Source organism: Choristoneura fumiferana, chromosome 11 (assembly GCF_025370935.1).
Source record: "Choristoneura fumiferana chromosome 11, NRCan_CFum_1, whole genome shotgun sequence".
Lineage (NCBI taxonomy): Eukaryota > Metazoa > Arthropoda > Insecta > Lepidoptera > Tortricidae > Choristoneura > Choristoneura fumiferana.
The window spans coordinates 3,449,449-3,512,966 of record NC_133482.1 but is presented as its reverse complement, the minus strand read 5'-3'; the positions used below and the strand labels follow the sequence as shown (position 1 = coordinate 3,512,966).

The window sequence follows — 63,518 nt, the reverse complement described above, 5'->3', positions numbered from 1 at the left end:
CTTACTGTGGACGCTAGAAGCGGTTGCTTGGGTATTTCCGTCGTTGCGTGAGGTAGAAGGAGCATTTGGGCGATCGGCGGCGGGGCCAGGTTGTGCGCGCCTACCAGGGCGTTGCCCACCGTGGTATGCTCATTCTATCGGCAATGCCGAAGCACCGACGTCGGTTGTGGTTGAACCCGGCCGGTGCCGCGCGGTGACCGCTCGCGGCGATCGCGTTGCACCCGCTCGGATTCCGTAGTTGCGGGATCTGTCTTTGTCTTACTCCGTGTTTCAACCATAGTGAATACGTATGAAACTAATGTAAATAATGTATTCTACACGAAACGGGATCTATAATTCTACAATGAACTTACGTGGAAAAAAATATGACAGATGACTTTCGCTGGATGATATTTTTACGGTGAGAATGGACCAAAATGATAGCTAGTGGTGGACTGTATGGGAAGTAATGGGAAGATTGATGGAAACACGGGTTAAATGATAGGTTATTTAATAGGATTAAAGGACAATGTTATGTATTAGAACCGACAGATCGGGCAAACAAATCACAACTGACAATGAACGTAAAAACATATTAAAAAAGCAAGTGTCAAAAAAGTATAGTTATAAAAAAGGTCATACCGCAGCCAGTCGCCAACACCATTGATGATTTAGTCCATAGATCTTCTTAAAGTAACGCCTGATTTAATAAATTAGTAATTTCTTTTGACATAAATAAATTCTTTCTTTAACCCGAAATTATGAAATAATTTGACATAAGTGAATCTCAAACTAGTGGTTTGACCCATATGGCCTCTCAAGCAGAGGGGGATGTTGCATTAAAAACAACCTTGCCAAATTCCATGACCCCAAAACCAGCGGTTGAAATTTCGAGATTTTATTCCGATCTCCTAAGAATATCGCATTAAAATTTGCCTGATATATACATATTTATGCCAGGCGTTTGACTAGGTACAATCACGAATAATGGCAAGTGAAGGTGTAAACTAAGATGGAACAGGCTTACCCAATAAATACCAATGTGTTACTCCGGACGTCCAACTGAATTTCGTCTAAAACTATTCACTCGTCTTAGTGTGGAGGAGTAAAGCATACACACATACACACACACAAACTTCCGAATTAATAGAATTGGTAGGATGTGTTTAGCAATAAAATGCCAACTCTATTACAACACAACTAACTTCTTCACTTCAGGGTCGTTGGTTTGTCGAAAATAATAAATTTGCGGGTCTCGAGAGGCTTCGGAGTCGAACTCAGTGGGCGTTGCGATTTTTGTTTGCAACATTTTGGGTCAAAGGACTTTTTTATCAGAAATGTTAACGTTCATATTTATTAAAAGTAAAAATTCTGAATGTAGATGGAATCTCACTATTTCTTCTTTGAGTTTCTTGCCGGTTTCTGCTCAGGAGATTCATTTAATCGTTGGTAGATTGTTTAATATCCATAAGTGCTTATAAATGGCTAAATTTAATAAAAAATAATTTGATTTTGACTATAGTCTGTGATTAGCCAAATTTAGAGAACGAAAATACCAAAAGAGTGAAATGATGACGTGGATTTTAATACAAATTTAATTAGTAAATATCTAACTTACTCTTATGGATCATTTGATATTATATAACGTAAATTGAACTATGATAAAATTAAGGATAAAATTTAGCAAATAGTAGACGAAGCTAAATGAAAAAAGCCTTTTGATGAAGGACATAGATGTTATGCTTTTCGCACTATACGAGTACACTATACAGCCTTGACCAAAAGTGTTGAACACCTATAATGTGATGTGATTTCGCTAGTGTATCAATGCAAAATTTAAATAAAAACAACATTAATTACTAGGCAACATTTACTTGTTGCCAAAATGAATATTAAGTTGGCCCTCCATGTTAGCCCTTTTACAAGCAGAAACTCTTTCAGGCACAGAGGTGATAAGTTTTTTTACATTTTGTGGTTTTTTATAGGGTGCTCAATACTTTTGGCCATGGCTGTACCTACTAAATAGCGGTAAAAATGAATGTAAGAAAAAAAATCAAAATAATCTATCAATATCTCTTATAAATTATGTTTCATACAAACGATCGTAAGACCCTTATGTTCCGTGTAACATTACAAGTTACAACACTATCTGTGAACACAGCAGGATTTAAGGTTTTTAGAGCTAGAACCTTTATCTTTTATAAATATAAATAATTTATTGAATAAAGCGTTACTTTGCGAAGGTACATATCAATGAATCTCAAGAGCAAATCGTTGTTTATAGTTCGTTTTATCCTCGTAAGTCCTCGTGTACTTCACAAAGTACAAATAAATTGTAAGAATAACTGCCTTGCAAGAATAACTGCCGAATGTACTTGGTGGAGTACATAATTTTTCAATGAACTTTAAATTTATGTAAGTAATTTCCAAAATCACAAAACTTAGAATTCTCGGCTCGGTCTGTAGAACTATGTATGATAAAAAAAGTCAGGACTTCGAGATTATAAATTATAATACCTATGTGTGAAGTTCCCAATCCGCACTGGGTCCGCGTGGGAACTATGGCCCAAGCCCTCTTGTTCTGAGAGGAGGCCTGTGCTCAGCAGTGGGACGTATATAGGCTGGGATGATGATGATGATGATATTGCATGTTTTATCACTCCATATCGTTAGTGGTTTGCATCAAAAGGAAGAGCAACATTTGTTTCTTACCATGTATAATTATGGGGTTCCCTCTATTTGACATGTCTTTGATTGTCCGAATTGCATTTCCTATAAAAATTTGGCATACCTAATCGGTTTTCGTCTATAACGTGGCAGAAACGAGTGTAACGTTAATGTCTAGGAAAAAACTTACTTGCCCGAAACTTAGCTAGGTAGTTGTTGAAACTTAGTGGCCTAAAACTTACTTAACATTTTACATGAACACAAGGTTGAGTTAGGTTAGAACTGCAATCCCAACGTTAACAAAAGGGTAATTCAGTAGCAATCGGAACAAATATATTTTTCACGACACTGCTCGAAAATGTGGCCATAGATAACATAAATCCAGTACCCAAAACTGCCTATATATGTACAGTCGAGTTCATAAACTTGTGAACAAAAAGTTAATCAAAAATATCTGAACACTGCTTAACGGCATAGAAGCGTATTCAGAACTTTTTGTTCACAAGTTTATGAACTCAGCTGTACATTTAACAGCCGGCTTATTTTATGGCTCGCAAAACACGACAACAATGTAGCACATTACGAAAACAGGTCGTATCAATATATGTATTTCATAATACGATACGACTTTTTAGAATATCCTCCTAACGCCCAAGTCAAATTTTAGATTTATGAACATCAAACTTTATGTCATTTATGATAGAGTTTAATTTAAAATTACAATAAGTCCTTTATAAAGTACTCTAGGCGTTAGGAGGATAAAATTTCTGAATTTCATTCCTGGCGTGCTAAGCTGGCGTGCTGGCGTGTGGGAGGGGTGACACTATTTTTATTTCCTCGCAATTTTTTTTTTATTTAACTGGATGGAAAACGAGCCAGTGGGTCTCCTGATGGTAAGAGATCACCACCGCCCATAAACATCTGCAACACCAGGGGTATTGCAGATGCGTTGCCAACCTAGAGGCCTAAGATGGGATACCTCAAGTGCCAGTAATTTCACCGGCTGTCTTACTCTCCACGCCGAAACACAACAGTGCAAGCACTGCTGCTTCACGGCAGGATCAGCGAGCAAAATGGTGGTAGCAATCCGGGCGGACCTTGCACAAGGTCCTACCACCTGCAAAACCACCTGCAATGATCGTGAAAAGCACAATGTTTAGTCTCGGCCAACAGTGCAAATAGATCAACTCGTACAATTGAAGGCCTCCTCTTCGGGTCGGCTTTCAAACTAACTCGTTCATCTATTGCTTACTTTCGTGCCTCTACAACAATGTGCTGTAGATGAAAGAAAAATAGTCCACTCTTGACTCTTCCAATTGAGTCCTGTCCAAAGATATGGTAACTTTACTACCCATGGTCTCACATTGGTTCCTTGGCGGAAGCGGCCTTGTCTTTTGTGGGACGCAACGTGTGTTAGCACTGACGCTGCGTCTCATTTGAGACAAACTTCGCGGGTGGCTGGTTCTGCGGCTGAAAATGCTGCGAGGTTGAAACATGCGAAGTATTCTGCCTTGGAGCCGGTGTACGATTTTGTGCCGGTTGCGGTGGAGACAGCGGGGTCCTGGGGTTCGGAGGCCCTTGATTTGTTTAGGGACTTGGGTCCTCGTCTCAGGGATAGGGGGTGCGATCCCCGATCTGGATCGTGGGTGGTTCAACAGGTATCCATTGCTGTACAGAAGGGCAATGCTGCCGGGATAATGGGGTCTTTTGAATCGGGCACGATGCAGGGAGGGGATTTTTATTATTATTATTATATTTCGCCTATAGCTGTGTCCCACTGCTGGGCAAAGGCCTTTCCTCTTGACTTCCACATCTCCCTATCCAGAGCTATATTTGGCCACTCACTCAATTCCGCGTCCAGGTCATCTCGCCATCTCCGCCTCGGTCGGCCTGAGGGGATTTTTAGGTTAGTTTTTTTAATACATATTTTTTTATTCTTTTTGACTGTATATTGCTGATAGTTATAGTTAGCTAAGATTTTTTAGGTTAATTCTTTTTGTTTTTATATGTATGTTAACACTTAATTGTACAAAATAATGTAAATTGAATGAAAATATTATTATTTACTACCCTGTCGCTGTCACTAAATGTTTGAACTTTCGTATACAATTTTCAGAAGATATACCGTTACAACGTACTAAAATGTAAACATATAATACTTTATCTTAACCAGCCAGATTCATTATATCTAATCCATTACCAGCAGAAATATTTCACGACAAAGACATGTTCTTACCTAAAAGCACAAAATATTCCCTCACTCTGCAGAACATTTCATTCTTCTTTATTAAGTCACGCATTTCCGCAGCCTTCATCAAAGAAACGTCGGCATGTGTCATAACTTTTAATTCAATACATTTCCATCAATACATTCATTCTAATGTCATACAACAGTAATAAAACTAGTTTTCCATACAAATAAAGTTGCGTACTGAAGTATCTCCCATTGTACCCATATCTATTTGAATAGGCCCTGTCCGTAAAGCTAAGTTTACAGTTGACAGTTTTATACGTTTTTATTGCATTTATTTTACTATTTAATACGTGAAATGCAGTTTAATGGACATAGATTGATACTTCTGCTATAAGAAGTAAATAAATAATATTTTTGTTTAATTTTAACCCTCAAAATGCAAATGTTACCGAAAATACAAACTGACGCTGACGCTGGACCAGCGGTGGTGTAGGGTATAGCACGCAGCACAGATTGCTGAGGAATTGGATTTAATTCCCAGCGCTGGTCTCTTTTTCTGGTTTTTCTGTGCATCCATGTCTCATTTTGTATTTTCGATATGGTTTTCACGGGATACCCGTAAAAGTAACAGGAGTTGAAATAAAAAATACAAAAAGACTCCAAAAAACCAATCATAATGCAAATGTTACCTATAAGATTATTTTAGAAATTAAAATGTTAGAAGATTATATTCGATGCCAATCTGGTCAAAATGGTTCAAAAATTGATGCGTCTGGACTGTACGTAGGTAAATGGGCACTGACAAAGATCATAAAAATTACCAAGGGACTCCTAAAGTGCATTATCAACTTGCACACAATTACTACATGAATTTTGATGCAGCTTGAAGAGTAAATTAATATCTCTAAAATTTAAACAATATCTTAGTATTAACATCATTTAATCAGTGTACAGCAAGTGTTGTCAGCCTCATTTTTTTAATTTTGTTTCGGTTTCTCGTGGACAGCTTTTGCTGGCCAGAAAATTAGAGTATAGCCTTGTATTATTAATAAAATTAGTTCAGGCGTTTTTAAAGTCCTCGACATTGCCATTTTAGGGTACAGTTATGTGACTTTTTTTAAATTGTTTTAGTTAGGTTAGGTTATATCTTATGAGCGTGTGAGGTTAACTGATGCAATTTTTTTGGCTCAATGTTGCCCACTCCCTTACATCTAACAACAAAATTGTGCCCAAAGTTGCCATTCTAACCGGACAGCCCGCGAAGGGGTCGCGAATTGAAGCAAAAGGGTAGGGTTATATTAACTGAGAGATTTAAATAGGACGCCCGGTGAAAAGTCGCCTTTTTGCGGTATCCGGTTACGGTTACTGATACTTGAAACCGGAATTTTAATTTCGTTTCTAAAAGTGGGAGGCTTAGGGGCAGTATAATTAAATTGTTGCAACTATATGCTTTTGTTTTAATATAATGGCGCTTTTTATGGTGAGAACGGTTTGTTTAATTAATTTGGGGTGATAATTTCAGATTTAACTTAATAGGTACTTTTAACAGCTTGATTTAGTCAAAATGCCGTGAAAAAACCACGGTGGCCTAGAAAAAAAAGAGTTGTGGCCTAGTTTGACCTATAGCCTCTCAAGCAGAGGATCGTGAGTTCAAAACCCGGGCTCGCACTTCTGGGTTTTTAAAAACATGTGCGAAATTTACCACGAGCTTTACGGCGAAGGAAAACATCATAAGTAAACCTGCACATCCTGCGAAGCAATTCAATGGTGCGTGTGAAGTTCCCAATACTCATTGGGCTCACGGGGAACTGCGGCCTAAGCATTCTCATTCTAAGGGGAGGCCTGTGTCCAGAACTGGGCCGTATATTATCATAAATATAATATTATAATTAAAAAAAATTGTTTTATTTTTTGAGTATAATGAACCTCTGTCTTGTAAATTTCCTAAAAAGTCGATGGTTTCAGTATAATAATAATTAACAGTTAGGACAATCGACAATAGAACAAACATTAGGATAAACATTTGGCGATACGATATAGACCCGATTTTTCTATATAAAATTGACATCTCTTGAATCTTCACTTGATATAAATTCTATTCTTCGACCAGCTGCCTTGGTTTTTAATTTATGAAAGTCAGTCAGAGTGAAATAAATAATTCATGTAAAACATTAAAATTAACGTCTTAATACAATGAACAAGACGATGACCACAGTGACTATAGACTTGGAACTTTACAAAAAATTGTCATAGCGTAATATTTTCTAATAGTAAAGCAGCCTCTGCATGCACTGAAGGCGAAAACAAAGGAAAGAAAGGCGGGAAAGAAAGGAGTTGGTGGAATAAGGTCGTTCGGTCTTGGCACACATATGTGTTGCTAACAAATTAAGTACCAATGTTAAAAAGATGTTAAATTAGATCAAAATAATTATCTTTAAAAAAGAAGAAAAGAAAATACATTTATTTAACGCCATAAAACTAACATACATAGAAACAAACAGAACAAATAACTGCCCTTGTACAGCGTCGAGCAATACAAAGGATTACTAACAGTAAAAGTGGAAATACGTTGAATATACGAGGATAAAAAATGTTTTGGATGAAAAAGTCTTTTTGTGACACAATTTCCACACATAACTTTTTTTAATTAAAATATTTTGTCCTACTGATAAGCACAGCTTTTAAAATCAGAGAGCTTCTGTAGTTCCCACACGACTCCAGTATGGATTGGTAACTTTGCACCACAATTATTATTTCGCAGATGTTTTTTGTGCGTACCTATTTCACACATAATTTTCGAAAAATTCAATGGTGCGAACCGATCCTCAGGCCCTATAAATATTTACTACGAAGTACAAAATTCAAACTTCATATCTTGCCGTCCCGCTGACGCTAATAATACTTAACACGAGAGTGAGAGGGACGGTATGATAAGAACTTCGATTTTCGTAGTAGCCCTGCTAAATAAACGCTTGATAATAAACCGTATCCCGATTATTCGTGGTGGCGCGACTAAAAAAACGGCAAGACGAGTTAATCGCGGACGATCCCATCGGCTTCTGCAGATAAAAAAAAGATAAAGATAGTCGCTCGGCGGAACTGGTGGTCTGTATTACTTAAATACTGGCGCGCGCACAAGTGGAGGCCGTTTTTATTTTATGAAGCGATAGCTGAAAAATCTTTGTAGAAAGATTCGACGATTTAATTTAATTAATTAGGTACTTCAGAAGCTAATAGGTATATTAAAAAAAACATAACATTGTATAGGTGCTGTTTGTAGTAGAAGGTTTTGAGAAAGTTCGTGAGTATACGATCACGCTCCTTTTTTTTACAAGCTTTTGGATTTTGGATTCCAAACTTTCTAAACCAATACTGTGAGAATTATGACTGAATTGGAGTTCTAGTTTACCAGACAGCTCTTTTTTGTTTTTATCCAAAGTTTTGACAGTCGAGTTTTTGTTTTTTTCGTACTTTTTTGTAGATACGGTACATACACCAATGAACCTTCCATACTTATTAAACCACCATCTCAACAATAATCCATTTTTTGTTATTTGGGTAGTTTCATAGGAAAAAAAATATTATTCTAATAGCCGTTATATTTCGCGACTCCGTCCGCGCAAAATAAGTTTATCGCGATCCCGCGGGAACTATGCAATTTTCCGGGATAAAAAGTTTTCTATGTCCTTCTCTGGGATCTAAACTATCTGTACATCGAATTTCATTTCAATCGGTTCCGTGGTTTAGATGTGATAAAGTCAAAAACAAACAAACAGACTTACAAACTTTCGCATTTATAATATTAGCAGTCCATCAGATTAGATATCAGAAAATATTGGACACGGTATTTTGTTTTTAGTCAATCAAACAAAAAATAACGAAGATGATGCACGTCAAACTTAGAGAACTCAAAACTGTCGCCCGGCGTGACGTTACACTGAAAAAGAAAAAAGATTTGCTAACAGTAACAAAAAAATTGTTACTTGTAACATGACTGGAGTGACTACAAAACTAAGGCCATAGTAGCTAAAAGTTGGGTGATGTCTTAAAAAATCAGTTTTGCAATATTAGCATTATTTTGGTTCCTAATTAGTAAATTTTGGCTAAACGTCAAGTAGCCTGACTAGTTCAGCTATCCTTTTATTCAGTGTACGCGGAATTTTAACAGGCTTTTATCATGTTATTTTTAATAAACAAAAAAAATACATATGTCCAATATATTTTGATAATCTGACAGAGTAAGTAGCATTATATTTTTTACCGACGAAAATACCCAATCGAACAAAAACTAGGCTGATTAACTGAACTGGGAAAATTAACATTATGGCTTTTGAGCCACTTACGCGGTTGCATTTTTAAGCACGCGCGGATTTTTTATCTATCTTATTATTATTTTCTGTGACGCTTATAATAAGTGTGTATGTGGGTCACAGAACATTATTACGCACGTGAAAACTTTGGCATTTATTAAGTATATTAACCGGGACTGGGATATCTCATCTGTACTCGAAAGTACGCGAAAATTTAATGGTCTGAATACTGCATTATGACAAACAAACCATTACGAATGAGCTGCCAAAAACAATGGTTTTGTCAATATATTTACAAAAATCGTAAAAGACAGCTGCATATCGGCTACTCAAAATTTCGCTTTCAGTGAGTTTTGAAAATGGATCTTAGCTGCATGTCTTGAAGGACTCATTTAGTGAATACAGAAATTAACAAGGTGGAATATCACGTAGTTCAGTTGGCTTAAGATTTTTTAAAGCGAAAATGGTTTTCGGGTGCAACGGACGAATTTCGAACCCAAATCTCCTACACCCCAAAAAGTTAAAAGTACCAACTGGACCACAAGGACTACCCTATTAAACCCCAAAAAATCTTTATTGCTTATACATTCACATTTAATTAATAATAGGAGTACCTACAGATTTTTTTACAAATATTTTATCTGACAGTGCAACCTAAGCCGCGAACAAGCATTTACTTTTTTTTTAATTATTTTGTGATCTATTTTGAAACCCACTGTTAAAGCTATATAGCTTATCCAGTTAAATCTGGTTTAAACTAGTTTTGAGTAAACACGCGATCAGCTAAATTACAAATTTTCTTAGGTTAGTTAAGTCATATAGCATGTTGGAGTCATATAGCGCGGTGTATTATTACGTCAGGTATAACACTTTAACAAGTTCAGTTGCCTGGACGGCTGACTCCAGGGCAACTTATACAGGATGCTATGTAAATAGAATTAGTACTTTTTTGATATATTTTTGCCGGAATTTCTTTGTGCGATATATTCTAGAATACAGAAATTCGCCGAAGAGATAAAGTCATCGACATAGCTTAAAAAATATGCAAGTTGAATTGGCAATGAGCGGGATACTCGAAAAACAGACAACCGTTGGAGGAGAATAGTTCTGTGGCGATTTCGAAGCGAAAGACGAAGTGTTGGTAGGCCTATAAGACCTCATGTACCTGTGTTGAACAAATAAACGATTTTGATTTTTTGATTTTGCCTCTGAGTAGGTGGAATGACGACATCGCGGGCAACTGGAGGATGCAAGTAGCAGGTTATTGTTTATTATGGCCTTCTAAGATTGAGACCTTTGTTCAACAGTGGACGTCTTCCGTCTATCTGACTTGATCGTCAGTGCAGATGAAACCCAAGATGTTGTTCAATGGTTCAGAAAGCTAAGTGAGCTGGGTAATAATATAAAGTAATTTTAATTTTCGTTAGTTAAACCATTATATAGCCCATATTTGTCTAATTTATGTAAGTTCATGCTAAGGTTAACATAATAATGACATGTCAGCTTGGATCGCTTAGTAGTCATCAAAATTACATTGCAGATGACGTCACTAACCCGCTACTGTATTGAAGTAACCGCAGCATTGGTTTATGCATTGGCAATCCATTGAACCCGTAATAACAGTGAGTTAATGATAAACCATCCCATACAATCTATTTGGTCTTATGTCTATGTGTCTAGTACTGGCATCTTAAAAACACGATTCCCATCGGATTGTTTAATTTAAACGTGACATCAGTGACGCAAATTACGGCTACTTTTCTTTAGTTTCATGTAGAGGTGCGACTTTATGTCATAAAACTCAATATATTGAAATTAAATATTGAAAGCGCACCCGAAATCATTGAAGGGTAGAATGCTGCCAAATGCTGAGCTAACGACACCGACCTAAAAAACTTCGGTGAACATGATGTTAATAATAAATGTTTTTACAGTGATGGAATTAAATAATTAATGAAATCTATTATATACCTACTTTGCATCCCTAGTTGCATCCGAAGATATAAAAAATTCTCGTTTCTCTCTCTCCGAGTTGCCTAAAGCAAATGTTCACTTCTCGGTACAGCATAGCCTCGTAAGACCTAACATCCTATTTTAAGACTAAGAAATTGTACTCGTTCTGGCCCAAGTGTATTGTATTGTATTGTATTGTATTGTGTAACTCTTTATTGTACATAAAACAAATGTAAGTAACAGATGAAGAGATACAAAGTCGAATAATTAAAGGGATCTCTTCCACTTACCTAACCTTGCAGTGAATGTATATCTATATTTGTCAAATATTGTCCCTAGTTCCTATAAAATAAGGACATAATCCAAATTTCTGGGCCAGTAGCGTAAGTAGGTGTCATCATCATCATCATCATCTCAGCTGTAGGACGTCCACTGTTGGACATAGGCCTCCCCCACAGACCTCCAGTTGCTTCGGTTGGCAGCGGCCTGCATCCACCGTGAACCCGCAGCTTTAACCAGGTCATCCGTCCATCTTGTTGGTGGACGTTCTACGCTGCGCTTGCCGATCCGCGGTCTCCACTCGAGAACTTTTCGGCCCCAACGGCCAGTAGGTGTTTAAGGTAGGTAAGTAGGTGTACCTACCTTAAATTAGCACACGCAGTCATTAGGAACATTATGTCGTAATAATGTCTTGGGCGTTACTAGGGTAGTATTTAATTATAGTTATGTTTCAAGTTTTTGATGAACTGGAGTGATTATTTTGACTAGATTAATTTATTGAACCATATGGATCATCCTGTTAACGCATAGGCGTAATACCACGTAGAAGCGGCCGATCCTATGGGGAGATACCGGCGATTTTATTCACAAGTTGATTTATATCTTTATTGTGAACTTATCTTATAGAGCTTAGTTCTAAACTACAGTGTTGGAACCTGTTAGATTCCAGGGGCTATTCTTAGTTTACATACTAATATTATGAATTAGCTGTTGCCCGCAACATTGTTTGCGTCTCACTGAACTTTGCACGTTAAAAGTTTTTTTTTAATTTGTCTAGCTTTCTATGTAGTATTTTTTTCTTATCGAGTCAGTAATTTCTTTGTTAACAATCAAACTTTAAAAAAAGTTTATCTCTTTACTATTTTTATGTGTGTAGTACTATTACTACTAGTAGCATTAGTAGTATATAATATTTTAGTTTACGAGTATGTAGAATAATAGTGGAAAATAAGTGCATAAAAGTATCATTTTACTCGAGCCTTTTACATTGCCCAGGGACGCAGACGAGGGTTGATAGTCAAGTCGAGGGTAAAGTGGATCTCGGAATAGAAAATAAAAAGAAGCACCTGTTCTAAAAGACAACAAGCTGATCATAAATATCAAACAAAGCAAACGAAGTGAAAAGTAGAGTTCACTTCGATTGCAAGTAAATTAAACCAGGCACATCGCAAATAAATTTCACATACAAGTTTGAATTTTTCATGCAATTCTATTTTAATCACAGCTTATTAGTTTGCTTTGCTTAGTTTTATTGATGTAGAAATATAAAACACGGATTAAAAAGAAAAACTACAAAAAAAGAAGTTATAAGCATCGCACAAACGCGGCTGGTTCCGCCTAATTTAGTACTTAGGTCTTAAAATAAGATTTTAATTTTGCACTAAAGCAGAAAAAGTTTTTTTATGCAGGCTATTATATTCGGCGTAACATGAAAAGTGAAGACTTCTAGCATACAATAGCCATAGTAGTCATTTTCACATGTATTTTATGGGTACATAAACACCCCGTGTGTTGGATAAGAGAAATAGCATAATAATATAGGTACTCGTACAACGAAATAACTAAAATAAAATGTGCTCATCGATGAATACAAATTTAATTAGTTGTTTATTTTAGACCTTTGTCCTGCAGTGTGACATTATTATAGATAAAAATGACAAATGATGAAAATGATGAGGTAAATCGTTTTAGAGGAAGCAATTGAACATCGTATTTCAAGCAAAAAGTATTTAAAAAAATATTTTTATAATTAAATTGTATGATCGTTATAAAACAGAGTAATAAAATACTGAAGCCCTTGAAACTACAGCGCTGTTTACGTTTAGCTTGATCCAGCGAAATTAACGTTGCCCGAAATTTTCATAACAAACTTGACGGGGCATCGAAGCTTGAGGAGATGCAAAAAACAATTTCTGATCAAAATAAAATTATAAAAGAAAACCTCGTCCAAAAGATCTGCCTGTAGCAGGTAACTACAGGTGCGATCTGTTGAGGGAAGTACGCACCAAACTTACTTTGTTTTGTTTTGTTTTAACTACACAGAACTTCGTCAACCAAGTGAGCGTTCGATATTTTTTGACATAGTAAAATTAAAATATTATTATCTACCTGCCAGAAAAAAACCATTATATGTTTAAAGCTATATTTATACCTACTTACATAGATAGGTAGCACAATTCGTCAATATCGTTTTAGCTGTTTTATATTTTTGAACAAAAGTTTTCCTTTTAGAACGCCAGAATGAACGGCAACTCGTCAACTGCACCCACCAGTTACCCGCAACTCTTGCTGTTACATCAGTTCAGCTACTCAGTCAATTTAGTTTCACATGCTTGCGGTTTGTCTTTCCTTCCTTAAATACAAATCATAGATTATTGCATAAAGATTTGATTCTGATTACCTATAAGAACCTCCTTTACCTACGTACTTAGTGGCAAATTTTAATTATATTCGAAGGGAAATAACAGGTCAATGTGGAGGCTATTTCGTAATTTAATAACGCTCGTAGATTTTATTAATAATCAGGAATTTGTGTAACGCTGCGATCTCTTAATATCCTGAAATCTTGACCGAAATATAAGTAAAAAAATAGCTAACAGTATTTTTGATAAACTTCTTTCTGTTATGGCAACATTTTCCAAATAAAATAAAATCAAATTCGTACAAAGCGTTTTCGCTCGTCCTTTATTATCCGCACAGCTAAGGAGTGGAATACTCTGTTAGCTTCTAGTTCCCTGATCGTTACAATCTGGCCGTCTTCAAGTCTAGAGTGAATAAGCATTTATTAGGCTGCGGGTTCCATCTTAGTGCACACCTTAGCTTACCTTCAGGCGTGATTGTAGACAAACAAAGCCCATTTCTGTAAAATAAAATTGTTACACACGTTTAATTCTACCTTTTTTTGCATTGTTATTGAAACTACATATCCGTACCCGATTTTAAGTCAATCTTACCACAGAAAATGCATCAAATTCGACTAGTAAGATAGTTTACATGATAAAAGATAGTTTGCGACCCTGTGGATAGTTTTTATCCCTGGAAATTGCATAGTTTCCGTGGCGTAGTGATAAACAAAAGCTAGTGTATTAATCAAATAAAAGAGAATTAACTCTATATCGATAAGTGGACTGACGACATTGCGAGAGTTACGGGCAATCAGTGGATGCAAGTGGCCCGTTATCGATAATTGTGGTGTTCTAAGGGGGAGGCTTTGTAATGATTCATATTTTCTTTATATTTGCAATATTTCAGGGCAATATCGTGGCCAGATGCAATAAGTGCCGACTTTGGACTCAAATTAAAATATTGCCCAGTTACCTCAGTGAATGTGGAATATTCCACAATTTTAGTACTGAACATTTGGAACAGGTATGCCATTGTGAGAAATAGAAATATTTGTTCATTCAGGTAGTAGAATTCCTTTATGAAATGACTGTCGGGATATACATTTACTTCTAAAGCTGAACGAAAAATAAAGACCTCTTTAATTATACGTTGCATATTTTGTCAGTTTTCAGGCATATAAGCATGTTGTACAAATATTAGAAGTTTTATTTGTAGCATTAAAATTCAGTCTCTAATAATGAAAATAGAATTTCCACTACCCAAACTCGCCGATTGAAATGTCGCTAACTTAAAGCACTTCTGATGCAAGTTTGTCACCGCTTTATTACATTTTTCCGATACAAACTTTGATTCGGACCCTGATTGAAAATCGCTGTCCGGATTGTTTCGTACAAGTCCTTTTATTGAGTTCTGTTGGCAGAGTTTAGGACAAGACAGAGTTCTCATTCTTCGTTACCATGTTTGTGAAAGTAAAAGTAAAAATACTTTCCGTAAAGAAGTTTCGAAGAAATAAAAGCATCACACTTGGATTTTTTCTGATTGTATATATTATTAAAAAAAAAATATGCGTTTACTTTTTAACGTTTTTTTTAAGAACTTCTGTAGCATTGTTGATGGACAGTACCAACTTTGGTTCGGTAAAATTAAAAAGTTTTGATGTTACTATACTCAAGATATTTTTTTTGGGGAATAAGTTTGTATCCATGTTTTTGTATTTACTAATGTTATAATTAAACGCATAAGATTGTAATAATACGGATGGATGTACAATGTACCTACACACGCGTTTATATGAACGCTTCTATACATACACGTCTGTTACTTCTTGACGCAAAACGTGCGTGTGCGTGAGTGAGTGCGTGCGTTCGCGCGTGTGTGTGTGTGTGTGTGTGTGTGTGTGTGTGTGTGTGTGTGTGTGTGTGTGTGTGTGTGTGTGTGTGTGTGTGTGTGTGTGTGTGTGTGTACGCCATGTGTTTGTAATTTTTCATGCTAAAGTTTAAAGTTAACGCGATTATTTTACATTCGCGTCCAACACGAAACTAAAATGAGGTATAATCAAAGCGAATCTAAATGAGTCATTAGAGTATGGGTTACGGATAACCCACGCGATCGGATATCCCTGATTAATGTGGCCCTTGCGACCGAGCTAATTAATTAGTGATCGTTAAGTCGCCTTTTTAAGATATTTATATTTAATTACCTATTTAGTCTTACAGGTTACTCTGAGGGAAATTTCGTAATGAACGTAGAAAAGTTGTTAAAAAATACAGTATGTTCCCGGTACTTTATTTGACTAGCCACGCACGCACACAAACATGTGAAAGATATATTTTGTATGATAAATTGATAAGTACAAAATTAGTGTTTCTATCTCAGTTTATACCTAGGTACTAGCTGTTGCGCGCGATTACGTCTACGTAGAATTCGTTGATCGCTATCCCGCAGGAACTATGCAATTTTCCAGGAAAAAACCATCGAAAGTATCGTATGTCCTTTGCCGGAACTCAAACTATCCGTGTACCAAATTTCATCTAAATTGGTTCAGCGGTTTAGACGTGAAGAGGTAACAAACAAACGAACAGATTTATAAGCTTTCGCGTTTATAAAATTAGTGGGATGAGGTATTTTAATTTAAATTTCAAATTGTAATTTAATTCTCATTTACAGTCGATTAATGTTTCTGTTTTAAGAAAAAAAAATGGTCTCATTTTGAAACATTTACTTATCCAATGAAAAATCGTTGAAACGTTTGTTAAAATAAAGGGTGTTTATTTTTTTAAAACAAACATTATTTTTACTGCAATCCCTTGCCGCTGCTAGCTAACAAGCCTTTATCCAAATCCGATTCACACGCTCTTTTTTAACAAGCTGCAGTTGTCTTAATTTTACGATATTTTAAAAGGATTCGAGGGATTTAGCAAATGCACTACCGTATTGCCGATTAAAAGCTTAAAAAAAGGACCATCAGTTTTTATTAGCGCAAACGAATACCGGATTCAAATTAAGATGTCAAAGTTGCGGCCTTACATTTAGCGGGAAGCGACAAATCTTTTAAAAAACTGAAGCTTATTGTGGTAGTGAATTATTAAGATAAAATGCGGCAGTTTATTTACGTCAGCACTTTTGTAATAAATTCTTGAATAATTATATATCCGTTTAATTTCAGATTAAGTTCTATATATACATAAGAAGTTATTTAAGTCTAAATTCAAATAAGGAAGAGCAAGTGAGATTGTGTTTTATAATATTTATTTTGTTTTTTACTACACTTTCAATTTTTAGTTTCTATTTATATTTTGACGATTATGTGGCAATATTGGCAGTTATTTAGTTGCAGGCAACCGATCGATGCAAGTGACGTGTTGATGTTCATTGCGGCGTTCTAGAGGGGAAGCCTTTGTTCAACATTGGACGTTTTCCGTTTGATGAAGATGATGAATAACATATACGCAACAAAAAGTCCAAATTGAACTGATATCAAACAACATAATTATGCAAATTTGCTCCACAAAAATCAAAAACCTAAGAACTAGAATCAATTACCTTTGCTACTTCACGACTGTACGTGAAAGGCAGCTACACACACATGCGCAATAAATATTTCTCTGCACATTAAATTCGTCATCAAGAAATTAATCGTTTAAAATCCCGCTGCCACCTGAACCACGTCCCAAACCAGACCTAAAGCGATGCTAATGAGCGTCCTCACCTCTTAATTTTTGCATAAAATCCCTCGGAGCTCGCGTGGGAGGTAAAATTACATTTTTGCCTGGCTGATAACAATCTACTATAGTGTGCGTGCGTTCCCGACACTTTGGCAAAAACAAATGAGTTCCGTAAGTGTGTAATAATTTCCAGTTTTTAACCGATACACAAATTAAATGTAGGTGCATACAGTTTTCAAATTGTAATGTAAATTGTAGACCATAATTTATAGTCGGTTTTTTATTCATCAGTTTTTTTTGGATATTTTACATGTCAAAACAAGAAACTGCAGTAAAACTGACTGTGGTTTATCTCCGTTTATTTTGATAGTTACGTTTATATTATTCAATCGTATACGGTACCCTAAATATAAAGTAAATTGAGTGAAACAATTTACTCAAAAAATTGGGGACGGCAAATATAATTTTGATAACTTTTGTAGATTTTGGTATAATAAACTAGTGTTTTTATTATTGCGAGTGATTCTTATCGCTTAATTAGGTGAGGTTTAATAAAGTACTATAATTTATTGGGGTTTTTGTACTCGTAAATTTTGCTTTTTAGACGGAAATATGGGTAGACAGATTAAATCAAATACATTATTATGAAAAACTTGGATTTTCTCAGGAAAAAATACATTGTTCTTAATTATTTTAACGCTTATTTTTTTTGTATTGTTTAATATTTTTTATTTAAAGCTACAATTCATACTTTAGACATGGAAGCAAGAATATCTTTTTGACAAAATGAACGAAAATTATATAGGTACCTAGCTACTCCGCCACTACACGTGCCAAGCAGCTATGTTTGTGCGACATGTGTATTTTTGTGCAGAGACTCGTCCTCCCGAACTTCACAAGACGCTAGCTTATTTCTCACTCATCTCTTAAGCTACATTAATCATAGAGATTGTAAAGGGTAAGATTATGTACTTTAGGTTCGACTTTTATTCAGAGTAGGGCACCAGTCAAAACCGGTTTTCATAGTATGGGATAAACCGGTTTTCTTCATACTATAAAAACCGGTTTTGGATGCTCTAGTTCACTGTCACAGTCACTGTCACAGTCTCACGCACACTTTGACAAATGTATCGCCCGTGTCCAACATTTCATGTCATTTACCTTACAAATAGATTAATTTATTCCAATACATTTTCGATTCAGTCCCTTAATTAAGTCGTATACTGCGATTAAGTATTTATTTTTTGTTGTTTTGTCACTTGGAGCACCATGTATCAACGTGAAACAGTTTCAGAAAAATGTACCTTAAGGCTTTTTGATACGTTTTGAAATCGAATGAACAATAGCCCAGTAATTAGGATAAGTCTGAAGCGACTTATTCCTCTGTAATACAATTAAAACGGGGCTTTAATTAACTCATTTAAATGACGTTCGATTAACTAATTTTTAATTGAAATTTAATGTACCGCTTGATTTTTATAGCTTTTTATTTGCATGGTTTAATTTTTTTTTTATAAACAAACAATTTTGAATATTGTCGTTTCATAAAGATTTTTTTTTATTCGACTGGATGGCAAACGAGCAAGTGGGTCTCCTAATGGTAAGAGATCACCACCGCCCATAAACATCTGCAACACCATGGGTATTGCAGGTGCGTTGCCAACCTAGAGGCCTAAGATGGGATACCTCAAGTGCCAGTAATTTCACCGGAATTATGAACACGTTCTATTTTTTTATACTTACTTAAAAACATGTACATATGAAAGGTACGATTTCTTCAGCCACGTTGACTGTACAGTCAACAGCATCAATATCTGACACAACAAAGAGGGTTAATATCTGATACGACTCTATTTCTAGGGCCGGCTGGACGTGTCAGATATTTTTGCACACTCCACAGTGGCAGATCAATGCAGGTGATTGTACGTACTGATTGAGCCAACAGCCTCGCGAGGCTGCCGAGAGGCTATAGGTACTCGGTCGGCTAGGACGTGCCTCGCCCAAGGCAAAACGCAGCACGAGCGTGCCGCGACCAAACCAAGTATTGTCGGTTTTGGTCGATGCTCAAAGGCGTCTTAGTAGATACGCCGTGCTAACTCAAGACTGTTGTGTTTTGCCTCACTTGTTTGTTGTTTTTGCGTAATGGATAAAAACCTGAAAATAACAAACTTGTCTTTGCGTAATCGATGAAAACCTAAAAAAACTGTGTCTAAATTAATTCAAGACAGAGCAAATGCCCTTCGACGCAAAAAGAGGGGTACGCACAAACGCACAAACATCACGCCAGCAGGGCTACTACGAAACTCGAAACTCGAAGTTCGTATCGTGCCGTCCCTCTCGCTCTCGTATTAAATAGTATAAGTGTCAGAGGGACCGCACGACACGAACTTCGAGTTTCGAGTTTCGTAGTAGCCTTGCTGTATTCCGAAATGGGGTAGGCAGAGCACACGAAACGTTACCGCTTCGGAGCCACTTTTAGCAATTTTAGGTTTAAGGTTTGACAAAGAGGGGTGTTAATGTTAAGCGCCAATGTCTGTCGGTCTCAGCAATGGGGCTATGTGGTTATGAGAGAGTTAAAATTTCAAATTCACTTTACTTTTAAAAAGGAAAATAAATTATTATAAAGGCAGTGTGGCGATAATTATGAACGTACGGCTTGGTGACGATCTTGAGCACAACTTTACTGGCTTGGCATTACAAGCATCCTTTAAACAAGATCTACAGACGGAGGCTGGTTCACGCGGCAAACGTACGCGGTTGCCTCGCGAGGCTGTTTGCTCAATCAGTACGCGGCTGATTAGGTCGCGTCAAGCCGCGCCGCAGCGCATTGTACAATCACCAGCACCAATATCTGACACAAAGCGTGCGTATAAATATCTGATATGACTCTATTTCAAAGGCCGGTAGGATGTGTCAGATATTTTTGCACTCTCCGCAGAGGCAGATATTAATGCAGGTGACTGTACTGTCGAGGTCAAAGATCTTTAGATTTTAGAACCTTGCCACCTTAATGCCTTTTGATAATTTCATACAAAAGTTGAAACATGATCAAAAATCATGGGACACTTGACACCAATTGACCTAGTCCCAAACTAAGCAAAGCTTGTACTATGGATATTTAGGCAACGGATAAACATACTTATATCTTTACTTTTATAGATAAATACATACTTAATTACATATATAAACATCCATGACCCAATAACAAACATTCGTATTATTCATACAAATATCTGCCCCGGCCGGGAATCGAACCCGGGACCTCAAGCTTTGTAGTCAGGTTCTCCAACCACTTGGCCATCTGGTCGTCTATAATCGAGAAAAACTAACAAAAATGCAACGTTGCCAGCTCAGCAGGTATAAACGTTCTTCAATGACCAGTTTGAAAAGTGACGAATTTGGAATATGACGAATTCAAAAAATTTGAAGGAAGGAACAAACCCGAAAGGCTCCTGTATTCTTATACATGAAAATTTTCTACTCTTAGGGGCTGTTTCACCATCCTTTGATTAGTGTTAACTGGCGGTTAGGTGTGATGCCGTCTCTATTTGTTTTGTTCGAATACACGGAGACGGCATCACATTTAACCGTCGTTTAACACTAATCAATGGATGGTGAAACAGCCCCTTAGTTTTATTTAAAGCTCTCTTTATGACAATATCACGTGGAATGGATAGAATGTTAAGGATCGCCATACTCGTATTAGCTAAGGATATAAATAGCTTTGGATACGAGAGTTATTTCAACGAGCTCCGACTACACTAAGAAATGATGTTAAGTGACGATGTTTAAATAAATATGAAAAACTTAGACCTTAGATGCAGTTAGCTGGAAAAATGACAATGGAAAAAAACCTATTTGCGTTAAGGATGGGAAACCTCCGACATTGTCACTTCAAAGTTCAATATCTCAAAAACGACTGTGATAAAACATGTCTAAGAACCATTGCTAGAAAACCTGATTTCGAATAAAAAAAACGCATTCAAATCGGTCCGCCCGTTTAAGAGCTACGGTGCCACAGACAGACACACATAGCGGTCAAACTTATAACACCCCTCTTTTTGCGTCGGGGGTTAAATGCTTTAATCATCATCGTGACCAGCTCTAAGATTCTCGATAATGTTAAACTTTAAGTTACCTATCAATATTCTAGAGTTTATAATAAACCTATTGGTCTAGAATCTAGACGAATAGGCTTATTATTCTTTTCAGTTTTTTAGCGCAGTTGAGTTTTTGACTTTTTGAAACTTATTCTTTACTAGCTGTTGCCCGCGACTATCGTATGTCCTTCCCCGGGACATAAACTACCTGTATACCGAATTTCATCTCAATCGATTCAGCGGTTTAGACGAGATTGAGTAACAAGCATCCAAACCTCCAAACATCTTCACAAACTTTCACATTTATAATATTAGTAAAGTTTCATACTTTTTGATATTTCTGTGGACATTGTAGCTTAAAAGTATTATAACATAAAATATATATTGAATGAGCTATTTATTAGCTTTAATTTGATTTCATCTCCATATTTTTTTTCGTCGACGCCGTATTCGAATATTGTATAGTGCATGATAAATCTAATATTTTAATTATACATCTTATGTTAAATCCTTTCCTTCCTCTCGGTTGCAAGAAAGATACATACATTATATTCCCACATTCATACATACACTCAAAAAACCTAACCCTCCTGCGGGCAGTGGGGTTAAAAGAGTATTTCGCATTTATCTCGAAAAGGTGAAAATTTGCATTTATATCAGTATTTTGCACAGAAGACACAGAAGTAATAATAAAGAGGAGGAAGGAGGATCCTCTTATTATTACTTCTGTGGTATTTTGCTATTAGTGCAAATATCCGGAAAAATATAGCCGCACGCGTTACTTTTGTACCTGTTACTCCCTATCCGATATACTACCAGTATCTTAGTTACGTGCAAAAGTGAATTTACATACATGCATATACCTACATTCTCCAAATTGCCATCCAGGACCGGTCACAAACGCTCTCGGCCCGATAATCTATTCCATCCGATGCAAGCTGATAACGGTAATCGAATTCAAGCTGAATTATACGAGAACTCGATGCTAGTGGCTTCCTACGATTGTCTGAATCGATTTATTAGAACTAAGTGCTGTGGACGGTTAATGGGGAAGCATGTGTGCAGTTATGTGCTTCGTTGTCATGCCAATATGTAGAAGATAGGTAATGACATTTTGCCGAAATTACGCGACATAATTTCGGCGTAATTACGCCTGCAAAGCTGTTTCAATTACTAGCTACACATTTGCCAAAATTACGTCACGGTTTGACGTACAATCGAATTCGATCGAGCGTTAACCGCAATTCCGCGGTTGATCATGTAATTAAAGTGGCATTGCAGGCGTAATCATGCCCAATATCGCTGGCGTAATTTTTGCGTCTATGGTGTGGATTATGCCGACTTTGTCTAAATGTAAAATTAGCTGCGGTACTTCAAAGTCAGAATATAAAAAAGTTTATTCAATTCAGGCTGTTTGTAACAAACGCATCTAAATGTAAAAAAAATACCAGAGATTCGGAAAAACCTCTGTTGAGAAGAACCCGGCAAAAACGCAGTTAGGCATATATTTTGTAGTTGTTTACTTACTTTGTACAATGAAGAGTTTACATACATACATACATACACATTTTTTAAATCCGAAAGTATCTGACACTGATCAATTTTATATGTGTGATAAAAACCGTTAACTCTTGCTAAAAAAGTATCAAGATTTATTTAGGAAATGTGTAGGAGTTTTGTTGGTACTTTTTAAAAGCTGTCGAATAATGGCAAAAAAATATAAATTTCCGAGGCTACAGAAATTGCTATTAGTCGCTAAATTCGATTTAAACTTGACAGTTTCAAACATTTTGATACTATTAAACTGCAAATCAAAACTAAATCGAGTGTTTTTTTTGGTACTTGGACGGTAATAGTCTAATAATAAGTCTCAGGTCCTATAATAACACTGAATACCTGTCTACAATTTTGTACAGAACTCTCGGTGCGCGAGTCCAATGCGCACTTGACCGGATTTTTCTGCATATTATGACCCCTATCTCCAGTAAAATGATTTCCGGCTTGAGACTGAAATGAAATCATTGGGTTATTAAATCCCGCCGGAATACTGACATCGCGAGATAAGTAATAACGTACGATTATTGAATTTAGCCGGGTTAAGGTCAGATACCTTGAAAGCTCAGGTTTTATTTTAGATATCTGTATCTGGATGGTTAGCAAAATAAATTTGGTTAAATGCATTTGTTTGTTCTTAAATATCAATTGGTGTCAAATGTCCCATGTTATTTATTTATGATATGATATTTGTTATTTTGAACATGAAACTACCGTGAGACTCACTCATATTAAATGATATTGTAACGGATAACTCACGTCTTGAACCGAGTTTAGCTCGACATGTTTCGGGCTATTTCGTAGCCCTTCTTCTCAGGAGCACGTGAACGCGACTCGGCGGCGGCTGCCGCAACACGCACACTCCGCGCCACCGCTCTGCTAGCGCGACTGCCCGACGAAGCTAACACCGGCGCACAACTACCGTCATTTTTATCGTCATTTTTATTGTCAATGTCTAATGTAGGGTAGCACACAACACTAACAACATCGCTCCGTAAAGGCACGTTCACACTAACCGATGACGCAGCACGAGTATTTAAAACTGTTTTCCAACTCGGGGGTACCGACCAACCGCAATCCCCCCCCCCCCCGTCCTGGTCCCCGGTCCGGTCTTGCGAGGGAAAGGTTTTTCATTCCGCGGAAAGTGCGTGAAGCCATTGAGATTACTCGTCATCCGAATTTTAACCAGGATCGTCAAACTTTAAACCTAAAATTGCTAAAAGTGGCTCCGAAGCGGTAACGTTACGCTTACCCCATTTGGGAATACAGGCGTGATGTTGTATGTGTGTGTGATTTTTAGTATCCGCGTGTGTGTTTAAGTGGATGTGGGTGACGACTGGATAGCCAAATATAAATAATGTATACCTATGATGTCAGACAAATATAATTCCAACTTAACGTAGCGTTTTTAATTTTAAATGACATTAAAAATATGGATTAAATCGCTTTTTTATTTTTTAACCCCCGACGCAAAAAGAGGGGTGTTATAAGTTTGACCGCTATGTGTATATGTGTGTCTATATGTCTGTGTATCTGTGTGTGTGTGTGTGACTAACAGATTCTCCGCTGCAAACGCCCATTCGTGATAATTCTCGCGCCCTTTTAACTTTGGCACGGTAGTCAAGAATGCGTTAGAAGCCATTGTTGTAATTTTTCACTTTTATACGCAAACCAATTGTAAAACACGATGCCTACACCTATGCTAGCTAAACTACCTAAAAAAACTGAATATCAATCCCTAATGAGCGTATACTGAGCCCATAACCTAATAAAACAACGTATTTCTGTGAAAGCTCACCACGAACGGTTTTATTATATAAAAAAAATATCCAGAGACAAGAAGCTACAAACTTACAGCTACAGATGGCGCCAGGTTGCTTATTTGATGTTACCATTGTTAATAATATATTTGCAACAATTTTTTTCCGTTGTGATGCAAAAAAAAAACAAATTACGAGTAACTTTCTTGTCTCAACGGAACGTTTATTTTAGTAAGTCGTTTTGTGCTGTTAAATAATAACAAAAAAACTTTGAACTCTACCCATTTCAAGCCCTTTTGTTCTAAATTTTGGGTCACGATATTTTTTTGTGGATCCCACTTGTTTTGCCATCGCTCCTGCGCACGCGGCGGGCTCGCTAACACGAACCGGTCCCGACCACCAATGCGTTGCGATTGAACACATGCTTGTATATAAAGCAACGCGTTATCGCCGGCCGATTTTAAGTTATAGCACGCGTTTAAAAAACGAGTTTAAGATGGGATAGTCGTAGTACAGTTGAGAGCTATGTTAGGGGTATTTTAGTACAAATAAATAAAGATGCGCAAAAATGCTATACGGGATCGAATGAGAAATGACTAGATACGTAGAACGAGCACCGACATCCAAACGAATGAGCTTGTTGAAGTGGTAATGGGCCGGCCATACTTATAACACGGAGAACAGATGACCGTTGGGGCTGAAAAGTACTCTAATGGAGACCGCGGATCGGCAAGCGCAGCGTAGGACGTCCAACAACGAGATGGATGGATGACCAGGTTAAAGCCGCTGGTTCACGATGGATTCATTGCATACCGCTTCCAACCGTAGCAACTGAAGTTAGGTATATTAGGGAGACCCATCATGTCTAACAGTACTGAACACTTCCTATGGCTGATTATGATGGTAGTGATGATGATGATGATGATGCGTGAAAACCATAAAATACCTACAATGACAACCAAAGTTTTTCTTCTTTATTATAATATGAGTAGACTGATTCAATTGTTAGTAACATAATTTGATATCGGACAAGTTACCTAAAATAAAATACTTCATTTTATATAATTTCATTTCATAAATCAAACTTTAGTAAATAAATTTACTGAGCGGTAAACAATCTGGCCCTCAAATGTATTCAGAAGTAGGTAATTTTGTATGTAGAGTGGGCCAAATTTTGTGCCGCAGAGCATTTAGTTCGAAAGACAATACCTATTTTTTACTGAAATTAGTCAAATTCAAAAATAAGTGGTAAAAATACTAAATCAAAAGTAAATAATGCCTTTGTCTTTTCCATTTTAATATGAAAAAGCCTTAGTGTTTTTGCCACCAAAAGTCTAGGATTAAGCCGAAAGCTTTCGGAGAACCGTTAAATATTCATTATAATATTATTCTGAGCTTCAACGGGCTTATTCTTTCGATCGGAATTATCATTGAAGACCGAATTTAAATCGAACGAAATAACAAGCAGCCTTTTGTTCTTGTTCTAAGGGTGTGTTTTTAAGAGACTAGGTTTTGATGGATCACCAAATATTATAAAATTTTGCCACAAAATGTACTTTTTTCCACCAAAACTAACGTGATCAGATCACCAATATTAGACAACCTTTTTATCAGAAATTTAAACTATTTTTTCTTTTTCACAATTTTATGAAAACAACCCATAAATATTCAGCGACCATCGGATAACTCATTTATAACTAAAACAAAAAAGTTCCTGTTGAGCGTAGTGTAGACGCTTGGTGTGTTCGATACAACTCACTTACTTCGCCATGTTTGTTAATATGGACTGTCTGAAATAGGTCGCGAATATTAACCAAGCAACAACTTTAGATATTTGACCTGCCATAACACGTTCAAGAAACTGTTGCATAATAATGTTTCATCAAACCACTCTATATCACATAAATTAACAAATAATTGATTCATTCAGGCATTGGGTATGTTGCGGAGGTCCATATCAATGAACTACACCAATTCAGGTAGGTACCTGTCTTCTCCGCTAAAACAAGCGTGTCAAGGTAAATTTAGTGTAGCTCATTTTTAAATCAACAACAATGACTGATAAACACTATAAATTCTAGGGATACGAGCCACAAATTTAACTGTAAGTATTTTTTTAAACCACCTAAATTTAGTTTAGAGGTCGACTTTATACGTGTACACAAGCCTTTACCTCGAGCGGGCAAGGTTATCATTTCACACAAACAAACTGGATACCTTAACGAGGACAACTTTAAATTTATAATTTTCACTTACGCATTCAACCCCCAGCGCTGGCAATTGTGCGTGCGCCCTTATACGCCGACGCTGTTAAAAATAACAATAAGATTGTATGATCAGCGTTCGATGTATTTGCTACACGCTTTATAGTTACCTACATATGTAAGAGGGAGTGTTTATTTGAATCTGGGCCCTTAATTTCACCAACGTGACAATTTCATTGACGACAATCTAATTTGTATCTAAATTTAATGAAAGTTATGTGAAACAAAAAGGAATATTAAATGATATTGTAACGGATAACTCACGTCTTAAATTGAGTTTAGCTCGATAGAGCAGAGCAGAGCGGTGGCGCGTAGTCCGCGTGTTGCGGCAGCCGCCGAGTCGCGTGCTCCTATGAAGGACGGATTAGCCCGAAACATGTCGAGATAAAATCGATTTAAGAGTGAGTGAGTCTCAAGATAGTTTCATGTTCAAAACAAAAAGGAAATTCCTATTCGACTTTTGTTGGCTGAAGCTGTATTTGGTATGCGTTACAATAAATTGCATTGTTCCGTGATTAGCAAACGCGTATTTTCAAAGTGGCTCTCTATAAAAGGAGTAGTCGCACCTGTCAGCACGGTGAAATAGGGCCCAGGTGTTACTTTGCGAAGGTCCATATTAATGGACTATAACACTTATACTTTGAACTCAAAACAATTACTTTGCTCACCCGCGTCCTTCGAGATTAGCGAAGTAGGTAACTAATTGATTTTAGTTCTTTGATATGGACCTCCGCAAAGTAAGGCCTGATTCAATAAATTAATTATACTTTGCTTAGTTTATTAATAAGAATATTCATAGAAAACAAGTTTTTACTTAAACAAATTAGCGTCATGATGTAAAATTGACAATGTGTGTTGAAAAATAAGGTTTATTTTTTAAGTAAAGTCCTCAAGATGTAAATTTTGGGATTCCCATAAGAATTTAGTTTTTAATCTATCTGCTTTTAGTTCTACGAGCTTATTAAAATTTCCGCTATTTACAAGCTTCTGTTTCACCTGCTGCCCTGCTTTTTAAAATTCAAAATTCAAAATTTTCGGTTAAATCTTGCCAGTTAATTTTGATGCACTTCTAGAGGTCGGATTGACTTGAAATTTGGTATACATATGTAGCAAGCAGCATATAGTTTTAATACTTATTATTAGTGTTAAAGTATTCAAAATAGTGAATGAGACTTCTACACTTTCTGCCAACAAACTGCTACGCAGTTTGGCAGAGGTTTATAGTTATAAGTATTTCTGTACTTCTTTTGTGTTTTTTATTTGAGTAAATAAATAATAAAATACACCAACTTCACTTTATTTCACAAAAAACGGCCACCCGAGTGGGGTCCAATTGACATGCAACTGTCAAAATTTACAAGCAAGATCAAACCGTAAGGTGTTTGGACGCAAAAAATGTGTTAAATGAAGTGGTTAAAATACTGGCAACCGCTTAACCGTTTCGAGGGTGTAAAAAATTATGTCGTACTTTTGTTTACAAAAACAAACGATAAGTACCATCTCACTGATTTTAATTAATTGATACATGACACTTACTGAACACCACAATTCAGTACCTAAGCAGTATAGAAAACAGCGGTACTCGTAGATAGAGAAGAAAATCCAAAGTAATATAAACGTGTTTTATTATGCTTCCATTATGTTCCATTAAGTGATCCCACGCGGGTTCTGTTTTGACCGACTCAGGTGCGGAACCCTAAAAAATAAATGATTAAATTTTTTTATAGAAATTACTGCTGACATTTCCGCTATAAAAGTTTAACTCGTTTAATTTACGCTGATTGTACAAATTTTTACACGCATAAAAGTTCAGTGGGTTTGGTGTTTTAACTGCGAATGTAAGACATAAACGTAAAACCAATAATACTTACCACAAAATTAAGTACTCAATTAATTATTGTAAAACCAATTCTATATCAACGGCACAAGAGGTTCGAAGTAACTTTATGTTTTATACAAACATTTGCGCCTACAAACATTTTATAAGTGGCTATAAACACCGATATACAGCCATTACTGCAGAAAACAAATCACGGCATTATTTCAAAACATAAATGTTTTTTTTTTAACATAAAGCTGCCGGCATACATGCGTTTTTATAAATCAACTTATTCGTTACGCCCAGACCACATTGTCCTCGCCTCGCGCGCGGAAAGAGAAAAAAAAGTAGAATTTTTGAAAATCGAACACGTCAGAATATATTCCATCGAATCGCGATCGCCAATGGCGCAGATTCGGATGCTTGGGTGCAAAGACTGTTCTACAGTGGACGCGAAATATATATTTTTTTCTTACTTTGGTCTTCATACAGAAGAAACGACTGCGTTTGTTATCCCCTCTATATTAAATGGGATAGTTAGAGAAAAATAAATGGCCCTTGATGTTAAAATGGTTTTGTTCTCCATATAATTCAATGCGTAAATTTTAATAGTCTTAAAGTAACGGGCGAGTATATGGTTATAATATAATCTAAAGTGACAAATAAAGAAAACAAACGAAATTTAATATTCTTTTTAATTTTTTCAACTTTTATGGCATTTTAAAGATTTTTATACCATAATAAAACAATAGAAAATTTTATCGCGTAAAATTAAACGTCCGGTAATATGTACAGGAACGAATTATGGGTAAACTGTAGTTTATTTCGTGATGTAGATGATGACTTTTTTCATACACCTAATAATACCAAAACAAAATTAATAGGTACCCATGTTGAGTACTTATTTTGTATGTCTTGTTTGATGAACTGCACTGTTATAATTAAGGACAAGGGTAACTTTACTTTGTATTGTGTAGTTTCAACTGAAAAATCAATTATTATACACGTACACACGACCGCTACGACTTCACGTTCTTATGAAAGAGAACGATAAAGTAATAAGACGAGTGACCGAGACAACGTTTCGTAAACTTTCAGAATAAATAAGTAAATACGATTTAGTAATATACCAACAACAAAATGATCGAAATCAAATATCACCACTGTAGCGAGTTCCGAAATAACAAGCAATGATGGCGACCGAGAACAATGGCGGCGCGGTGAGTATCGATGGCACTTGTCAAAAAATAAAAACGCACGCCGGCGGGATAACGCACTCCTTGACTTTTTGGATTTGCGATTTCGGAAGAGAGTTTTGAGTACCCATAGATAACATTATTTTAGTTAGGATATGGATTTATAAAAATTGTCGTGGTCTTCTCATACGGAAAATATCATACACTATTATAATAGTTTTATGAACTCATGATTTTGTCGACTATACTGCATAGCACATCATTTCAATTGACGTACGACCCTAGCGCGTGGGTTGTCAAAAACTGACGTTCAAAAATGGCGGAAAAAAAGACAAAGCACGGCGGTAACAATAAAATTTATGAAAACAACAGAGTGTAAATTATATTTAGTATTAACAGGTTCGATACTCGCAAATTGACTGTCACAGAGTACATTTTCGGGTGTCAACTGCCGAAGAAAGTAGAATCACGACGTTAGCATACAGAACATTGATATGAGAGTGTTTTGTAACTCTCCGCGTTCATGACGCAATAAAAGACTTGTCGATGAAGGAAAACTTTGTGAGGAAACCTGTATACATACATTAGCGAAGAAATACACTCGCAAATTTCCCAATCCGCACCTGCACCATGTAACTACAACCTAAGCCCTCTCAATCTAAGAGGAGGCATGTGTGGATAGAGTTTTATTTGTCGTAAATTATTGTTTGTTCTCAGTATCTACGTACGAGTATTACCACAAAATACTGCTTTACTCTATGAAAATGAACGCAAAATCTATTTTAAAAACAAAGTAAACACGAACGACGTTCCGTTTTATAAGTAAAAAAACAAATGCGAACCATTTTTCCAACAATACTCTAAGCTAATCCTCAATACCAAATCCGAGTAACAAGTTATATACGCACTCCAGAATCCTTATAAGGCGTTTGCCGGTAGTGTAAATACTTCAGCGACTAACCAGTGGACTAAGACCCTTTGAAGGACCAACAACTGAACTACAACAACATGCGATAAATAACGTTACTATAGGCTTACACGTGTCTTTGTAATATGGTGGTCGCGAGGAAATAAATAAAGTCGATATAGGAGCGGATAGGCGACAACAATGGGCGTTCGGAATTTAAAATTACGCGTAAAATGTAGGGTTGTGCATGAAGGGTGTTGCCAAATGTTGAAGTTGTACAATATTTTTCAATCGATCTCAGCCTCGATAATATGAACAAAAAGAAAGAGATTTTTTTATAACAGAAATAATAACTGGGTCCCACTGTGAATAACATTGTAGTTATAATTCTTAAACAATTTTTAATAAAATTAGAATAAACAGTTCAAGTTTTTTTTTTCATATTGATACAGACAAACAAGTTAAATAAAAGCTTTAAGAAATATAGAACCTTCCTTCTTACTGCTTTACTTTTTATTTTATTTTTCTCTTCGTAAATGTAAGAAGAGAGAATGGACCAATATTAACGATAAAGCAATTAAAAATAACTTCTTTGTTTTTTTCTTTGATTTTATTACGAAACATTTTGGGCGAACAAATCTTAAAAAGTCAAAATATAATAATTATATATTTTTCTTTGTAACACACATATTTTTAGTTCTTACCTTTAATAATTCCGAGCGCCACGTCATCGCACTCATCAGTCTTGTCTGGTAATTACTAAAATGAAATCCATTCTATTCACACAGCAATTAATCATTGCAGATCAACGCCGGGAATCAATGGCCTAGGAACAATCTAGAAACTAACTGACTTCAACTAACGTTAAGTGTGGATACGCCTTTATATTATGCAAGTATTCTTTTTTACAATTACAAAAATAAACCAAAATGGTCTTGACCTATAGCATTACTTACTGATTAATCATACTGGCCATTTTGAAAATATTCCTTTTAATGTTGTTTGTAATTTTTTTTTTGTAAATATATTGATACTGGCCGAAAACAAAACTGACGCAGATTTCGATTAAGAATACATTGGTGTTTGTTTTTAATGTGTTATTTTCTAAGATCTACACGCAGTGCATAAATATGTATAGTACAAATAAGCAGTGGCGGTTCAAGCAGGACCCTGCATGTGAGATTTCGTGAGAGTCTATTTATTCAATGTTGACTGTTTTTTTTTCGAATCAGCGTAGTCAGAAATTACTGGCAAGATATTTATAAAGGAACGTTCTATAAAAAAAAGTGGTAATACGTTGACAATAAAAAAATCGCTTTAAATTTTTTTTTTCGATTTTAAGTTCGATACCAGGTATTTTGTAGCCATTTTAATAAAATGTAGTGTCAATATGAGTAACTTCAAAGTCAGCTAGTTGAACTCATCAAAAAGTCGTTAGCAACTAGTCGTTTTACTTTAATAGGTATCTAAGTTTGGCAACTTTCTTGTATTTGTGTACAGTTGAGATAATTAGCTGTTCATTTACTACTAAGTCAAATAGCGAATACAACTTTTCGTTTGACTTTTTTTAATTTGGCAATAATATAAGTATGAGATAGGTAAAGCTAAAAATGACTTTAAAAAAATTCAGACAATCAAAAAATCATCATCATCAGCATCATGTCAGCCGAAAGACGTCCACTGCTGGACATAGGCCTCCCCAAGGCTCTCCACTCAGACCGGTCTTGCGCTTTCTTCGCGATCTTAACCAGGTCGTCGCTCCATCTTGTTGGCTCGTCTCCCGGTCCGCGGATGCCATTCGAGAACCTTCTGACCCCATCGGCCATCAGTCCTGCGAGAAATGTGCCCCGCCCATTGCCACTTCAGTTTCGCAATTTTTCGGGCTATGTCGGTAACCTTAGTTCTACTGCGGTTATCGTCATAAAATATCGGACACCTATTTTTTCTTTCGTCAGTTTAGTCAGTTAGTTTTTGAAGTCACGGTTTTTAATACGGCCTGACGTCGCGGGCCCCCTCCTGAACTTTGACGCGCTTTATCTGACTGAGATTTTTTTTGACTGACCAAAGACAAAACACATGTCTAATATTTTTTGACAATAACTGATAGACTAACCCGGTCTCTATTTGTTTTGTTCGAATAGACCGAGACGGCATCACATTTATCCGTCAAATAAAATTAATGAATGGTTGGGGAAACAGCCCGTTATTTTTTTTTCTACTCAGTGAACTAACCAATTCTGAGTGTAATATTCCACACTTGTCTTTCCAAAAGCCTTTAAAATTCTAGCATTCTGCAGAAGCCATTACACCTTATTGTTTCTATTTTAAATACCATATCGACCCTTTGATTAATGAAATGCGGTCAGCAGCCGTGTGCCTGCACGCAACGATCGCTCACTGATTTATCTCTACAGAAAACGTCATCAAGTCTGTGTGGTCTTATTCTAAAAACTAGGTCTGGTCACTGCTTGAATTCTGCACTCTTAACTGTATGGATACCTTAGTGATCAAATGATATGATGGTTTCAAAGTTGGCTTCAATGAGGTTTCGTGTGTCAGTCTAGTTAGCGCAAGTATTGAATGGTCCATTTGTCAACTTTGACAATAGTGTGACGTTTGTGATTGGTTAAATAATTAAATCAGCCACACGGGGTAACTAGTTACCCCAGGCTCGGAAAAAGTGAAATTAGAGGACCTTTGAAATTGATACAAGTAACGACATCTGCCGGTAGTAGACAAGTGTGAGATGTGTCTCCATCTCATAGGAAGACTAGAAGATAGAAGACCAGTTTTTAGAACGCCATATTTAAATGGACCGTTAAAAATCATTGGAAATGTTGAAAAACTCTCCAACAAACATAAAACAATCGCTTAGAAGTCTTAAGCAACTAATACCCATATGTCTTGTACAACTAAGTTTTTCAGCGTGGGGTAATGAGTTACCCCATGTGGCCGCTATGTGGCTTGGCTGAGGTGTGGCCGCTAAGGGTTAAAAGGAGCTGGTCTACAGAAGTACCCAATTGGTCTAAGAAACAATTGGTCCTAACCTGTTTTTGTCGAAAATTTGATAAACCTACCTAGGTTAATGGGTTAGAGTTGTGACGAAACGCGAAACGCCTCAGCGACGCGGAATAGGAGCTGCGCAAAGCGGAGCTCCGTCGACTTTAAGTCAAAGAATTTTAGACCACTTGCTATAAGACAAGTTGCTTTTTATACCACTTGCTACTTAACAATTGCTAATTTGCTTCTTAGACCAGCTGCTTTTTAGATAAAATGAAACTGATTCCACTGTATGTTTTTTGTTTGTAGCTTGTGGACCTTTCTTGGTGGAATATTGGGGCCTTACTAAACAATTGCAGGTGTTCGTATTCGTATTGTACACTTAGTGAAATTGCTTTGTGTAATGAGTTTTCTGTTTCCAAAATAGTTTCTTTCACTGAAAAGACCGAATTCAATTTCAAACCAAATAATCTAATCCACTCTCACATCGACGGCTGTATGTTCACTTCTTACAGTAAGTTCACTTGTGTTACTTTAGATCTATACAGATCAAGTCGGTCGCCAATGTTGAAGTTGGAAAAACACTATTGGTTTTTATTACTTTAAATTTGGCAAGCACAGAAATGGAATGGAAAACTAGAAATACCAAAAAAGCACAAACCAAAAGCAAGTTAACTAGGTAAATGAATAATTCTGGCAGTGTCTTATATGCAAAAGTTGTTTACACTATTTGGCAGTGTGCACCTAACAAGTAAAATAAAACATGAAGTTTGCAGTGTATGACACTTCATACAAGTAAAGACATCCATGCTTTCTTATTTATTTGACACAAACGTGAGCTTGCCTTCGGAATCCAAAAGCTTAATGGTTACTTGACCTGAAATGTAAATTTCAGAATGATTTTTTTTTTAAATTTATGATTGTGGGAGCAGTCTATACTTCCACTAAACGTAGATAATAGTTAGTGTTTAGTTTTGTAACTAAGGGACCCCATACATCCCTGTATAATTATTATTATTTTTTTTTTTTTTTTATTTAATTGTATACTGTAGTTTTTAAGTATTTTATTTGTAATTATTTTATTTTGAAAAAATGACTTTCTGCCAAGTTTCTTGCGGCGCATTCTTCTTGGCAATGATGGTCTTTCCGAAAGCGCTGGTAGTTTAAAAAATGACGTGTAAAAGTGCCCATTGCGGCCTATTTACTGAATAAATGATTTGAATTTTGAATTTGAATTTGACAGTGTGTGTGTATAATTTATTTTCGAAATAAATCATTATTAATTATTATGAAGTAAAATTGACATGCTCGAACTTAAATCCCACCAGTTTACCATAAAAACTGTCCTGTTTTTTAAAAATGGCAACTTCTAGAGAATGACTCAAAATAAAACTTTATTTTTTACGCGGCAACCCTGAATCCAATGTATAATGTATCAGCAATTGGTAGAGCTAGTTGACGCGCTCGTTATGAGATGTCGCTAGTGTGCGCTGCGTGTGCGCAACGAACGCGTAACTAACGACTATGCAGTAAGGATGTTTTGTATTAAAATTTGTTATTTCCACACTTAAAACTGTTTTAGAGAGAGACTAAAGCTAAAAAGTTTGAATTGATATTCAGGATTTTAGTAAATTGTAATTAAAATGCAAAATAGTAACATTTGATTACCAGTATATTACTGTGACTGTAATTTAATTACTTAAGATCTTGTAAACGTGTTCTAGCAAATAAAGATTTACTTTACTTTACTTTACGTTACGTTACTTTACTTTACTTAATTTAAAAAAATGATATTCCAATAAGATTAACATGCGCAGGCATGTGTAAAATCTTGAAATAGAAACACCTGACCAGATTTAATGGATAAAATTACGGGATTTTATCCCAAACACTTGCGTTGTCCGCTGTTATAACGGTCCTAGTCATAGCAGATAGCTGTTGGGGGCGAAAAGTTCCCGAATGGAGACCGCGGATCGGCAAGCGCAGCGTATTAGAAGGTCCGCAATGAGATGGCCGGATGACCTGGTTAAAGCTGCGGGTTTACGGTGGATGCAGACCGCTTCCAATCGAAGCAACTGGAGGTCTATGTCCAACAATCCAAGCGTGGTCTGTGAGAATTTGAGGACTAAATCTTCGACGGTTAAGCGCTACTTACAATACACTGTACAAGCGAGAGTAAGGTAGAGCCCTGTTTTTCTCTTCTGTTACAGTACCATAAAAAAGTGGTCCCTTCTTGGAATACATTATTAATATCATGCAAACTGTCGACTTAATCTTAAAGCCTAAATACTGATTAAACTACTAAGTTTATTTGTAACTAGAACTTAGTAAGGAACAGTTAGGAGTTTGTGCAAATGTAGACTTGCGTAACTGTTTCATTCCCGTTAGCAAAATCTCGCTTCCAGTTTGTGTACGTTAATACAATTGTTGGAGTACCACTTTTACCTTGTTAATTCGTGCCCTGAGTATGGTTAACCTGTCCTCTCCCAGAGGCACAAATTTGTGCCCAAATTCCTTTGATCCTGTTATCCTGGGAGATGACAGATTAATGAGGGTTTTCACAGAGGCGAAATATCACTAGATGGCGTTAGTCGTGAGGTCCGTTTGACATTTGACGTTTGCTTGCGATTGGCTCATTTAGTTATTAAACCAATCACGAGCAAACGTCAAACGGACCTCACGATACTAACGCCATCTAGCGATATTTTGTTTCTGTGAAAACCTTCAATCTTACAAATAATTAGTTTAATAATTTTCAAAAATTATGTATTGTCGTGGTTTTTATTTGCATTGTATGAGAAACACTCGTGCAAAATTACATTAACTTCTCAGTGTCCGGTGCATGTAAGCCATACAAAACCGCAACTCCGGCAAAAAACCGGTCCGTTGACCGGTGAAAACAACGGACGTCTACAAGCGGCCTTACGTAATGGCATACTGAAAATTAACAAAAGGAAAGGAACTTTTCGACTGAGCTATTCAGTATTGCCCCACTTTCATATCAACTATCAGAAACATCGAACACGCGATTTGCCGTGACAGCCTGTCACGCCAGAGTTCGTATTGAAATTAATTATTAATAGACATTTAGTGGGTAGTTATGGCTCTTAACCCGTCTATTTCATGTTGGCAGGCGTGTGCTAGCTATAAATACTGACACGGTTCGGGTTTTAACAAAATTAAACGTAAGTGGATTATTTAAAAAAATATTGATCCACTAGAAAGAATAGTAGATTGTACAATAAGAGCATAAAACGAGCCACACGAGCCGGTACGGCGAGGGTTGATAGACACTTCGAGGGGAAAATGGGTTTAATGCTCGAGTTTTATACACTCTCTCTCGAGTTTTACAATCTTCGATGGCGAGGAAATGAAAAAGAAACAGTGGAAACAATTGTTCACTTACTATGTACCTTTTATTGTTCACGCAATAATATTATAATTATATATTTTTAGTTTTATTGATCTATTATGATAAATTTGATTGATGTTTAGTTTTATATTAATCTAAAATTATTAAAAAATAATATGTAGAAACTTCTTTGTTTGTGGCTGTATACACCTTATTGCCTTGGTATTAGGGTCTTAGACGAAAATTTTACTTTATGCACCAGAGCATAAAAGTCATTTTATGTCGCCTAGATCCAGCATAAACACGAACTTTACGAGCATGAGCAGTGAAAAAGCTTTTATTGTGGGTCGACGATTGTATCTAAGATTATTATATCGATGTAAGTAACCGCGACAGAGTCGCGCGACTCTTAGAAAGAAGGTAAGCGATCTTGACGTGTCTTTTTATTGAAAAACACTTTTGAAAAATAAGTCACAGCACATTATGTAACAATTACCAAGGTCATTATGATCATTTACATGTATTTGGTATCATAAGTAATAGTTATTGTTTTTTTTAAAAACGTTTATCAATAAAAAGACTCTTAAGATTGTTTACCCTTTTTCTAATGCTAAAAAAAACGAAGTATAGTCAAGCGATGCAATAGCTATCATCCGCTAATCATCATCATCATCCCAGCCTATATACGTCCCACTGCTGGGCACAGGCCTCCTCTCAGAACAAGAGGGCTTGGGCCATAGTTCCCACGCGGGCCCAGTGCGGATTGGGAACTTCGCACGCACCATTGAATCGCTTCGCAGGTTTGTGCAGGTTTCCTCACGATGTTTTCCTTCACCGCAAAGCTCGTGGTAAATTTCAAATGTAATTCCGCACATGAATTTCGAAAAACTCAGAGGTGCGAGCCGGGGTTCGAACCCACGACCCTCTGCTTGAGAGGCGATAGGTCAAACCACTAGGCCACCACGGCTTTTTCGCTAATGCTTCATATTAATTTATACTAAGCAGTGGGTTGCCTGCTCAGTCACGGTCGCAGGTAGCGGTTTCCAACACAACCTTAAGGCTTTTATATGAAATGGTTGGGTAAGTTTAACTCTACCCAGTCCTGGATTTGTCAATAGGCCGTATAGGCCGCGGCCTAGGGGCGGCAGCGGCCTAGGGGTGGCAGATTTCAACGAGAAAATTATTTTAGAAAGTTACATAGGGCGGCGGATATAAAGTGGCCTACACTCCTAAAAAACATAAATCCGCCACTGACTCTACCTTTTACGAGTACGGCAAGGAGAGACCATTCTCGTTGGACAAGAGTAAGAGAGTTCTGCACTACAAAGATCCGAATCCCATCTAAATCAGTGAAAATACGTTGTCAAAATTTTAACGCTTCCTCAAATACTTACTCAAAACTCAACTCCTCCAAAATATCTACCAACTCTCGGAATATCAATTCTTACTCTTACCTATCCCGAGAGGAACGAAATTATAATAGTACATTACTCTCATAAGTTCAACTTCAACTTTGACATTTATCTCTCCAATACTGCCAAACCTGTTCATACGACAAGAATGTAGATTACACGAATTACAATTCAGCCAAGTTAAATGTAGCTCGAAAGTTGCGAGTTGAGTTTAGACTTGAGGTGCCAAGAAGGAATCTATATGGGGTACAAGGAAAAGTAGCAGATGAGTCACTTGACATTTATAATATTTATTTAAAAAAAACCGGCCAAGAGCGTGTCAGACACGGCCAAAATTGGGTTTCGTAGCCATTACGAAAAAAAAAAATACTATTTTTCTAAGTATTTCGTAATTTATACGGAATCTTCCAAGTTTAAGTATATTAATTTTATAGCTTAAAGTTGATATATTTACTACTTGAATTTTTTCATAATTCTCAACCGGAAGATTTTAGCCTCGAGTTTTATGAAATTTGCTTTAAAGTTGATGAAATATTTACTACCATCAACAGAATTTTTAGTACAAAAAAAAAAACACGGTTGTGTCATTTTGTGAGGGACGGGTCAGCATAATGCTAAATTAAAAACAATTTAAAGTCGAATATTCGCAAAAACATCGCAAACAAATCGAAAAATCGTCGTAGCAAACCCCTAATGGATTTAAAAGCCCTATCTAACGATACCCCACACTATAGGGTTGGATGAGGAAAAAAAATCATCCACACTTTACGTCTATGGGAGGTACCCTAAAAAAATTTTTTTAGTTTTTTATGGTACTATTTTGTAGGCATAGTTTACATATATATACGTGCAAAATTATAGCTTTCTAGCATTGATAGTCCCTGAGCAAAGCCGCGGACGGACGAACAGACAGACAGACAGACAAACTATAAGGGTTCCGTTTTTGCCATTTTGGCTCCGGAACCCTAAAAAGATCACTTCCCTTTGGTCACGTTGTTACTCGTGACACTCCGAATTGGTAGTTTCATTTGCGAACTACTTTCCGCTGGCGTTTGTGTCGTCATAGCGGGTGCATGTATTTATGTACATAATTAATTTTTAAATGGGTCCCACTGAAAAACAGCGTTACGGATTGCCGTAACATTATGCTGAGTGGGACTTTATATTATTCGATGTTAATTTTGTATTCTTTCCTGCTAGGCGTATCGAATATGTGTAAAAAACTCTCTCTCTCTCTCTCTCTCCCTCTCTGTTTTTCTCTCTTCACCAAGAACGCTGCAATGAGGTTGAAATGATATGTTATTTTTGAGCAAAAAAACGTCCCTAGTTTGATAAGTGAAAAATAGTGAAAAGTAGTATAATGGCTATTTTATATAAATTCATAAAAAAATGAAATATTCTCAAATATTTGGAAGCCTCTCCTTTTGAGAGGAGGCCTGTGCTCAGCAGTGGGCCGTATAAAGGCTGGGATGATTATTTAAGGAGAAGGAACCCCATCTTCCTGATCGAGGCTGGTAAACGATTCCACAGTCTGATTTGAACTGTAAAGTCTTTAAACTTTAAAGCCTAAAGTTTGACGTATGCGTATAGTTCACGCTACTAGTCTTATCTACAATTCAATCATATACTGCACCGTTGAATAAATATTTCTCCCGAAGCGTCCTTCTGTTGACTCGGGGCTAAAATGTAGCGATCAGCCGATTGCTGTTTTAAGATCTTATGCAAATAGGCGATCAGTGCGCGAAGTTTGTCGCGAGGACGCGGCAGCGCTAAACCTGGATGCGGTTGTTTGTTGAACTAATTTTCTCCCTATCACCCGCCATATTGTCGGTGTCAAATTTTGACAAATGTCAGACAGAAAGTATATAACTGGGCAGGCTCGCAACACATCAGCTATAATTATTAACAAAAAAATATGAATATATTTTATACTTAGAGGCTGTTTCACCACCCATTGATTAATTTATATTGACGGATAAATGTGATGCCGTCTCCGTCTACTCGTACAAAACAAACAGAGACGGCATCACATTTATCCGTCAGAGCCACATTTTTTAGTACAACGCAACGTCATCGGGACCGCAGTCTCGAACAAAGATGCACTTCATCTTTGTAATTTTTTATTTGATATTTTATTAAATATTTGAACTAAGTGAATAACTAGGTACCTACTCAACTAGAGCCATCGCAATAATAGGGATGTTGACGCCATTAAAAAAATATTCGAAGGCACGACCAGTAAAAAAACGCTTTATTTTAGGCATGAAAACCAGATTCGTTTTCGATTTACCGTAAAATTAGATTTTTTGTTGCTTTAAAACAAATAAATAGTTAGCTGAATGAGTTGGCGAATTGTGTTTTGACAGCTCATAAAAAGTACGTCAGTTGATTGGTGGTGTCAACATCCCTATTAGGTAACTGACGACTTTCTTGCTCAGATCCCGGAAGCCGATATGTTTGTTATCTGTCTTATGAATCAAGTCCATTTCTCATAATGTTTGTAAATTTTAAAATTTTATTTCTGGCTCACAATATTTATTGACATAAAAAAACATACTACATCACAACAAAAACGCAGTAAAAAAAAAAAATAAGAAAAATTAGAGACGTTGTGCTGCAGTGTGATGCCAAAAGGACTCAGCTCAGCATGTGCCGTAGTCCTGTAACCAGAGCTGCAGCGCTGGTTTTCAGCTGAACCCCGGTGAGTGTGCACCCACCTAACTGAACGCGTAATTATTTATCTTACTTATGAACTCAAAAGTTAATTACCAGGTTGTTTCCATCAGTGAACTGTAAGCCATCTGTCACAGTTAACAGAAATAAAAAGTATATAAGTAGATTATGTAAATAAATGGAAGCCCAGTTGCCCAGTCAGCAGCTCTAAGGCTTTTTTTCTGTATTTATTGCTTCCGACATCCATGTTTATAACGGTGGCGCCTCTGTGTTTATCCAGGAATACTTTCGAATCCATACATTGATCTCTTCAATGATAAACCGATCGAGAGATTTCAATGTAGCAGCTACATGGAAATACGTTGCGTGGAATTGAAATCTCATAGTTTGTTGGATGAAGTGAGTAATCTTGGTTGATTAGTAAAAATATATAGTTTTTCTATATAAGAGGGGGCAAACGAGCATACGGGTCACCTGATGGGAAGCAATCACCGCAGCCCATGGACACCTGTCAACACGAGGGGTTCTACAGGTGCGTTGCCGGCCCTTTGAGAGACTGAAAGCCTCGTTTTTTAAAGATCCCTAAGTTGTACCGCTCCGGAAACACTGTCTCAGGAAGCTGGTTCCATATTTTAGTCGTTTGCGTGGAAAAAAGTTTAGCTATATTATTTTTACACAAGCTGATTTACACTGTCATCTTATTAAATACTTTAGGTAGTATAATAATACCTACAATCTAGTATTAAATAAGATTTTATAAAAATAAAAATAAACATTAACTAACATTTTAAGCATAATACTCGTAATCTTTATTTACAAATATCACCCAGATCGCTCCCTTTTAAATCGATACTTATCGATATTATTATTCGATATCATATATTTTTCATATATCATATATTTTTTTTATTTTTGTAGTTTACTGTTTAGAATGTAAAGGGGGAGGGAAGGGGGGGGGACTTGGAAGCCTAATATTTACAAACGAACCTATCTAATAGTCTCTGAGCTAAGTCGCGGACGGACGGACATAGCGAATTGATAATAGTGAATTAAAACAGTAACTTTGCTCACCCGCGACCTTATGATAGCTACGTTTATGCAAGACATGCGTGTTCATGCAGTTCCTTCACCTCCACACTGTAAGTACACACACAAATCATACAAACCCATCTATCACCACCACCACACTACACTGACGCGTTTCGAACTCAACCAGAGACTTCAGAGCAACACAACCTTACACCATGGTATCAGATTTTAGGCATATGTGTCTACGCTTATCTTGCATAAACGTAATTTTAACTATCATAAGGGCGCGGGTGAGCAAAGTTATTGTTGTTGTAACGTCTGATTAAATAAATTATTTAAAAACGATTAAAGTTTCCTGCAGGACTACAAAACATTAAAAACCACTAGCAATATTGCAAATATTTTATTGCATCATAATGATTACATATTGCTCCACTATATCACTTCTAGCGGACACAATGACATCTTTTATCCAAGACATTTGCGCTTAATTATCAAACCGGCTGCGCAGGCGTAGGCGGTTATAGCTACGTGTTTATCCTTTCCATTCATTAGTGTTAGTATTTAAAGCTATACCTGGGCTTTTCTATCTACCGTTGTACCCTGAGTTTATCTCTCCGATTTCAACAAAATTTGGAAGGTAGATGATAAAAACCACAAGAAAATCTTAATACAGAGGAAAACCAATGTTTACGATTCACTATTCATTTTAGAGTGATCAGAACGCTATAAAAATACAAAGTTCAATTAGATGTCATCGCACAGCACCGTAGAGGTTTCTAACAGTACACTCAGTCCATGATTACGAGCTGGAAAAAAACGCAGGGCCTCCAGATGTGTCCCCAAAATATGATATGATGTGTCCGTTTTGTTACGAAAATTACAATATTTATTTATTTTTGGGGACACATTTAAATACCCTGTTTTTCCAGCTCGGAATCATGGACTGAGTCTACCTTCCAAATTTTGTTGAAATCGGAGAGATAAACTCAGAGTACAACGGTAGATAAAAATGCCCACCTAGATAAGTTCGTACATGATACTCGATAGAACCCAGTCACAGCCTCTGCTTGCGGCAAATGCTGCATCCCACTTCCCACTAATATTATAAATGCGAAAGTTTGTAAGTCTGTTTGTTTGTTTGTTACCTCATCACGTCTAAACTGTTGAACCGATTTAGATGAAATTCGGTATACAGATTCCGGAGAAGTGAGTCCCGGAGAAGGACATAGGATAGTTTTATCCCAGAAAATTGCACAGTTCCCACGGGATAGCGATAAACGAATTCTAAGCGGACGGAGTCGCGGGTAACGGCAAGTTTAAAATAACATAAGAATTTTTCGTAATGTCTTGCAAAATGTAGAGCTTACACATTAGACAGAGAGAGAGATTCTCGACATACTTAAATAAACAAAAGTTGCTCGTTTAAGGGAATAGTATCTAGACGACCGAGCTCCGCTCGAGCTGAAACTTGGTACCAAGCGTTTTCCCAAGCTAGATCGATTTTTCATCCCTAAAAACCCTTACCTACAAAATTTCATCAAAATTGTTGGAGCCGTTTCCGAAATTCTGATTATGTAGGTATATACCTACAAGAATTACTCGTTTCAAGGTACTAGATAGATACCTATATAATATATAGATCGATTATATTTGCCGATTTTTTACCCACTTCATGATCATTTGTGCAGTTCATAAAAGAAATACATTATGAAACGAAAAGTATAATTATTTTAGGAAACCAATTCAATGAAAGCTAAACTTTATCGAATTAAAATACCATTCACATTGCAACCAAAGCTCGTGTTAAAATTCCTTCTAATAATCTACACCATAAACGGCTACTAAAACAGTATATTTTACTATACCCATTGAGGAAAACAAACACCTTCTACATTATAGTACCACCTTTCCATCTCTTTTGTTTCTTCTTAGTGTAAAAGGGACGACATGACGACACTGTGTCTTTTATTTTAATTTCTCGTACGGAAATAAATACGTTGAAGTGTCCGGGAATAATAACCCTATCATGAGCTAAGGAACTTGGAACTGTGTCTAGTTTATTTCAGACGTGAGTGCATTAAGGCCGATTACAACCAGACGGATTTGCGATTTATCGGTCGTATTTATCTGTGGATGCAGCGCTGATTTAAATTTTCTATGATAAGGTAAACGTAGGAGTGCTCGACACGCTAATTTCCAATAGACGTTACCCTGCTGTCACTATTGCTAGACCAGGGTTCGGATTTTTCATGGCACGGTAAGATGATAGAAAACTATTAAGTCGATATTAAAATTAAAAATTTAGTCATATTTATACTCATTATCATTCATTTAAATATCAGCAGGGATCGTGGGTAAAAATGCTTTATGCATACCATGGGAAATAATTAATATGAAATTAAGTAAGCTCCTAGGAATTACAGAGCATGTAACATTACCACGACACTTTGCCTACACGGAAAAACTATCTGAGCTGGGACCTGCAATTTCGCTATTGCGAAGCAATTCAATGGTGCGTGCGAAGTTCCCAATTTCTATTTCTATTTCTACTATTTCTATTTCTATTTCTATTCTACAGGAGAGTGTTTTAAATCATTTAGCCAATCATTATGAATACAAAAATGTGTTTTTAAAATCATTTGATTATGCAATATTAAACGCTCAAACTGCATTATTGGACGTAAATATGCCAAACGAGCTTAGTTTTATAAAAGATAATTATAAATTTATTGTTGAATCGATCACAAAATTACAGTTTCAATTAATAGATGAGATTAGAATTTTTTTAACAATTTTTGCCACTGAGACCATTGAAGATAAATTGGAAAAAGTAGGTACTCAATAGAAATCCGGACTTCATTGAAATAAGACAGATAGCATGGCAACTTCTCAACAATTTGAACGAGTACTAGAATATGCTACTCTAACGTCCGTTGACTTAGAACGATCTTTTTCAAGTCACAAGTGGATTTTTAACGAATATCTTTAACTGCCTCAACTGGGGATCCTAGGAGCTTCATAGTCAGGGTCTCTAAACACTGGGTTATCTGGCGACTACTTCTTAATTACAAACTAAATTAGTAGCAGCAAACGTGCGCGTGCGGCGGCCCTATAGGAACGACGTGTCAACCGAGCGTTAACGTCGCCGCGGCGGAACACCTTGATTTATCTTATAGTAGCAATAAATGAGGACGCGGCCAAATAAATTGTACCCGGTTAACTGTCAACTGGTACTCGGAAACGATGCTCTTGGTAATTAAGGTGTTAAAGAATTCTCTTCAGTATAATTGTTCTACTAAAAAGTTGAATCAACCGTCATTGCGTGGAGTTACGTAGCCATAATGTCATGGGATAGTGCAAATCAGCGAAACTGCTATACCTATTTAATTACCGCGTATCTGCACTACTTGTAGTTTTATATGGGAAGGTGTTAACTTCATAATATTTAAATATCACTTGATAATATTTTCTGTTCTTCAGTGAATTGTGAAGAGTTAGACCAGAGACCGTACTTCGCGCAGGCGTCAGTCATTTCATCCTCACCACGTTAATCACTTAGGCAATCTAGCACCATCCGCTTTAACCGAAACTTTTCCACGCACGACTAAAGTATGGAACCACCTTCACAGGACAGTGTTTCCGGAGCGGTAAAACTCGGGGAACTTTAAAAAACAAGTCTAACAGTCTCTCAAAGGGCCGGCAACGCAACTGTGATACCCCTCGTGTTGACAGGTGTCCATGGGCGGCGATTTACCCTCTCTTATATAAAAAAGACAATAAACCCCCATACCTTAAATGACGATGAAGTTCAGTGGAACTACCCAAATTACTTTAATTATGCTCGCGCTGATGTCTTGCGGATTTCCACCCTGGTCCTGGTGTACTCCAACTCCACCGCCGAGTACTGTGCCCCGGTGTGGTATCGGACTGCTCACACCGACAAGGTCGAAGTTCAGCTGAACCGGGTTATGGGCATAATCACGGGAACTCAAAGTCCCTGGCTCTCCGTGCTGGCTAATATCACCCCTCTGCACCTGAAGCACACGCAGGCAGCGGTGGCAGAATGGGGTAAAGCGATCGTACCTGACTCCCGCATAGACTACTGACGTAGTAAAAGAGGAGAAGTATGCACACTCTGACCCTTTAGGAGACTTATCTGCCTACTCCGTGCGGACGCTTAGGGTTGTCGATGTCTATTTTAGATTAATTACCTACCGGCAAATAATTTTAGTACGAAAGTTAACTTATAATTATTGTCTTAAGTCTGTATCTAGACTAACAAGATTATAATGCTAAATTTAAACATATTATTTATAAATTCGCCGGAGTGGTGTTGGCAACTGTGCACATACTACTCATGTTTACCTTACACATGATACTATGACTATATTGTTAATAGGTAGGTAGGTAGGTATCTATTATTTTTTCATGTGTCCCTGCTTTAAACTATTACACTACAATTATATACTAAGCGCCGCAAATACTCTTCTCTTTTAAAGGACTATGAGTTTTCGGCGCTCGCAGTGGAGACTATGGGTCCCTGGTCGGCTGACATGAAGGCCTTCATGGGAGCCTTATCGTCCCGGCTGATAGAGACCTCAGGAGACCCCAGAGCTGGCGCTTACCTCTCCCAGCGAATTTCTTAACTGTACAGAGAGGTAATGCCGCCAGTGTGTTGGGGTCTATGCCGCAGGAGGGCCTCTTAGATGGTGTTTTCTTTTTATAGTTAGGTATATTTATGTTGTTTTATTAATTTTGTTGCCTATCGTATTATTGTATCTTGTAATTATTTGTTGATTTATAAATATAGTAATACCGTTATATACTACTAATTTACAACTATACCTAAAACAAAAAAATACGTAAGTACGAGTACGCAAATGTAAAAGGTGATCATCTCGCGAACTACACTACGTTTGCCAAGACGCGGTCTCCACTCAAGAACTCGTTTACTCCAGCGGCTGTCGGTTCTTCGATAGATATGACCAGTGCTACTTCAACTTGCTAATTCTATGAGCTATGTCGATGACCTTAGTTCCTCAGTTACTTAGTGTGGTCTTTATAGTATGAACGACTAAATAGAATTGGAACATAAGGGTCCGGACTGAGAATAGCTTATGTTTTGGATAATAAATTAATAATAAGCACCATTTTGTCATTGTTTACGTAAACTTCTGGAAATATAGTGCGCGTGAGATACCCCCTTAGACCGTTGACTCGAGCGGTGCGTTTTAAATGTAAAACTGGTAAACACATTAACAAGGCTATTTGCGTTGCGCCTTAAGTGACGTAGGGTCGGTACAGAGTAGGAAACACGTTTTGTGACAGATCTTACAATACAATACAATACAAAGACTCTTTATTGTACACCAGACATAGTAAGCGATACAGAAAACAGATACACAGAAAAAAATATTACAAGGTGAGCAATAGGCGGCCTTATCGCTTAAGAGCGATCTCTTCCAGGCAACCTTTTTTACAGAAAGAAGGAAGGACTAGTTTACAACAGGTGGTGCATCAAAAGTAGATAAGAAAATTTAAACGTAACAGCAATACATCTACGAATACATACATAATTATATCGTACATATAATATACGTCCAAAATAAATAAAGGTAGTGAGATAAACAGCAACAAATAAATCTTCCTACAAGGGTACAATTTTATTCGGTTTTTTTTTGTGATACATTAATGTTTCTACGCTAGATCTGGCAGAATATTATGTATGTTGCACAGCACAGTACAGGTATTATGGTAGCTACGATACTCAAAGAAGTAAACAATTTATATTTCTATTTTTAGGGAGTAAAAAAAATTTAAATACTCAGTTCGTTCAGGATCAAGAGCAGAATCGATGTATTAGTGTCTGTTATAACCTAAATTAAAAAATAACGCCGTTTGCAAAACCAGCAGTTTCCTGTTTTTAGGGTTCCGTAGCCAAAATGGAATAAACGGAACCCTTATAGATTCGCCATGTCTGTCTGTCTGTCCGTCCGCGGCTTTGCTCAGGGACTATCGATGCTACAAAGCTGTAGTTTTGCACGAATATATATGTAAACTATGCCGACAAAATGGTACAATAAAAAAAAAAAAAATTTTTAGAGGACATCCCATAGACGTAAAGTGGGGGTGATTTTTTTTCTCTTCCAACCTTGTAGTGTGGAGTATCGTTGGATAGGTCTTTTAAAACCATTTGGGGGTTTCTAAAACGATTTTTCAATTCAGTGATTTTTTGCAAAATATTCAACTTCAAAGTGCAAATTTTCACTAAAATCTAAGCGTCCCCAGTGGGTGGAAAATTTGAAAACAATCAGGATGGTAGTAAGTATATCAAACTTACAAGCAAAACTATAACGGTTAAGTTTTCTTGAGAATTATTAGTAGTTTAAGAGTAAATAGCAGTCTAAGGTATAAAATATACCTAGACTTGGAATATTTCGCATAAAATACGAAATACTTAGAAAAATATTACTTAATATTTTCGTAATGGTTATGGAACATCTCATCTCTCGGCCGGTTTTATTTTTATTTTATTCATGTTTTATTTTTTCATGGAGTTAGAAATAATTGTTTTCTTTCTTTCTTCCTCTTTATACTTTTCTTGCAAGTGTCAAAAAGCTCTTCAAATCTCCCTAATCTGTGCTCATAATGGATTCACCTACTTACTACCCGGGAACATTATGAACGTCTGTGCCCATTCCACGCCTTTTGATCCCAGCATTGACTAATCTTTGATTATTTATGAAACCAGTGGGTGGCAGTCCGATATGAAATGGCACTGGAGGCCGGATTACTGAGGGGTTTCCTTTTAAATTGTTTATAAGTAAGCACCGTCAATATCTGTGGGTAAATACTGCTAGGCTCTAGATTAACTCAAGCATCAAATACGTTACTTTACTCGCTCGTATTTTAATATAACACTTTATGATATGATTATACTTTGATAGTAAATAGTGCTTAAGTCTGACAATGAATTTATATTCCGTGAGTTGACCGTGGTCTTCATTTATAATGTCGTAAGAACCTGTCCTAATTTCCCCTTGCTCTCCGTACATAGCTATAATATATCTTACATAAAACCAGCACAGTTAGGGGCCAAATTGTTTGCTAAATTAATTAGGTCCTGGCACTTAGCTAGAAGTCTGCGGGTTACTTCAAGACCAAATTCAAATTCAAAATATTTATTGCATGGTCATGAGTTATATTTTAATATGTACCCTTATAATTGTTTAATTAATATTTGAAATATAAAAACACAAATATCTATTCTAAGATATTAATACATAATTTGTAATTATTTTTTCACCATTTTTATGATAATTCATATGCAAACATAAAAATACTCTCCTGCAAAATTGGTCAAAATGTAATTAGTATGGGTGTGAACTAGGGTGTCGACATATATAAACTCGTTAAGGTATAATCAGTAATGAATACAGTCATATCAGTAAATATCTATCTAAATTATTTACCATGTACTGGTGGATTTCTAGAGTCACTGCCCTCTCACGTGTAATCTAAAGTGACTCTACCAAATCAATTCCACTTCAATACAATTCCAAAGGTCCACAAAGGGATCGCTTAGCCGTGCCGCTAATAAAAGAATCGAGTCTATCTATCATTGGGTAAAAGACGGCGAAATCAGCGCAGTCGCGCCCGTTCCGGAAGACGACGTGCTTCGCATGTCCGTGGTAAAGAAGTGGTACAATCGAAAAGGTACTAGCGTTTTAAGGCTGTGGAGACACAGCGAGCGTGGTCAGCGTGTTAAATGACGTTTTTACATCTTTCTCAATTAGCTTTAGTAAACTTCAGTAAGCTAGTTGAAAAAGCAAGACAAATACGAACTTTTCCGACAAAATACGGTCCAAAACATTATTCACTACAACTGTAAACGATGCGATCAAATAAGGGTTTATTGACAGGTGAAATATCACTAGATGGCGTTAGTATCGAGAGATCCGTTTGACGTTACGGTCTTGCTTGTGATTGGCTCGTTTAATTATATAACCAGTCACAATCGTGGATGCAGACGCCTTCTAGCCGAAGCAACTGGCGGTATATAAGGGATGCCTATGTCCAACAGTGGACGTTCTACAGCTGACATAATGGCTCTTTTGAGATCGAGTTATCGCAGGTAAACGTTAAACTACATAGCTAAGATACGAGAGCTGGAAAGCAAAACAAACCGAGCAAAAATTTATCTTTACATAACCCTGATTGCGGTCGCTGCAGAACTAGCGCGTCTAAGAAATAGTTTTTATATTTTTTTACAACCTTAGGAGACGCAACTACACTATACTACACATACTCGACTGTTTCTTTTATATAAATTACTTAGTCGAAGTTACTGCGTTGCTATTCAGCGACACTTCCAAAATCAGTAAAAATCTCTTCTCAAAAGTTTACATCTTGCACCCCCTCGTTTCCGGAAGCTCCGCTAGAACCTATATCCGACCCGGACACGCCACCTGAGGTGCTTTTTTAGCTGCACCATTCATATGCAAATGCCTGAATATTTGCTATAGGACCGTTAGACGACTCACGGACTATCGGACCTTTATAGAGCAATGGCGCGTAATTTTCGTTTGATTTATGATGTTTTATTGTGTGGGTGTGGTGTTTATACGGCTTTAGAGTAATGGTTGTATAAAAATATCTGGTGTATTATTTCCGAAAATAGTTTTGTGAGTTGTTAACTTAGGAAGTTCATCGATGAACTGTCACCGACAATTAAGCTCGAAGAATAAGCAAGTTGAAGTGACAATGGGTGGGCCACATAAGGTATAGCTAGAAGAACAGGTAACCGTTGAGGGAGAAAGATTCTTGAGTTACGACCAAGAATCTGAAAATACTGAAAAAACCATAGGGTACTTTTTATCCTGAGAAAATACATATTTCCCGGTTAATATTGATAATTGAATTATTTGCGAGCGAAATCACCGGTAACATCTAGTCAGTAATAATTTCATAGGCAGAAACTACCTAACTGCTGGTTAATAATATTGCCTAATACATATTATATTTCTATAGTTTAATTAACATCAGCTTATCCAATTATGCCGAGATTAATACGAGGCTTCATCATTCCCGATCCATATTAATAATAGTCACATAGAAGTCATATAAAGGTCATTAATCACACTATAACCACATCTCAATCGCGGTAATACCACTCATACCCAACTAAGACAATCACTTAGCCTAAGTAATAGGGAACGTCGTGTTAGGTTATCTAATAAAAGGCACGGAATCTCACAACCCAACTTTGATTTTATGCGGTGTGCCTCAGGGTACGTTTTGGGTCGTGCTCTTTTAGTTAGGATGATTTTGAGAGGCTATACGGCCACAGGGCAGATATCGGTCTAACAACGTAATTGAATATTGGGCTTCATGCTTCCCTGACCTGAATGTATTGAGGAATGTGATTTCTCCTAGATTTCTATCAGTGGTTCGATTTGAGGTGTTAAAGATGCAATAGTCTAGCAAACTGAACTAGGACTGTAACAACAAATTCACGATTAAAAAATACCTAGGGAAAAACCAATACTACAATAGAAAATAGTTAAAATAGTAAAACAACAAATAGTTACTATGAATATGTGATATCAAAAATAATATCAAAATGGGAGCAAAATAAAACGATTGATACTGCTTCTTCTATGATACCCACTCTAAGCCACACAGGTCTAAACATTTACCTAAGTAACCCTCTACAAACTCAGCTGCTTCATCGTTTTCTCCTAAAGCTAGGGAATTCGTAACACAATTTCCCACCGCCCTCTTTGCTCCTATTGAAAGATATCATAAAAGTCCAACCCTTTACTTATCGCCGTCATTTTCTTTCAATTCCACCATTTCTTATCAAAGCCATCAGGACGGCCGAATAGCAATACTGTTTTTACGTACTTTAGAAATAAGGATTGGGCCAAGCTATTACAGAACTCTGCCAATTCTAGTGCCTCAAAGTCAAAGCCAAAGTTAAAATATCTTTATTCAATTTAGGCTATAACAAGCACTTATGAATGTCAAAAAAATCTACCACCGGTTCGGAAATACCTCTATTCAGAAGAATCCGGCAAGAAACTCAACGAGGTATATTTTTTTAAACAGATTTACAATATTATTAAATGATATCTATACATCACAAGTATTTAATATTATTTTTAACACAGTAGGTTCGCTATTTGGAGGGATCGCTAATGCGGATCGGAATTATTTCCAAACTTATCCCTGTCCATGATCTAATCATTAACTTTATAATACGCATTGGATATAAATGTCTTCTTGACAATAGATCTGAACTTTGTATCCGTTTCATTTGTAATATTTTTTGGCATTTTATTATAAAAACGTAAGAAATAAAAATAGCTACGTCTATGCAACGAATGTGTGTTCATGCAGCTCTTCTACCTCTACACAGCAAAAACACATACAAATTAACAAACTTAACTATGACCACCACTCTATGCTATCCTTCACTAGGTCTATGAACTTCCGTCCAATCTCTTTCATGGATCTGACCCTATTCTTTCCCAAGTTGATGCCCAGTTGAGAGACCTGCTGTTGGATCAGTTACAAAAAAGTTAAATGCATCCCTAATTTAACTTGACCCATTTACGATGCTCTTTGCTTTATTATTCTTAGAACAACATATATTGTACCATGTTATTAAATTATGTCATCCATAAAGGTTACCGCATCCGACCCTTTCATTGTGCACGATTCAATGGCTCTAATCCTATTGTGACGACTCAAGTAATGACCAGTTTATTCAAATAGCAAGGAAATTTGATTATAATTGGGCAAACCATTGTTGTGTAGTTTTAGTTCTGGCTCAGGTAGCTGGGAAGTAAATTGGTTACTCAAGTGGTTTTGGAAATGGGTTTTTAAAATAATTTTGAGATGAAAGCAGTTTCGACTCTGTTAACGTTAGTACTTGCGCTTGCCTACTTAATAATCGTTTTCAATTAAGTCCAGTTTTAAAGGATGATCGTTAGAACTGAGTAACTGTCATTTCATTATGTACAGTCACCAGCATTAATATCTGCCACAGCGGAGCGTGCAAAAATATCTGACACGTCCTTCCGGCCCTAGAAATAGAGTCGTATCAGATATTTATGCACGCTTGTTGTGTCAGATATTGGTGCTGGTGACTGTTCTCTCTCTCCTAAGTCGCTTCATTCTTAACAAAGTGATCATGGTTGTGGGTTAAGGATCAGTGTATATAGTGAACCTTCATGATGAATTTCTTGGGAAAAAGTGTGGTGGTTTCCTTTTTCTACCATAACGCCGAGCTGGTGTCCGAAGTTAGTAATTGGAAACAGGGATGTTACGGAGCTCCGATTCCGTTTCCGTTAAGTCGGAACTTCCGTTTGATATTAAACATCCGTTTCGGTTCCGGTTCCGTTACTTTTGAAACGGAAGTTATATCGGATGTCAATGCTTAGCGCGGCGACTGGACATGAGCAGCGTACATCAAAAACGTACAGAGGGCTAACTATTTAATGTTTCTGACACTCGCGATCACAGTCAAACTGTCATTTAATGACAGTTTTTGTATGCGAAAAATATCATTTGATTGTGATCGCGAGTGTCAGAAACGTTACGCAGTAAAGTATCAGGTTTAGTAGAATATATACCCTTAACATCTCGTCCACCTATCACTCAGTCTCCGATTCTGGTTCTGGTTCCGTTTTCGGTTCCGATTCCGATTCTGGTTCCAATAAAATCACATCCGTTACATCCCTGGTTGGAAATGTATATTGTTGCTGCTTACTCTCATATTAGGTCCCTTTGACGCCTTTCGCCTATAATTAAGATTTTAGAATTCTAAAATCGGGCATGGCACAAATTATAATTATAGACTTACTTAGATACCTAAGACGAAACTCCTCAATCAAAAAAAAACTACACCGATAAATAGTGAAAAACTCTGTATTATTTCGACTTTTTAAGTCTTTAATAGAAACCCACAAACTTAGGCGTTTCTCCATCGTTGTCAGCGCGACTTATTTTTTTTTACCAAGATTTACCTCGCTCGTTTAACAACAAAACATTTGGTGTGGTGCACGCATTCTAGTCATTACTTACGTTGCTCTAAATAGCAAATAACCATGGGAAGTTCTTTATTGCTCGTAATGCGATAGACTTATTGTTTTCTTGACAATTATTTAGATATCAACTTTCCACAAGTAGTTTCTACACGTCACGCGTCATTATTTATTATCTTACGAGTACTTGATTGATATACAATTTTGAAGATAATAGAAAGGTATTCTACAACGAATTCTATGTGAAAGAGAGTTGGTTAGTTTGTTTTCCGCTTTCAAATCTTTACTATTGAACCGATTATCATGAAATATTGCATACATATAAGTAATTCATATTTAGAATATCTTTATACCTCTTATCCCGAAAAAAAAAGTTGTTCCTGAGAACGTGCGATAATTGCAGACGAAGTCGCGGATTTCAGCTAGTTCGCAACATCTCTACAAGCAAGGTTAATTTGACTGTGTTACTTATATTTAATTGTGGTATAAAATACTTACTTGATTCAATTTTAAATTGTATTGCCTCAAGACGTGACTACAAATTAACTAGAGAATCGCGATGAAAATATTTCTATTATAATGTTTTTATTCGAAGATTCGATTTTTTATGAAGTCGTGGTGGCCTAGTTGTTTGACCTATCGCCTCTCAAGCAGAGGGTGGGTTCAAACCCGGCTCGCACCTCTGAGTTTAACGAAATTCATGTGCGGAACTACATTTTTAAATTTACCACGAGCTTTGCGGTGAAGGAAAACATCGTGAGGAAACCTGCACGAACCTGCGAAGCCATTCAATGGTGCGTGCGAAGTTCCCAATCCGCACTGGGCCCGCGTGGGAACTATGGCCCAAGCCCTCTTGTTCTGAGAGGAGGCCTGTGCCCAGCAGTGGGACGTATATAGGCTGGGATGATGAATGTTTTTATTATTGACATCTTTAAACTAAAAACAATTACTTACTTTACTCTCCCGCAACTTTAAGGGCGAAGGCGAGCAAATTGATTAATTTTAATTCAAATAAGGACCGCAAAGTAACGCCTGATTCAGTAAATTCTTTGACATCTTTGAGTCAGGTAGTTAACAAGCCATCGACTATGCATATAAACAGGCATATATTACATTTATTGAAGTACAGAGCACCGGGCTACCGGTGATGAAAACATTTTTGTACCCGCACTAGACATGCTTTTATCGTGGGGACAAAAAACACTAAACACACCTATATGGGACTATAAGACATGGTCTCCGGTTTTAAAACAATATGCAGAATTTTATCAGTGGATATTTATTTTAAATAAAAACAATGAAACATCCAGCCATGGATGCTGCGGCGTCCGCTCGACCAAAACGATTGATCGGACTTTGTGAACGATTACGTGTATCACGATAGTGCTTTATACTGCTGATGGTTTGAATTGGCCTTTGAAGCTATTTTCAACTCCGTTGGGTCCTGCGTACCTACTACCTAGTTGGAATCTTCATAAGATCACTTCCTTATTCCTGTTTAGAATGCTTTTCTTCGAAGGAATAGCGGAATACAAAGTAGCCAATATGTTATTCCATATCCACATATAACTATCTACATATAAAATTTTATCCAAATCTGTCAAGCCGTTTTAGCATGAAGCAGTAACAAACGCACAGATGAACCTACATCCTCTTTCACTTACACATTTATAATATTGTAGGATTATGAAATTTCGTAAGTAATAAGTCAAGCCTCTCAATACAAATACCTAAAGGAAACAATCGGAAAATAACTTATATAAGCAGTTTTTTTTTTCAAGAAACATTATTAAAAATAAACTTAGTTTTGGCTTGCTTTTGAAATATGTTCGGAACCCTTTCAGTAATTCCAACTCGTCACTTTAACATACATTTAATTTTAATACGCACCTACTTTTTTTTTATTCAACTGGATGGCAAACGAGCAAGTGGGTCTCTTGATGGTAAGAGATCACCACCGCCCATAAACACCTGCAACACCAGGGGCACCTACGCACCTACTTACTTGTTTTAGTGTTTTGATATAAAACTAATTAGGGCCATTAACTTTTTATTAATTTAAGTTACACACTCACACATTAATTTACTATTCTGAGTACCATTTTATCGCACTTAACTTAAAGCTAATAAATACAACATTTTACCCTTTCCCGGCAACATAATATTTTTATTACTCAAGTCAAGTTATCTTATAAGCTACAGTGGATGCGAGGTCAGATTTGCATATTTAACCTTAAGATAAAACCTTATTTTACAAGTTGAACTTTATTTTAACTTATGCGTGTCCATTTGACCCCACGCTGCGAGGAAATGGGTTTAAGCTACTGCTTAAGTATTTGTTAAGCGCAGGCGATGCTATGCGCAGTTACTAGCATCAATAAATTAAGCTTTAAATTAGATTTCCACATGTTTTTTCAGTTAAAAGTATGTCGTATTTATATCTGAAAATTACATACAAGCAACAAATAAGCAAAACAGGATAACTTCAATTGTTTACGAAGAATAAAGACACTTTTTATTGTGTTACTACGTATTAAGCCCAATGCATCAGTTTAGAATAAGAAACCACATTAAATAAGTTATTTGGTAAAAACAATACAAGCTTTTACGCTGACTGTACTTTTTGTTAACTGTACTTGCATTGTCATTCGAACTACATTTCCGTACCAAATTTCAAGGCGATGCCATTAACCGTTTAGGAGTTTCGCTCTGCAGAGGCGATCCTGGTTCGACTACCTCTAAGTAGCTAAATTTCAGGTCAATCCGGCTAGAAGTAACTAAGACTAGAGTGGATACATACATTATACATTGCAAGTTAAATAAAAGCTTTTAAAATATGAAATTGCAAATGGTCATCGACCTATATTTATATATAGTAGGTGTATTTTTATGTTAGGATTCATTTATAGATTTGTGTATTATATTATTTAAAGCAATGTATTGTAGCTTCCACTATCTATTTTTAAACTCTAAACTCACTTTTTGTCTGTCCCTGACTGAATGCTCCTCTCATTCACTCAAAGGTTGACTGGTAGAGATCCCTTAAAGGGATAAGTTCACCTTTGTACATGTATTTCATTGTTTGTCATCTGTGTTTGTTTACTTATTTTGTACAATAAAGAGTTTACATACATACATACATACCTAGCACAGAGAATTAGCAAGTTGAAGTGGCAGTGGGGTGGTCATATTTTGCCAAAAAACAGACCACCGGTGGAGTAAACGAGTTCTTGAGTAGAAACCGCGTCTCTGCAAACGTTGTGTAAGACGCCCTACGGCCAACTGGAGTGACGATCTGCGAAATGCTAGAATCTGGATGATTCTAGATCCACCGAGCCGAGGACAAGGCGCAATGGCGCTGTTTGGAAAAAGCCTATGTCCAGCAGTTGACTTCTGTCTGCTGATGATGATGATAATTGCAAATATTGAAGCTTGTGAACTTAAATTGAAAATACAAACTGAAATATAGATGCACAGAAAAACCAGAAAAATAAGACCAGCACTGCGAATCGAACCTAGGTCCTCGGCATTCCGTGCCACGTGCTATACCGCTACACCACTGCTGCTGCTGGACCTAGGTTCGATTCCCAGTGCTGGTCTTATTTTTCTGGTTTTTCTGTGCATCTATATTTCAGTTTGTATTTTCAATTTAGGTTTTACGGGATGACCGTAAAAAATTTGGAATTGAAATAAAAAATACAAAGAGATTAAAAAAAAATCTTAACTTGTGAACTTAATTACCTATTCAAACTCCTATTATTTCATAGCTTGCCATCGCTTCAGATGCTTAGCCATCACAAACCTAGGCCGACAATGACTCTGCATTGTATTTTAGTATCAATAAAGACGTTCAGTGCACTTAGTATAATAACTTTTGCATTGTTAGGGTTACTTGCATATTGGCTTAACAGCGCCGTCGAGTATTTTACGCTATTCTTTATTAAAACCTGCAACACTAACTTGCTAATGTGCAGTATGAAGTTGGGAGTCAGTACTTGTATTACAAAGATATGGTTCAAGTTTATCTAATAATGATAATATTCTGTTCACTATTTCATTCAAATTTATAACCATCCGAAATTGCCATGGAAATTCCCAAAATTACATGGTGAATTTCACTAACTTTTAAAAAATCCGCGCCTTCATTCAAATTAATGTTGATAAGGATGGGTTAGTATCATTTCGTCTAAAAATCAGCTGGTCTGCGTAGCAAATAACAATTGGTCTAAGCAGCAAGTGGTCAAAGAAGCAACTGGTCTAAGTATCAAGTGGTCTAAAATTCTTTGAATCAAAGTCGACGGAGCTCCGCTCCGCGGAGCTCCTATTCCGCGTGGGTGAGGTGCTTCGCGCGTTGACATAACTCTAACCTAACCTAACTTATATTTTTTCAAGTTTTCGACAAAAACAGATTAAGACCAGAGTTGCTTCTTAGACCACTTGCTACTTAGATCAGTTGCTTCTTGAACTTTTTGATATGGACCTCCGCAAAGTAACGCCTGATTCAATAAATTATTTAACTTGAACCAACCAATTCTCGCCAACCGCGCTACCGTGATTGATCCATTATTGATAAGAAACGCTCTTATTCCGAATGTAATTGATCGATGTGGCGATAGCAATGGCGTTAATGTTTTTTGTTTACTACCTTTTTTAAAATGAACAACTTTTTGCTTTTTACACCAGAATTTAAGCATGGAAATTGAAATTATGTAGTAGACGTTTATTGGGGTTTGATTTGATAGAGTATTTGGTATGAGGAAGATAGTTTATGATAGTTTTTAACCACCGACGGAAAAAGAGGGGTGTTATCTCACTCCTACTAATAAAATAAATGCGAAAGTTTGTAGTCTATTTTCTAAAACTCCGTCAAGTTAGCTATTTAAAGTTTAACAGTCGGTACTCATTACCAAGAATTTTTGAGCTGGTCACGATTTAAATAGGTACCGACTGTTAAACTTTTAATGGTAGGATACATGACAGAGTTCTAGAAACGACTTATTTTCTTCCTTTTAATTTTTAGGCAGTCAGGTTTTTTTTTAATTTAATGTTTTATTCCTATTCAAGAACCAGGGCCTGATTGCATAACAAAGTACAAGCTAATATTATTAGCGATTTTGTATTGAAATTCACTAACACTATTAGCTTGTACTTTATCATGCAATTGGGCCCTGGTACGGCATGAACAACAAAACAAAAAGTATAGTCAGCAAAGAAAAGCTTGGGTTAAAAAGAAAAAAAAAATTGGGTTTCAACTGTTAAAAAAACGAAGTCAGAACTACCTTGTTGTTTTATATCATGCCTTTTAAGTAATAACTTAATTAATCTTTATGGTTAGTATAAAAACAAAGTGACCAAGCAGTTTTGGTACTTAATACGGGTTCCATGGCATATCGAACCGCAGAGATGTTTTACTTGATTATTTTAAAAGCATCTGCCACTGTTAAATGATCCCTCGTATTATGCGTTTGACGTAGGTAGACTTTATATGTAGGTGTGTTGTGAGCTATTGAAAAATAATTGGTGATAGGTCGTTTTTAGGGTTCCGGAGCCAAAATGGCAAAAACGGAACCCTTATAGTTTCGCTATGTCTGTCTGTCTGTCTGTCCGTCCGCCCGCGGCTTTGCTCAGGGACTATCAATGCTAGAAAGCTGTAATTTTGCACGAATATATATGTAAACTATGCCGACTAAATGGTAAAAAAAAAAACATTTTTTTTTGGTACCTCCCTTAGACGTGATGTGTGGGCGATTTTTTTTTTCGATTTAATGATTTCTTTGCGAAATATTCAACTTTAAAGTGCAAATTTTCATTAAAATCGAGCCCCTCCACCACCCTCTAAAATCTAAACCGGTGGGTGGAAAAATTTGAAAAAAATCAGGATGGTAGTAAGAATATCAAACTTTCAAGGAAAACTATAATGGCTAAGTTTGCTTCAGAATTATTAGTAGTTTATGAGTTAATAGCAGCCTAAGGTATAAAATACGAAATCCTTAGAAAAATATTACTTATTTTTTTCGTAATGGCTACGGAACCCTATTTTGGCCGTGTCCGACACGCTCTTGGCCAGTTTTTTAAAAGAAAAGAATATGATAGTAACTTCAATGATATTACCTTGATATCTTTGAACTAGCATTTCTTATATATATTCATTTATTTCGGTGATTTCTGAAGCGGCTCAAACGATTTCGATGAAACTTGCTATGCTTAGGGGAGTTTTCATGGATAATAAATCTATTTAGCTTTTTCTTATTTATGGGAAAATGCGTGCTTTTTAATTTCAATATTTGTTATTTAGCACGTCAAAAATAAAGCTGATAAGTAGTCTCTGGTCTAACTGGACGAATACCTATCTAACTAAAGTCTAAATGTCATTCGTCGACTTTATAGTAGTATACAATTGTTACTTGCAATTGTTTTTTAGATTTAGCCAAAAAATATTACTATATTGTATATAGTTTCTATCAATAAATTAGCAATCCATTGAAGTTAACGGAAATCAAAAAAAACACAGTGTAGAAGAAACCCACACACCTTTTAACCAAGCACATACGCGAGCCAATGAACAAAAAAACTGAACAAAAGCATTCTCACACTCGAACTAGAAATTCAATTGCATCCAGCAAAACAAAAGCGCAGCGCACCGCCATATTTGGACGACAACGCCACAATAAAATATGTAGAACACAGCAAATTTATCGGAAACCACATTCGTTGTACACACGGGACATGCATTTGATTGGAAACCAGTGATTCTCGAATGTAGTTTGTCGATGAACTCACAGCTATCAATAGTTAACTAATAGTTACCATGCGATGGGTAGCGTGGGTATCAGAAAAAAAGAGAAAATTTTGCCACCCTCTTATTTAGGGTAAGTACTCATTCTAATCGGTCCGAATCGTAGGTGCGACATTTTTTTTGTTATGGAATTATCATCATCATCCCAGCCTATACACGTCCCACTGCTGGGCACAGTCCTCCTCTCAGAATGAGAACACTTGGACCATAGTTCCCACGCGCGCCCAGTACGGATTGGGAACTTCACAAATACCATTACGAGTTTGTCAGACTGCGTTTTAGGTACTGAGCGACTACAGGTAAATTTTTATGGTATTTTGCCGCCCCCAAAATGTACCGCCCGGGGCGGACGGCCCCCCCTGCCCTAACAACGCTACGCCACTGATGTGACCCTGCAACCTCAAGCTAGATGATCTACGTGGCACAAGTATGTTACAACTTTCTGTTTAACTTATAATGTTGTTATTCCCTTCAAATCTTGAGTTCAAGTTGAATTTGACTCATTTGAAGTAATTGGACTAACTTAAAATGCAAAACATCATCAGCTGGAAGACGTTTATTGTTGAACAAAGGCCTCTCCCTTAGAACGCCACAATAAACGACCACTCGCCACTTGCTTCCACCAATTGCCAGTAACTCTCGCAATGTCAGTTTTACCCAGTGACAAAAACTTATAATTACGCATGTCATACATAATCAAATTTCAGCTGTCTGTCAATAACGGTTCTTGAGATACAGCACTGTGACAATCAGTAGGGTAGTGTAGTGAAATTAATAGAATTTTGTTGGTAACCACGAAGGAAACCAAAAAATAGCTAACTCTTACTTCCCTACTCTTAAAAGAAGTCATTAGGAGCTGGTGGATGACTTCCAGCTGACACGGTGATCATAATTGTGAATGCAGGTAAAAAATACAGCCCAATTCTAGGGAGCGACGAAAATAATTAATTTCCAACAAATCCATTACCGTTGAGTGCTCTAGCGTGAAACTGTTGGGTTAACAATAACTGTAGCTACCAGCTATACCGCGAATTTAGAGTTCGGTGCATTTGCAGCGTCCATTTTGCGTATATGCTGCATACGTACATAAATACGAGTACAAAGAGATCGTGAGGCGTAAACACTATACCTTGCGCGATAAATTGTATAAGTATCTTTTTTAGATATACGCAACAAAGTATTAACAAAATCTTCATTTCAGCATAACACAATGTTTTAGATTATGCGCGGTTATTGCTAATTTTATGGTTTAAATTCGGGTTTTGTTCCGCGTACCTTTATTATACAGAAGCTCGATATTTCGGCACAGCTTAGCATAAATACGCCGACAATCGTTCATCTCAAAGAATATTGACACAATTGCTTTTTGACGATTATACAAAAAAGTGATTTAATATCAAACCATAAATTCAAAGTCTAAAACTTGTGTTTTTGTAATGAGGGCTATCGTTTTTTGTCTCACTAGATGGCGCACTGTTGCGTGAGGTTTGGCTTTCAAAGTCTGTTATTACGGGCGTGAAAACAAAGTTTAGATTAAACTCATAATTATTTAATACACCTTAAAACCGGACCATAAAAATATCGAGCATGCCACAGAGTTTCATAGTCCCCGTTTTGTTCGGGAAAAAGGGAGGACAAAGGTTTCCGAAAGACAAAACTGTCTCGAAACACAGACATTTATTGCCCCGGGACGCATAATAATATTTGCCATAATTAATTTCAGATATTGAAAAATATTCACAAAATTATTCTAATTATAAATAAACCCGCGTAGCTCACCCAAAAACTATGAGATTTGACATTTCGGAGACCTCACGCTACACTAGCGCCTCTAGTGGCAAATTCATACGCGATAGCCCTCATTGTGTCATTATTTTATTGGATAGGCGAATTTGTTGTTGTCTATTGTGTCAACTAACTACGGAACTCTACATCGCGCCTGGCGCAATACGCACTAGGTCAGTTCTTTACGCACATAAAGAAAAAACCGATTCAGCATTACTGTCGGGAGATTGTCAGCTGCTGCTAATAATGGTTTCTGGTATCGGTCGCAAAGCTTCCATATCCTTGTACCACACGCGAAGGAATCCGTGCACAGTTCCGCGCGCCCGAGGCGCGTACTCAAAGAGGAGATCGCGATAATGCTGGCACAAGACGTGATTCCGTGGACGGCGTTATACATAACCAACCAAGAAGACTATTTAAAAAAT

The 63,518-nt window shown here is 36.7% G+C and overlaps 1 long non-coding RNA gene across 1 annotated transcript; it reads left to right on the top strand.

Annotated features, from left to right (window-relative positions):
• Window positions 1-3,619: 3,619 nt before the first annotated feature.
• Window positions 3,620-47,950, top strand: LOC141432309 (uncharacterized). Its single transcript, XR_012451812.1, has 2 exons — window positions 3,620-3,651; window positions 47,791-47,950. It is a non-coding gene; the product is annotated as an uncharacterized lncRNA (long non-coding RNA).
• The last annotated feature ends 15,568 nt before the right edge of the window (window positions 47,951-63,518 follow it).